General features: G+C 41.4%; 1 protein-coding gene across 1 annotated transcript; it reads right to left on the bottom strand.

Annotated features, from left to right (window-relative positions):
* Positions 1-1,236: 1,236 nt before the first annotated feature.
* vipr1b (vasoactive intestinal peptide receptor 1b) lies at positions 1,237-51,238 on the bottom strand. The gene is made up of 13 exons (XM_030398906.1): positions 50,968-51,238; positions 41,029-41,119; positions 36,959-37,069; positions 24,453-24,553; positions 21,173-21,270; positions 16,549-16,681; positions 9,949-10,102; positions 9,792-9,852; positions 9,639-9,711; positions 6,840-6,931; positions 6,117-6,246; positions 3,802-3,843; positions 1,237-2,027 (listed from the first exon to the last, which is right to left on the bottom strand). Exons 1-13 carry the CDS (start codon positions 51,019-51,021, stop codon positions 1,836-1,838), a joined length of 1,332 nt encoding a protein of 443 aa, XP_030254766.1. The 5' UTR covers positions 51,022-51,238; the 3' UTR covers positions 1,237-1,835.
* Between the last annotated feature and the right edge of the window lie 955 nt (positions 51,239-52,193).

The following is a 52,193-nucleotide window of genomic DNA, read 5'->3' as shown; positions in this document are numbered from 1 at the left end:
ACAAAATGTAATACTATTCCTTTTGTCACCAACAAAATATTTTGAATGATTTACTGTTGATAATTTCCAAAATCAACATTAGCATGTGTTCTTTTATGTGTTGCTCTATTGTGGTCTGACCCCTTAGATCAGCAGAGGGTTGAGATAATGTTTTTTTCCAGGGTAAAGCTGGACCTTCCGGATGTTCCTGTTTGCATGAGCACGCAGGTGACTTTCAGCTGGACCATGTAAGCTGAAAAGAACAATGATAGCATCGTTGTGACAGGGCCAGTCATCCTGCTTTGCTTTACATACTGGCTCCAACCATCTCCGCTGACTTGTCAGGTTAAAACTCCTCCAGTGGAGGAGTTTAAACCTGACAAGTTGATGGAGAATTCAGGAAATGTTTTTTGCAAAATGGTGGATATATGGGATGGTGGGGTTCAAGCACCAGTTATACTACCAAAGCGTCACAGAGAAAAGCTTCTTTGTACATGTCTGAGAACTGTTTTAAAGTCAAGTCTCTTTAATTCAGCTGTTATGCTTAACATTGAGCCACAGACAGCCACATAAACAAGCTTGTTCAAGAGAACTTTATGTTCTCGTGAGGCTTTAAATCTCACATGTTGCAAAAAACGTGAACAAACAACAATTAGAATGATACATTACTGACATTGCAGCCGCGATATGATCAGTATGGCACAACAATCCACGGCAATTAATTTTCTTTACACTGTATGCTTGTCTGTACAATGTTTAATGACCCATTCTGAGTAAATGTAAACATTCATGGACTGAACTGCTTGAAGGCATTTCCTCTCCAGAGTTGCTGAGCAAGACCGACAGTCAGCGGAGATTTGATTCAAAGTGTCACTTGAAAATACTGAAACCAGGCACTCGTCAGTGATGAAGCAATACTGCCAGAGTGCCTTCAAAGAGAAAAAAAAGATATCAAACCTATCAGTGATTCAAAATGAAAAAAGGGAGAGTGAAGGCTATGCCGTTAACAGGGAAGGCAAAGGGCGATCAGTCTCTCATGAGGGTGATAGTGCAGAGAAGGGCATTTGTATACGCCTAACCCATCGTTGTGAATCAGCATCACATTGGTCACTCGGTCCAAATCTGTTTGGCATTCATGGAAATAATGTTCTTCTTTTTCCTGTCTTCCCACACAGGGAGGAAAACAAAACGCTTGCACGCCGTTTAGTTCTTTTACATTCTTTTCCGTTGCCTAAAATATCACCATTCGACATTCAGCATGCACACACATCTTCCATATTGCATTTCTGGTATTTTTTTTTTTTACACGCCGTAACAACATAGCTAATGGGATTTAAAAGCAGCTCCCTTTCTTCTGCTGGCTGTGTCTTTGCACCAGCCTTTTTTAATTTAGAGACGCAGGAATCCACTAAGTGATTTTTAATCAGCACGTAATTACATCAGGTGGGACAGTTCACAATTGGATCCCATCACCCAACCCCATTAATAGGTGACATTTTTTGCGCTGCCCGGTGTCTGAGCGCACAGGGAACTGAAAAACAATCGACCACATGTGACTCATGAAACACAAAACGCTAATGGTTCTCATTCAGACGTACAAAGCTGTGCCTGTGAAGCAATGTGTCTCAGCCACTCGATCCTGCTATGTTTAAAGAAAGCGTGGAGATTAAAAACGCAGCTGATTACAGCCACACTATGTTCCCTCACCACCTACCTCTGTCCATGTCACCCCCGAGCAACACATCCCCAAAGAGTGCAAGTGCTAATGAAGGAGTGTGTGTTCTCTCATTCAAGAGCTTACATACGGTGTGTCTCTTCTGAGTGTTTAGCATGTCGGCATCACAGTTTTGTTTGAGTCATATGCAGGACAGGTCGTCGTGACAGGCGGACGAACCCCGGCGTGTTTTCGGGCTGCATCGCGTCAACATGGTGATCTGGGTGCTGAAGTTGTTACTGCTGCCGATAGACGGATGTTGGTATTTGGTGTCCGAGCCCATGTATCTCTGCAGGTGCCACCTTCGCCACTTCCTCTTGATCTCTCCTTGGACCTACAGCGGATTAGAACCAACAACAAATTTGCAATCTCCCATGTACATTCATTTTATGCTGTATTATGTATTTTGGGGTTTTTCAGTTGAGGTATTTGCTGTTTTATTTAGTAGGTTTCATCCTCATGTGTCATGTTCTGTTTCATACTTCCTGTCTTTGTCTGTTTCCCGCCTGTTTTATTGCCTTTATTTGTTTCACCTGTCCCTCATTAACATATAAGTCGGTGTTTTAGCCTCACTCTTTTTCAGTTCCTATATCTTAGTCACTCTTGTCTTATCTGCATTTGCTGCCTGTGTTCCTTGTGCCAGTCCTGGTTTTTACTCAACTAGTTTTGCTGTTTGATTTCAGCTTTTTGTTGCCTGCCTTAACTTTTGAACAAAGCTAACAGTATGCTGTTGAAAATCTCTTAAATTAATTTAATGGACAATGTTGCATGCAAGGTTGGTTTTGGGTTTAACATCATTGAAAACCAGGAGAAGTCCACAGTAACAACAAATAGAGCATAGTTTTGAATACCAAGCATTTTGTTCCACATTGCTGGCACACAAATTGGAGCTAGATACCAACTAACAACGAACTCCCTACAGCCTGTTATAATTTCTTATAAATGTAAAAATGTCTCTAAATGTAATAACATTTGCAACTTGATTGAAAATGTAGTTAAACCTCAAAATGTTATCATTTTAACAATTATATTCTAAAATGTCCTGACTCATAGTATAATAACATTTTGCAAATAATGTACCTTATTACATTTAAAACTAGAGAGTCTGTGATTGGATCCCCCTCATCATAATGTGACAATGTGAACCCGTCAGTATTTCACTGGTACCTTATTCGTATAATTAAACTGTGAATCGACAGCTGTATCATACAGCTACACGGAAGTAAAAGACTATTTAATCCTTAAGAAGTAATGCATAGTGCATTAAGGAGCAGAAAAACTAAGTAGTTGGCATGGCCACCAACACTAATGGGTTAGAGGATGGAGAATATTAAAAGCTTCTTTAAAAAAGGTGTCTCTTATATAAATGAGGGTGGACTGAATAACAGAAATCTCTTTCTCTTGGTATAATGCGCCTGACTACTTGGCTATTGTTTGTATTGTGTTGTGCGCATCATTGTAAAGGTAGGCACAGTATGGTATGGTGACTAATGAACAAGTCCTTGAGCTCTTTGTCTCCCTGCTCTCCTCCCTGATTACTTTCTCCTCCTCTCAGTACTACATTTCACATGTTTAATCCTGACTCCATGCGCCACTTTGTGAAAAAACAATAAATAGGATTCCAGCAGCGCATGTAATTCCCAAGGCTGCGGTGAGGGCTTTACACTTCACAAAGGACACCTGAAAATTGCTGCAGATTAAAATTCAGGTAGCGTATTGTCAAGCCTTGCCATACAGCCCATCACTGTGATTCAATCTGGTCCAGCCCCTGGAACATAACTAATGTGCCTGCAGACAGCCTCTGCAGACGTCACTGAATAGCTCCCTGCCAACAAGGCTGTGCTTTTTACTGGCACAGCGCAGAAAATGTGCCGTGAGGAGGTCCAAGGGAGGAGGTGCGGCTGGAGCGACCTGCGCTTGTGACTCATCCTCACTTTCAGAGCTGTGTGTGTGAGTGTGAATGTTAATGTTGCGCTGAAGTCGCAGAAACGTTATAGATAGACTTCATGGTCTATGAATAACCACGTCACTGCGGGCTATATCTGCCTGGATATCTTGAGGTTTAAACACTCTTTCTGGTGTTTACATCACTGTGGAGCGGTACCTACCTCTCCATTGAGGAAGCAGTACAGGACTGCGACCACAAATCCCTAAATGGATACAAAAACAAAGATAAGAGAGCCGTAACACGTTAAAATTCTGTTCAATCGTGAACCATGTAGACGGATTACATTGCTAAAAGAATGTGGGATGGTTGGTTTATAGTAATGATGATAAAAAGATATGAGAAGAATGATGGAAGGAATGTGTTGGGAAGGTTTCCCTGGTTTCCAAGTGGACTGTAATGGAGCTGTGCTCTCACTGCATTCTCCATTATTCCTCATTATGTGATGAACTGAAATAACTCCAGGGTTAAAAATGGTTACACTGCCACTGGATCTGCCAGCAAAAGAGTGCCTGGAAACCTGCCAGGCAAGCCTTTTCTTTAGTAGAAAACACTCGCTGGTCAGAGCTGACAGGAAGCAAGATTATTACTTTGGAGCTTGAATTTAAAAAAAATCTAGAAAAATAGGTTCTGAAAGGGTAAATCCACCGATGTTACACACTGAAGTGTGTTTACAGGTCCTGGGGAGTACAGCTGCGTATGTGAAAAAGATAGATTAAAGCCTTTTATGGCACCAGAGGAAGCTGCATTTGATCTTATATATTGCCTCCAGTGATGTCACTCATTGGCTAAATTGCATTGTGGGTAATGTAGGTGCCAGGTTTTATGAAGGAAGAAGAATATGTGGAATAACAAAGGTGATATCTCTGGTTCTGCTGTATCAATTTTGTTCATTTGTTTTAAAACGGTCCATAATGAGTCCAACAATGTCATCGAGGAACACAGTGAGACAAGTGAGCTGCTCTTCACTGCCCGATCAGTACCAGCTGACCGCGCTGTGCATACGGGAAAGTGAAAGTTACCGTAAATTAACTATTACATTTAGAGTGATTCAAAACCATTACCAGTGATTTTTTTTTCAAGTATGCTTAATTTTTGATAAGTCATTCATGTCATTTAAAGCTAGGGTCTGTAATGTTGTTCAGAAACACATTTTGTTATACTGGGTGAAATGATCCTGCTATCCTGAGAGTAGTCAATACATTATGTATTCAGAAAAAGGAACGAAAATAATGGGACCTTTGTGGCAGCTGTAGGACTGAGAAAAAGCTGACCAATCCGTGCTATCCGGCCCGAATAGCACGGATTGGTCAGATGCCTTCATGTCTCGTTCTGTCCCTCCCTCCTCCACGTGTTACGTTTCACTGATGCCGGAAATATTCAGCACACCCAGATATACGGAGTTGCAGGAGAAGACGTTCATTTGGTTACAATGGCAGAGAAAATGCAGCCAGCGTTACTTGTAAGAGCTCACCCCGCTAAAAAGGCAAGGAAAAGAAAGCCTGAGGCAGAAAAGGCTGTGACGAAAAAGGCTCTGGATAAAGAAAGAAGTCGGACCGAGTCAACATCAGTGTGGCGTTTGAGCGGTGGAGACAACTGGGGCATGTGAAGGGCTTGAAAAGTGATGCAGAGGTTGCTCTCTTTCTGTTGGACAGGTAATAATTTGTTTTGTTTCAGGGGGATTTGTTATTTTCATGAAATATGTGAGGTTTGCCAACTTGGCTCGGTTTATAGCTCGTATTAGCCCAATGCTAACGTTAGCTTCTTTGTGTGTTGTTTTTAGCCATGAGAATGGCTAATGAGTCGGCCCAATTTCCACTGGATAGGGGTCTGCTGCGCTGCGGCTCTGATCCGGTTTTGCTCTGCCTTCCGGCAATCCCCACCGGTTGCGGTTTGAGTCCGCAGCGGCGCAGTACGGTAGACAGCTGGCCTCACGATGTGTGCTGGTGTCAACACGGAGTGTTTTATTTTGAAAAGTAATCGGATGTAGTTTGTTATTTTGGCGCTTGACTTCCTGTCTGCTTCGTGCTAAATTCCGCTGAAGTGCTGCGTCGTGCTCCAGCATCTCCTTCTCCCTGCTGAGTCCCACTGCCAGATGCGCGTTCAAGTTTGTGGGGGCGTGGCTTTGGACGGAGCACTGACGGGATGGGGGGGTGGAACTTAGAGGAGGTGCCACTTTCAAATCTTGCTAGCTCTCTTGCTAGCTCTCCAGGATTGTAGACCCTAGCTTTAATGTGGTTGCTTTTATTGACTAACAACACAAATCAGGTACTAGCACTGCTTTTCAAAACCTGGTGCCTACATTACCCATAGTGCAACTTTGCCACTGTGTGACATCACTGGAGTAGTACACCCCATGAGCTCTAAACACACTTTCATGTGTAAAAATTGGCAAGTCACCAAAGGCAAATTCTTCAATGCCGAATTTGTAAAATCCAACACCAAGAAGTGTTTCCTCCTAAAAAGCTGACATCATACCTGAAATGATCCCAGAATCAAGTCAAAAACAAGCCGCAGTTCAGTCTTCACTTGCTCGGGGATGAATGCAAAAACAATGAAATTGATCCCGAACAGTGGAATCAAAAGCAGCGTTGATTTTGCCAGTCTCCTGAAACGACAAAGCAGAAATGGATTCACGGTGAGACCAATTTCCAATCTGTCTCCATATATGCCAATAATGAAATGCAACTGCGGAGCACTTTGTTATTTCACATTTCAGCTCTGAGGACCAGAGATGGAAAAAAACACCATGAAACGTGTCGGCGGGAAAATAGCTCACGCATTACGGCTGGCTTATGAGATGCTCTCCATCACAGGGAAAAAAAACACACACAAAGCTCTATATCTCTGTGTAAAGCAGCTGCCAGGGGGAGTCTACTGTGCTGAGTGCCACGAGTTTCTTTTCTGAAGTCGTAAAGGATTGGTCATCCCTGCATTGCTATGAGCGACGAAGTTTAAATTGCTCTGAGGAAGTTAAAGGGGAGCCAAAGAAAAAAATTGGATTTACAGCACAAAAAAATATGTGTATCTCTCTGCTTTCTGTGTTTATTTGAGATTATCTTCTCTCTCAGAACCCTAATTCAGCCCAAGACTGAAGCTACTTAAATTGGTGAAGAGTTTTCCCAGCGATCTTATAAAGATCGATAATATTTAATCTTATCTGAACCAATGAATGATAGAAATGTTGAAAATCATACTCACGAGTACTGGTTGGACTCATTTCTTCCAATATCTGGGCAGTTGATCTTCTGGCGAAGTATTCGTATGATGCAGATGAATAGGATAAAGTTCATCTGTGGAGAACAATAGGAAAGTATAAGGGCGGGAAAATGTACAGATGGAAAAAAGCTCACTCTGCTCTCAGAATGAAACTCTCCACACAACAGAAGTTTGCTGCTGAATTTCATCTCGCTCTGGCCGGATTGTGACGCTGCCCTGTGGGAAAATGAACATTTTCCTAAATTGTTAATGTGTGTTGGATCTCTGAACCCAAGAACACATCGCAAAACATCGCTCAGCTGCTGCAGAGAGGAAGAGACAGAGGGATCTGACGGCCAAGCTGCTGATCCTGATCCTAATGTGAACAGACACAACTAAACCTGCTGTGCCGAGACCTGCTGCCAAACAAAGACCAACAATTCAAAGACATCAGCAGATATGTGACGAGGAGGGGGATGTTATCTCTGTCTATTTTGTGCATCCCAGAATGTCTTTTTGAAAGTCTGCTGTAGTTTTTAAAATGCTATTTCCTAAAAAATTAAATTGTCTAGTTCCTGAAAGGTAATACTGGTTTCATATGTAGTTGAAATAGTACAGATGGTAATCCCTTTCAGATATCTTTAGTGATGTACAGCAGACCAGCTGTGGTGACCAGACATCACTGTTTTCCAGATACAGTCCCCCTTTTTTGTGGACTGTCCCTGGCTGTCCTCGGAAATGTCTCCTATTTTAACTGTACATGATACGTGGCAGACCATGTGGACTATGATTTTCCAACATGGTTTACAGTTACTTAGCCAGTGGCCAAGCCGGCTTTCATTTATTACAGGTCAAAATACATGAAACTGCTATGAAACCTTTTTCATTTAATTAATAACAACGTTGGATGTTTTAATGATATACTGACCACCAAACTGGAGATGTTCTCTGAGAATAATAGAGAAAGGCTAATAGCCTGCTATAGTCATGCTAACAGCTCTACTGGCAATGCTTTGAGCTTCGTAAACACTAACACAGCATGCTAGACTGATCAAAGTGACAATGTTAGCATGCGGATGTTAAGTAAGTATGTAATGTGCACCCTCTTTGTTAAACATGTTGGCATGCTAACATTTAACGCATCATTCTGGTAGCTTGGCTAATACAATTATTACATATACCTACAGGTAAGAATTTAACATAAATGGAGAGTAAGTATTTTTATTATTTCTATATTTATAGGTAATATATGGACTAAACCAAAACGGGGTACATTTAGGATTAGACAATTTTAATATGGTACTGAGAATTACGTTGTATATATTGAAAAGTGAGAAACTGGCTGGGTTGTCAGTCGGACAGAAGAAATGTGGATTTGTTCTGTGTACTGTTTGGCTGAAATTTTGTTTTCAACTGTAGAAGATTAAGATCAAAGATTAAGTCGAACACAGAAAAACTGCCTCTAAACTACCTATAATTAGTGGCAAATTACATATTCCTTGGGGCAAGATTCAGTTCCTGCAGCCTATTATTAGTAATCTTTATTCTCACCGCCTAACATTCTCCACTGCAGCTTTTTTTGCTTGTTGAACTCATCTTTCCCCTGCTTTTCACACCTCTCTGTGAGTATCTTCTCTCTCTCTCTCTCTCTCTCTCTCACACACACACACACACACACACACACTACAGATACATATCACATTCTTTCTCTGACTTGGTAAGTGATTCAATCTGTGATCTGTGTGTGGACTGAGGTGAAAGTATCACACCTTAGCTTTTCCTTAATATTTGACTTCCTCTGCCTGTTTTCGCTCTGCTGCCGTGAGTTATGAGAAGATTGATATCACTTTTATTTCTGCACAGTAAATATTGAAGCAACAGCCAGCAGCCGGTTGCTTAGTGTAGCACAAAGACTGGAAACAGGGACAAGCAACTGAACCTGCTGAGAGTTCACAGTAAGGGGCTTTAATTACCTTAGTTAATGCAGTAATAAACACTAACTTACCGTTAATTAGATGCTGGTAGGCTGCTGGTTTAATATCTTGACTAGCTGTTAGCCCATTTTGAGTCTTTGTGCTACTGTAAGCTAACCGGACGCCGGCTGTAATGTAGCTTCACATTCTGTACAGAATGGCATCAGTCTTCTCATAAGAGAGTGAAAAGGTGTCTTACTAAAAATGTTGACGAATGCCAAAAGCTTATCTTATCTTATCTTAGTTAAGCTTAGCATAGCTTAGCGTTAACACTCAGAGCAGTGGTAAACTGGAGTTTGTTTTTCAGTACACCTACCTTCAAACGCTCTAATTAACACATTATGTCTAAATTGTTTAATTCATACTCAAATTAGAGAGTTACATGCTATTTCTTGACAAACATCAAGCACATTGTGTTGTCATACAGATGTGTGGATGCTAATACGATGTTCTAAACAGAAAGGGGACATAAAAACATCCATGAAGATGCTGAACAGCTCAGCAGACGGTGACCTGCCAGTCGAGAAAAAAAAAAAATCAATAGAGATATCTGTGAAACTTTCTTATGTGAGATGAGAGTTTTGAGGTCGTGCCGTCCTCTCAGCTGTTCACTAAAGAGAATGTGGAGTTTAAAAAGCCTTCCCGTGGATAACACTGACAGATAACGTCTGAGGTGCTCTGAGGATTACTGACAAAGACGTTTTCTGTCTTACTGGCATTTAGTTCTGCTTTGAAAGTCTGACTTGAGAGTGTCAACAGTGAAAGTTGCAAGAATGTCAAAGTGAATGGATTTGAGCGATCGCGTAATGGTCGAGGCTTGCAAACTTACCAGGATTGACGCTAATATGGGAGTTTTAATGATCCACCAGAAAACATCAGTGTTCTCGATTATATCCCAGCACCTGGTAAAAGCAGGAAACAATATTAACACACAAGAAGGTGCAGCCGATTCTGGTCCCTTGTCCCTGGAAGTTTTTCTTACCCAACATCGTTATAGTAGGCTTTAGCAATGCTCCAAGCTGTGATGAAAACCATTGGACCTCCTAGGAGGAACAAAAAGAAATTATAAATAAAAGAGACTTCAGCTGAGGTCTAACCCCAGGAAAGCAGAAAAAGACAAAAAAGGAATAAGTTCTCACCCCAGCCAATCAGGATGTAAGCCCAGAAGTACTTTCTCTCGGAGAAGAAAGAGACTGCCAACAATGCATGAAGATAAAGGCCTTCCACCAGCAGCCAGAAGAAACTGGCCATAATACAGTACTGGAAGAACACAATCACCACTTTGCAGCCAATCTGGAGGTGGACACAGGACACAAAGTCATGAGTGATCTTCTAAGTGGAGTGACAGAGAACAGGGACGAGATGTAATCGTCACGCCTCTGAGCATGTCAGGTTAATCAAATTAAATTCACCTCAGGGCCTTCAGTGAATTATAAATGAAGATGACAGTAAGGTGATAAAAAAGGTTATTCTGCATTGCAAAAGAAGTCATTTCACAGTCTCATATTAAGATCTTTACTGCCTCAAATGTGTCTAATAATGGAGATTTCAACTTGGTGCATGTTAAATGAAGCAGAATGATGAACATGAGTTCACTAATCATAAAGTAAGTTTATACCTAACAGTTATATTATTGTTGTATAAAACATTTATTATTGATGTTCTGTAGGTCGGTTATAACCATTAATTATAACGACTTCCTGTGGTTTATCTTTTCACTGTAGCCACAACCAAAATTCACAAGCAGAAAGTAAAAAAAGATTTTATCAAACAATTATAAACACTTCCACTTTAAGAGTAACACAACTCATTATTACTTTATTAACATTCACAACTGCAAACCTGATGATTAATACCTTTAATCAATGACTTATCAATATTTATAACCGCAGACAGGATGTCAGCTAGAAGACAAGAATTTTATGCATTCAGTATATTTTGTATTAATCTGTTGTGGAACTAATTCATCATACAGAATTATCTTACAGTTGCTTTCAGGGTAAACATCAAAGTTTACAACTTACAACTTTACAAACTTTTTTAAGAACAGAGACATTGGCAGTCCATAAATATATTTCAATGCAGTGTTTTAAGCTGTTATTATGTATTCCAGATCTAAAAAATGTAATCTTTCATATACTTTTTCTCAGTTTTATGTGCTGTTTTATTTTTTCGAGACAGTTTCGATTAGCTTTTTGGGCGTTGGGTGATTTACAAAACACAGGTGGAAGACAAACAAAAGGAGGAAATGAAAAAAAGCATGACACATGAGAGCAGACCTTCAAAATAAATCTGGAAATAACTGAACCTCAATGACAGATATATTTGTAGTACACACACACACACACACACACACACACACACACACACACACATATATATATATATATATATATATATATATATATATATATATATATATATATATATATATATATATATATATATATATATATGGCAACATGTAACTCTGTCTATCCATCCAAAGTGCACAAATGTTCCGGCACAGGTATTTCAGCAAACAGGAGGACAAGAGAGGAACAACAACACAGGGCAAAATTATCAGCTCTGTTCTGGTTCAACAACAGCACAACAGTTCCACGAGGACGGGTGAATTCATTCAAAATTCAGTCTGCTGCTATTCAACATGCTACACGAGTATAAAAGGTTCATTTTTCCGTAATGGTGCGGGCAGCAGGCTGAGCTGGTGTGTGTAGCTTTTCTCACAACCTCTTCAATTCACAGGAAACCACTCTCGCTCTTTTAGGTCCGCGGCTGACTCCAGGAACCACATACAGGTTTGTTTTGGGGATGAGTGTCCCAGAGATGCAACAGAGAGGGCATCACGCAGATGAGACAAATCAATAGTGTACCCACTTTAAAAATAACCCTGTGAGAGTGAATGCGTCGAGCACTTTAGCAGATGTAACAGATGTGAGACATGGGATGAATGGGGAGGGGGGTGAAGAGGACAGAGTGTGATGAGGAATGGGCTGATGTACATTATGGATGGAGACAATCGTACAGTTGGGGCAGAGAGGAAAACAGTAATGTGATAAAGACACAAGGTATGAGTGGATATGAATAAGGCACAGACGTTTGTTTTCTGACAGGCCGAGCTCAACCCACAGACAGAGACAAGGACAACGCTGAGAATGATGAATGAGTAGGGAGGAGGGAAACGCCGCATGAAAAATGAGCACGAGTCTAAAGCTTGAGCCCCTGCAGAGGAGTCGAAGTCTTCACCGATACAGTACATGAGCAGTAATGAAGACGTCAAACTGCTTCTCATTCGCTGTTTAGCACACTGATACTTTACTTGTGTTTCTGGAAGTTCAAACCCAACTTCTGAAGCATTACGGCCGTCGTCATCTTATTTTTAGTGCCCATATTGATTGGATGTAGGTAATATATCAGTGAAGACTATGGTTATTTTCTCATAAGCTTCTATAGAATCAGACTAATTTCTGCAACCAGTGGAGTTGCCCCCTGCTGGCCATCAGGTACAAGGCACTTCTGCATCTCTACCCTTATTTATTTATACGGTCTGATGATGCTATAAGTCACTCCAATGCATTTGTTCCACAATCTCTTACTATCTCATTTTACTTAACCACATGTACTTTAACACGGTGGTTTGAAGTATAAGGAGTTTATAAAGAAATTACGTAGTTTTACGACATTTACTCAAGTCCTTTGTTGAGCTGTTGGTACTTTACTTCAGTTTATCCATTTGTGGCTACTTAATACTTCTACTCGACCACATTTCAGAGGGAAATATAGATCAGTGTCACACCGCTCCTTACAACGCTCCACTGGCTACCCGTTCAATACAGAATCGATTTCAAACCTTTACTAATTACTTTACAAGCTGTACATGCTCCTGCCTACATTATGGGTTTACTCCCAGCCGTGAGCCGAGTCGCCGCTTCCATTTCCTCACACAAGACCCTCCTAACTGTTCCCTGTTTGTCTTGGTTTTATCATTATTTTATGATGTGTTGTTTTTATTTTGGTAGATCATACCATTTGTTTTTGTTTTCTTGTTCAAACATTGACTGTGTGTACTCTTTTTACTGTTTACCTGTACAACTCTTTGTGACCATCTTTTTTTAAAAGTGTGAGACGAATAAAAAATGTGTTATTATTATTATTATTATTCAGATGACGGCTGTAGTTTGCAGAGGATCCACACATTAACCTTAAGATGACTTGCGTGAAGCAAACCCCTTAGCAAAAAGTAGTATACTTGAAGTTAATTTTATTAAGTATGCTTGAGTATAAGTATAAGTATAGCAAGTATACTGTGGACCATGTACTAGTAGCATACTAGAAAGTATACTAACTTAATACTTCTTCGGACTAAATTGGAACATTTTAAGTTTATAAAAGTATACTTTAAGTATACTTTATAAGGTTATTTTAAGTTTACAGAAGTACACTTTCAAGTATACATCAAGTACACTCATCTATATACTAGTGTACTAAGTATATACTTCTAGTCCACATTTTAGTTTATTAACATGTAAGTTTGTAACGGGTAATACCTCAAAGCAAATGTGTGTAGTGAAAAACACTTTTATTCTGCTAACTTGAATGTAAGCACAACTCAAGGACTCTACTGTTTTCTGTACTTACATCAAGATATTGTAAGTATTAGTAGGCTACTTGTAATGTGGCAATTTCTAGCTAGAGATTCACCATTTATTACTGTACATGCTTACAGTTTTATAGACGGGAAGTCTCTCCCAGAAAACACCCCTTCACTCACGGTGCCAACATTTTTATCATCTTTGTTAATTCGACACAATTTAACCACAGAACAAGGATGTGAATTAAACCGCAACCGTCTTACACATCATCTTATTCACAAACACATTCACGAACCATAATCACACCAACAACAACAGAATACCCAAGAGTCTTTGCGCCACAGTCCACAGTATACTGAAGTACAAGTATAAGCTTTAGTACTAAAGTATAAGTCTAAGTATTAATGTACTTAGTCTTAGACTATTCTTTATACTTTTCAGTATAAGCCAAGTATACTTCACTATACTTTTCTTAAGTATATAAAATGTAGTATATAAAAAGTATACTTCAAGTATACTACCTCAGTTTTAGTATAAAATAAGTACACTTGTAGTTCACTTGAATAAACTACTTTTTGCTAAGGGACAGGGGAGAGGTTGTGTTGATTTCCACTTTATCTGTCGATTGCTGATTAAAATGGATTAAATTGGTGTCATGAGGAGCCGAGGTCTAAGGAGAGAATTGCTACTTTAAGTTAAATTCTGGATATTTCTACTACTGATGTTGAGAAATCCTCCTCTGGCACCAGCCCTGCCTCTCAGAAATGTCCGGAGAGTTTGCTTGTTGATTCAAGCACACCTGGGCTTCTAGTGGAAATGTACGCAGCACTGATATGAGCACTTTCCGGTGTTTGCTTTCTGGGATCCGCTTCTTGTTAAACCGAGGTAAAGCTAACAGGAATTCGGGAGCGTATATAAACTGATTCCAGCTTGGCATGTTGAAAATAGGAAAGTGCACCGCGGTGGGCCGGAGCAGTCCTAATGCATGCAAATCAGTACACATTATTTGCTGGCGCTCCGTTTCTAAAAAGCCTGCCATCAGCGGCACATTGGATGAACGATGTGACAAACACAGATAGCTTAAATAATGCATTAGTTATAAGCCTCCCTACAGCGATGATGTCCTGAATGAATCGAATGGGTCACTACAGCAAGCATCCAGCGGTAGAACGAGGAGCACGCAGAACGCCCACACACAGACGGCGACTGTAACTGAGCCAGCAGGAAGTGATCTCAGGGTCCTGATGAGCTGGAGCGCCAAACCTGTCTCTATAATGTCTTTTTGAGCAGCTGGCTCCTGTCAACCCCAGTGGCTCCATTAACACAACGGAGGCGGCCAGAGAGCTCACTAATAAAATACACTCCGAGGCTCGGCGCGTCGTGTGGCCACATCCTGTTACATAAACCACATGTAGCCTCAGGGGCCTCTGGTCTGCGGTTCAGCGGTATGTGGTGGGGTGGTGGTGGCGGAGGCGGCGGAGGCGGTGGTTGGAGTTGAGAGTAGACTGGGAGATGTCCAAACATTGTGGATGGATATAAATCCAAGTGCAAATGGCTTGTGAGTCTGACATTATTAAAGGACAGTGTAACAACTTTAGCTACTGTTTGCAGTATTTTAGTCTTTGTTTTATATGAGTTGCATTTTCTATCTATCTATCTATCTACATATATATATATATATATATATATGTAGATAGATAGATAGATAGATATTGCTGTTTAAGGGGTATGACGGTTAAAAAAAACACCTCAAAATCTTGATTTAATGATTTAAACAAAAATGTAAATGTTTCTGTTTCTAATTTCCCTGCAATAAATACTTTTGCCTTTTTACACGTGAAACATTTCATGTGTAATTTTAATATGTTCACATGTGAATTTGGCTTCAACACTTGAAAGGACAGTAATGTCGCATGAGAACCGGATGTTTTTACAAACGGCTTGCTTTTTTTCACATATGTTTAAAAGTTTACACATTTTCTCACATGGATCATAGACAATACATTCATACGTGGTTGGCTTTCTTCACAAGTGGATTAGAGCTTCCACGTGTTAAAGTTCCCATCCTTACCCATTTCAGCGTTTCTTTATTTCTATTCATTATTCATATGAGAGAATGACGCAGACTGTTATTGATTAACTAACGTACAAACTGCCCTCACTCTACTCCTCCCATCCACAGACATTCAGGTGTTACGTCCCTCCTGTAAATGCACCGATTGTGATGCGACCTCTCCTATTTAATGCAGCCCTTCTCATGCTGTTCATCCGTACAATCTTGCAAGTGCACCCGGTGTGTTGACTTGTAATTCGCTGGACGCTGGTTTGGATCGGCTCGATATCTAACAAGCTTTCTCCACAAGCTGTTCACCTGCTGCTGTGAGGACGGAATAGTGGGTGAAAATATCAAAGGAGCAAGGAGAGAGCAGGGAGGAGAACGCTCCTCTGTAACTCCTCTTAAAACCAGAACTTGTTGATTTTACACTGTGAAGTCTTCTGCGGGATTAAACGAATGAAAGGGGCGCTTTCAAAAGGCCTCAAGATCAGGTCATAAATTGGGAGAGTCAATCAATATTTTAAGTACTGTATACTCCTAAGTAAAAAGATGAAGCACAGTAAGCTTCCATCTTTTGATGCCTTGGGGCAGTTAAGCCGTTGTTAATCCAGTCTCGCTGCTTACTCTCAAAAGTCCAGTGTTACTGATATAAATCCACAGAATATCAAGTAATGCAACAGAGCAATTTAACAGAATCACCATCAGTCAGTAAGTCAACTCATCGCTCTTGATGTCTGAAGGTCATTTATGCCAAAAACCTTGATTTTGTCCTTGTTATAATAAAAGTGACCTTTCGACACAACCACTGAGGCTCCCTCCGTGTCTCCTGTCAAACCTCAGCACTACAGAAATCCATCTTTTCGTCCCCATCCGAGCCGAGGAGACCTCTCATTAGGTGGCGTAACATGGATAATCAGCCTTCCAGCTCGGCGCCACGTCTGCACACCCCAAGTGTCCGCTGCACCTGCTGAGCTTCTTCCAGAGTTTGACTTCTTCAGGGTTCAAAGACGCACGGAAAAAAAAAAAACCCCAGAGCGTTTCATCTGAAAACACCCACGGCAAACAGCAGTGCCTATGACAAAACAACTCACAGAGCCTGAAGAGCAGTTGTCCACCTCCCCGACCTCGTAGAGGACAACATCCTTGATGAACACAGCGATGGCCTTCAGGATGAATGACACAAACAGATGCATGTGGATGTAGTTCCTCGTGCAGTGGAGCTTCCTAGGTGACAAAGAGGCAAGAGACACACACACACACAATTCAATAAAGATGGCCTTCACACTGATTATCCAATGTCTTTGGAGTTAATAGCTTAAAATGTCAGCAAATAACAGACTGACTAAACTCATAATTAAGCTCATTAGTTCATTTTATCACCGTGTGGGAGGATCTGCTTTAGAGCACCGTGGGAGCATTTGATGGTCCTTCACTTCATTCACAGATGAAGTCGAGAGGTGTTGATTTCAAAATGACTAATCGGAAACAATTTGAAGTGCTTGAGCATCAACTTCTCGACTCCCCCATCATGTTAACCACATGCCATGAAGATTAGATATTTAGGGAGAGAGATGGATGGCACAAGCCTTCAGTTGTTGTTTATGCAGGCGATGTTATCCAGGTCACTGTAATGCAGCGCATGTGTAATCACTTGATACCCCCTCAGGGAGTCATTTAAGTTCCATCTCACCTTATCTCACAGCCACGAGAGCTTGTTAACATTCTGTCACAGCGGCTTAAAATGACAATTGTTAAAAGGCTGTTATCCAAATTTGGACAGCGCTCCAAACTCTTACCGCTGTTCCATTATCATTAAATGCTTATTTTCCTCAGCAACATTTCAATCTGAGTTACTCAGAGACTTCAGTCTAAGTGCTCAGGCTCACGCTGAGAGAGGCGAAAGCTCAGCCGAATTGAGGTGATTCCACATGTGTAATCAATTGTTGTTTTCTATTTTGTGAGATCTTATCTCACTGTGCTGGTGTCGTCGTAACTAGAGACTGTCATTTTTTTCTGTGTAATTTGCTTTTCAAGGTTAAACAACTTTGGATCAGGGGAAGAAACCTTTTCTTCTCAGGCAGAGAGATCTGATTGTTTTGAGGCGACTAAACAGAAATGATCAAACAAAATCAATCCATCCATCCATTGTCTGTCACTGCTTTTTCCCTTTTATGGGGTCCGCTGCTGGAGCCAATCCCAGCTGTCTCTGGGCGAGGGCAGGGTATTCCCTGGAAAAGTCGCCAGCTCATCGCAGGGCCCTCACTGATGGCAGAGGCTGCCATGAAAGGTGTCAACTGCACATCAGGAGCAATTTAAGTTTCAGTATCTTGCTCAAGGGCACTTCAACATGCAGCTCAGCTCAGCCTGGAGCTGGGATTTGAACCAGCGACCTTCTGATCACTAGCCGACCTGCTCTACCCGCTGACCCACAGCCGCCCCTAACAAAATGGATGAGGTAATCCATTTCTCTCTCCCGGTAGTTATAGCGACAGTCGACAAAATCAAACTCACTGTTACTTTGAGTAAACCCCCAAGTCGTCCCTGCAATTTTGAGACTGACACATTTTGTCAAAAACATTGTGATATTTGACTCTGAAGTGCTTTTGAGTTGATTTTAAAAGATAAGATGCACAATGCCTATTGTCTAAAACAAAAAAAACAATATTATTCTAAGGCCATATCATCCTGCCACATCAGCACTAACAGCTGGACAGAGAGGTGTGGGCAATGTAAACATTTTTAGGCAACGGAGATTACGACTAAAAAGGTTAAAGAAATGATTTTAGGAGAGGGTGCTGGTGACATTTATGGATAAGGACGAAAAAGTCCAAATGACGTGGGCACCCGAGCTGGTAGTTCCCGGTTGCTGCAGTTCACAAAGTAAATGTTGTTCAGCTTCTGCTGCAGCTGAAGCTGAGCCGTCTCAGAATAACAATAGCAGCACGCCTCATTTTCTCAGAAAGGCCGATGAAAGACGTGCAGGCTGAGAGATAGCATTAAGCAACCACAGCTAGTTTATCAATGGCTACAGTCCTGATTGACGTCATGACTTCAGCTCTCAATAGATCAAACTGCGGCAAATGCGACAGGCTGTCATGTTTTTTTGCTTCCGACCTGTAATCTTTTAGGAACAGGTGTGCCTCTTTCCATCACGCCGGCCCCTCACTGTAACCAACTCAGCTATCTTCACCCTCCCACTGCCCTGTCATTACTCTCCTCCGGGCTCAAACCTGTTGACCGGCCTTCATTTCACACTTTCACACCTTTTCCTTTTATCATCCTGACCTTGGCCCGCCTTGTGGCTCTGGACACACCAGGGCGGAACGCAAGTCTCAGGTGGACACACACTTTCACACCTTACTGCATGTCTCCGTGGAAAACATGAAAAGTAGCTCCAACCTGTAGCTAACGCCGTATTACACTGCATAGCAGCAGGGGCAGGCTATACTACCAGAAAAATGCTGACAAAAAGAAGTAATAGGGAAAAAAGTCATTCTCTCCCTCCCTGTGGCACTGTGGGGAATCATTGGGCACACGGTGGAGAATGGATGGTTGGATGGAAGAAAGAAAAATACTTGTTGCGTCACATTATTTTGGCTGTGAATTCAAGTGAGCACTGAGGAGAGCTCATGCAGCATGACGAGTGATTTTCACAGCAGGAGCACTCATGTGGGGATTATTATTGCAGCAGAGCAAAGAGCTTATTTACAGTGCGTTCGGTGACAAAACGCCGAAATGGAGACCATCCATCCACTATTTAAACAGCTTTTTTCATATTTCCTTGTTACATTCTTGGGTTCCTGCAACTGAGGTGGAGAAACTGCATATAATAAAAATAATCCGCTTTTTCTGACTTCCGTTCCGAACACTGTGGTTTTATTACAATATTAGTTACAATGTTTGTCAGTCACTTTCATTTATCTATTTATCTATTTCATTCATCTAATTTCAAATAGAGTACTCAACTATCATCATTTTTACTTGTAATGTGACAGCAATTTGTATGGAGGAGTGAAACTGCCAAAATCAGACATAAATAAATGGCTAATTAAATTATAATATCATAAAAAAATGTAGGAATTAATTTAATGTGACATTAATTGATATTCCTGAATTTGCCGGTGTTTAGAGTAAATGATCCCTTTCAACTGTAAAAAAACAAAAAGGAAATACAAACATAAATGTGACTGATGGAAAATAATGTAGAAATAAATACATGAATAAATAAGATAAATATATAAATGAATTTAAAAAAGGAAAATCATATAGGAAATTAGGAAAAGTGAAGTAATCTAAAGCAGAAATATAAATTTATGAAACATTTCTTATAAATAGATAATTCCTAAGTTTTCTCTTCAATGTTGTTTTTGTTGAATTTCATGGCATATTATAAATTAATTGAGCCATTTATTTCTTTATTCATTCATTAATGATTGGGACAGTTTTGGTCATCAGTACATTCCTGTTAAAAAAACAACAATCCATCTATCTACATATTTTCACATTTCTTTAAGCATAGATAGATCGATAGATCGATAGATCGATAGATAGATAGATTAATTAATTAATGCCCACATTCATTTTTTATTAATATCTTATGGTGCATTTGATGGCATCTTCAATTATTCATTTCTGTATTTTAGATTTTGGCAGTTTTGGTCTTCCCCATATTCCCTTAAAACAACAACCCATTTGAAAATAAGCACCGTAAAGGTGATTACTGATGAATATGTGTCCCTACAATATGTGTGATGTGCCTGTTTAAACTGGGCTGAAATGGTTATACTGTATACTGCAACACACTCATGATCAATGTAAATATACATATATATACATATCTTGTGTCTACCAAACCTAATAACGTTTTGAACAAGCATTTCCAGCAACTACAGAACAAAAAGAACGTTACTTGGTCCCTCCAATTAGTGTTATCTGAGTTCTGCACATACTACATACTGTGTATTGTCTGTCTATTGTCCCCCGGGGGTAAAGAATTTGCCACCTGTCACCTGAGCTGTGATCTCCGTCATTCTTGCCATCAAAACTGTAATTGTGTTTGAGGAGCTTACAATCAGTCGCTCACTTGTCAAATATCACACACATCACTGTACTTCTGACGTCGAATCTCCAAAACACTGCAGATAAGTGCCCTCAAAAGATCAAGGCAGCGAAAATGAATGAAAGTATTGCCGCGTTTGACTGACAGTTTAATTCAGAGAGCATTTTATATCTGTCTTCCTGTCTTTCATAGTTTAACATAAGCCCCGTATTTCCGCCCGGGTGTGAAGCTGCCCTGAACGAAGGTTATCAAATCCCAGTTCAAAGTGTTTGATGTACAAACCGTCATGTTGTCCGTATCATGTTGCCCGGCAGGAAGAACGTCAACGTCAGTTTGCTTTATGGTAAATTGCTCTTTTTAATGCTCCACACAGGGGGTCCCGCAGCCGTGACTGTTTGTTCTTCTTCTTTTTCTTCTTCTTCATACTCTCCTTTTATCCGTTCTCTAAACAACTGGCCACAGGAGGCCGGGGACAGGGTTTATGTTTCAGAAATTATCATAAAAGTCAATAGTTCAAATCCTCGGGCTGCTGTCAGGAGCGAAAACATAGATTTCTGTTTGCTTCTCTCTACGTACGCTGAGAACGGTGACTGTTCCTGGAAACATAAAAATGAGCAGCCGTGTGGTGAGTGTGTCTCGCTGCTTGTTCGCCATACCTGAAGATGCAGAGGATCACGATGGCTGTGGTGAGAGAAATGAGGGAAACGCTGTGGCCGATGGTGTAGCCTATCTTCACCTGCCAGAAGAACTTGCCCTGAAGGGAAAAGAAAAGAACGCGGCAGCAACACAAGGCAAATGTGATGTTTGTATTGCTGTTGGTATTGAAACAAAGTAAAATAAAGACAGATAATTGATTACAGGGGCAATTTCTCTGCAGAATAATACATGTTGAATTTGATTTTTTAAGTCCATTTTGGTGATAACATTTTGGTTACCACTGACCAATGAATCTATTGCATCAAGACATAATTAGGCAACAGGTATCAAACAAAACAACCATAAAATTACTCCAGTTTAATATTCTATATCACTGACCTCTAAAAGCTCCAGACTCAAAAACATGCACCCTGTGATGAGGGGTTGCAAGGAAAGCATGATACTGGATTTGTGCCTGTATTATTCAACTCATTGTGGCCTATTTCCAAAACCAGGATATCTACACAATTATTTTTTTTCCACCTAATGGAAGTGTCGTGATAAACAAAGGGGGGCCAAAACGCAAGATGGCAGGCAGGTCACTCGAATACAAATGGAGCTTTATCAACATAAAGCCGGTAATCCAAAGTCTGAGAAGCAAGAAAAGGTGAATAACAAAACCAACACTAAAGAAATGACACGAGGAATCAGGAACCAAAAGCCAGAAATACACGACAATACGCTGGGACAGGGAAACACAGGAACACAAGGGCAAGACGGAGTAGATAAACTGACAGAGAAAGAGGGGAAGATGGTGATTAACTAATTGGACACTTGTGAACGCAGAAAAAGCACAGGAAAACAGACAAAGGGAGGAAATGAAAAGCAAAACGTGACACATGAAGACAGAACTTATAAATAAATAAATAAATACTTATATAAATAAAACAGCAAATAACAAAACCAAAAAAACTCAAACCATGACAGGCAGGGAGCATCAAGTCTTTCCTGTGGTGGAATTTACACATTATCATACCAGCTCTTCTCAAACTTTAAGACTCAGTCTGACTGGATCTGCTGATGCACTGCGAGCTAACGTTCGTTCTTGTCTTCTGTAATATCTGGATTTCACATGAAGCTTTCGCTTGTCTCTCCACAAAGTTGCCGCTGTACATTTTGTGCTTGATGAAAATGAGATTAGGGGCTCTGCATCCTGTGGCGCACGGAGGTATCAAGTATGCAGAGAGATGGACATCAAATTCCTTTTAGAGTACTTCATCAGCCTGGTCCCTCCTGACTTCCTACATGGCATACTAATGAGGTCGTCACAGAGCAGAGTGCCCACCTAGAAAGCTTTTACTGCCCTGTAGAGCCCATCAGCTCTCTGCTCCACCTTCGTCAACACAGATTAACTCTCTCTGCATTACACTGGATAAGACCAACATGTGGTGTATTTATTCCCTTCCTTGCCCTGAAGGCATCACAAATAACCTCTAATGACTAATAATGTCTGATAACAGAGGCAGGATATACTAACTGAGCCAGGCTTGTCGATGAAAATCAAATGTTCTGCTTCAAAGACATATGTCTGCTTCAGGAAACAATGTCGACTGATAGATATGTTCACCGTTGGATTTCATCTGAATACTGTTTTAGTTCATGAATTCTTTACATAAGAAGAGGAGGAAAAAGGAATGAACTTAACTTTCTTGCCAAGAGTTCAATACCTCTCTCTTGTCTGTGGGTTAAAGTAGATCAAATCAATATGTTTAATAATAAGACTAGATCAAGAGAGTGCAATATCAGAGTACCTACCCACTATTACTTATAACAACTCTGAAGTTATCTTCAGTCTTCCAGTCCGGACAGATAAAACGAGCAACGGGCGAACATAGTGGAGACATGAATTTGCACTTTCTGAGCAAGTCATTATGGCGAATGCACATCCATAAATCCAGGTAGGAATCGCAGAAAAATGATAATCCTCAAACATCAGAACTTGCCTGTTCACTGTCATAGTCTAAAGTTTTCTGCAGCATCAAAGTAATCCAGTGAAAGCTGCCTGTACCTTCACACAACAAACCGAAACTGCTAATAGCTCATTCGGCTTTCTGTCAATTGTGCCAATTTGCCTCAGTGCAAACATATATACGTTAAAGCACAGGGCTCAAGTTGCAGCCAGCTGCCAAAGTGTGGGAGTGACCATGAACTTCTTTCATATTGCATAATATTATTCTATTTTTTTTACATTACAGTAGAAGCAGGTTCTCAGAGGGGCAGTTGTGTCCATTTCTTCTGATGGAGGTTAACAGACTTTGTAAACCCTTTGGTGTAGAGCAAACTAGAGATAAAGGATCGGGGCGATTTTACACCCAGTGTGTTGAACTTCATGCGCCAATGAGCAGCTTTATTAGGAATGAATGGGGCTCGACCTCCAACACTGTATCCAGATTCATGTTATTACATTGTGGGTATATGCACGAAGCTAGCACACGATTAACTTAGCTGGACTTAGCAAGACTAGAAGCTGGCTGTCTCCAAGTCACTGGGTCATATTGGTCGATCCATGAATCAAATATACTGCAAGAACAACGATTTGTGGCTTTACAGGGAATTATGTGCCATAACTTTCTCTGGGTGGACGGGGAACCAGTGGAGCCACAAATGTTTCACTTCAAAACCTCTACTAAAACCACAACTTTGTATTAAACATATTTGCTAAGACTACAATACATAAGATACAATATCAGTGAGTTTTAGAGTTGTTGTTAAACGCAAATTTAAACTTGGAAAAGAGTCCCCTTGCTTTCACTCTCTCGACTAAGCTAAGGGCTAAGCTAATCACCAGTTAGCTTAAGCTCCACTCCCATGACTTAAGTATTGTTCTCATCTACCTCTACAAATTCCTCATTAAAACTCAGCAGGAGCAAAAGTAAATTCTTGTGTTTTTCTCATTTGATTTTTTATCCAGTACTTCTGACCGTGTCCACAAAAATCCACCAGAAGCGGAGCAATAATTAGCAACACTTTTCAATGTTCATGTTAGCCAGTGCATTCAGTTGAAGTTGAGCTGAATGCAGGCATAGAACAAGTATGAGTCGTGAAACCAACGATCAATAAAGCTATTTTCCTGATAGCCCCGCCAACATCCCCCCACTGAGAAGAAAAGGATGATCTTATTAAATTCTTCCTGCCTACTGGCTCTCGAGCTGGTTTCGCACTGTGCCACAGAGTTCATTCACAATTGGACCATTGGGTATCTGCTATGCTGCCTCTTATTGACAGCGGAGGTGTACTCACATCGTCGCCGGTGCCGTTGAGATTGTACCCACAGTTCACGGCGATGTCAAAAGGATGCATTTCAGTCCAGCCCTCTGCTGTGCAGGTCTTGGAGAGGTTACCTGGAGTTTGGGAAGACATGCAGAAGTCAAAGCCACCCAGGCAGCAGATTTCTCTTTCATCTGCTCAACAAGTTAGTTTAAATGTATCCAACACTCCTCTGCTGCGAGACCTACGGTGAAATCAGTGACCTCGTGCCTCGGCTTGTTGTGTCACTGCAAACAACTAGAAAACCTTCACAAACTTCTGTTTGAATCTCTCCCACTAATGTGAGCCTTTGTTGACTCTGTGCCTGCCGAGGGCCCTGACATTCTGATCCTCATCTTCTCACCCATCCAACCATAAATAAATAATAAATGCTCGAGTGAAGGAATGTTATGCATGTCATATGAGGAAACATTATCATGCAGAGACCATTATTCCTTGGTATTGTTTTTATTTATTTCCCACACAAGGGTCATAATGATGCAGTTTGGATGGATGTTTTAGGTACAAAATGCAGACCAGGGTTTTCATTCCGAGTCCCAGTGGTTGTTACGTTTAAGCAACAAAAGCTCTTTGATTAAGGTCATGCCTCATTTCCACTAATTTTAGTTTTGTTTCCACAATTATGGACGTACACCCCTGGTGTTTCCCACACATAGACTTTTCTTACAATTACTTACTTAAATATTTAAAACGATCTGGGGGAAGATTTGATTTCAGAGTGATTCTCAGGTTTTCGGTAAACAATCAGTGTTGGGGCTTGTTACTCAAAAAAGTAATATATTACACATTACACATTACTCTTAAAAATAGTAATGCCTTAAATTACATGATTACTCCCTGAAGAAAGTAATTAGTTACATTACTCGTTACATTACTCGTTACATTCATGTTGCTCCACGGTTCCTTAGCAACAAGCTTTGTGTGTGCGTGCTGTCTCTGTAGGTGCTTCGTTAAGTTTGAGGTAGTGTTAGCAGCGGTGGAGAGAAGTTTCCAACACGGGCAAAGTGTGCACATACAGTCAAGTTATTTTCCTTACGTTCAACAAATTCAAAGTAATGTTTGTATCTCCAACCGTCAAAAGTGGCTTTACGCAGCGGGGGGTCTTCATGCAAGTCGCAGCAGCATGTTCCGCTCGTGTTGTTGACGCTGCCATTGTTATCCCATCTCCCCTTGCGGGTGGCGACTAACCAATTGGTGATGGTGAAAGATACCTCGTGCCAAACCCCAACCAATCACTGTTCCATTATTGACGCCCCCCCCCCAGCCCCTTGTGTGTGATGCGTGTGACTAGCAATGTAACGTAAGTAACGAGCTTGGCGAACTGTAATGTGATTACTACATTCAGAACAGTAATGCCTTACACTACTCATTACTGAAAACAGTAATGTAATGTGATGTGTTACTTTGTAACGCATTACACCCAACACTGTTAACAATGCTGTGTGTCGGTGGATAGAAACATCATCGCTGACATTCGACGGAAGCTATTTTTCTCTGTTGTGTATAAGCCGATGAAGCATAATCAAAACAAAAACAGGACACAGGGATGCATGGTATCGAATAAGTTTGGACACTGGCCTGCCAGGTGTGTAGCTGGTTTTGTGGAATATTCTGTTCAAAGACACACAGCTACATGACATCCCTTTGAACTTTGAACTTCCAAGAAAGGAGTATAAATATAGCTCAATCAGTAAGTTAATTTGTTTATGCTAGAACTTCCTGTGGCAAACAGCGCCTACATTCTGTATAAAACATGGAAGAAGGAGTTTCAGGATCAGGATCAGGTCGGGTCCCATATGAATAAATGGACTTTGGGTTAGCTCACATTTGCAAACAGAGAGGGGGTTGAAATGTTAAATAGTCTCTGTTGATTGCGGGGTTGGTTTTAGGTATAGCTAGATAGATTTAGATATAGATATTTTATCTTTCTGTGTAATAACATGCATTAAAATAGATCCATCAAGAGCTGTGACCTCTCTGGTGGAGGTGTAATGTGCTTCATTACTTCATTTGTTTTCATATTGATGCTCAATGCAATTGTCTGCTCTTATTTTTCAATGTTGCGACTTTGGGTTTTCTTTCCTTCTTTCATGGATTGTTTATATGAGCTTTTGTATTGAATTAAATAATATGTTATACAACTGCTTTTGCATTACTGTAAGAACATCCAGGTTATCATTTCTTCACCCTGCGCAAATTCGATACAACAAAACCAGAGATATCGCCTTTTCAAACCAGTCCCACCCACACCTTGAATGCTTTCTACACCCATAATATCAATAGATACTGTAGTGATTGCTCCACTGTCCATATCCTGTTGATACAATGCGTTAAGATCAGTTTTCCCTAACACCCTGCGCTAGACATAACCTGCCATTTCCTCTGCCGAAGACGCACTTTTCCTGCGTAATTGCAGGAGACGAGCCCCAGAAATAGTCGGTTATTTGGTTTATTCATGGGATTTTATTCATGGTTTATTCATTTGTGGTGCATCAGAGGTTCATGTAAAAAGCTTAACCCCAAATGAGACCTCAACTACATTGTGACCAACAGACAAGCTTCTCTGCACATGCAAACCGGGAGAATTATGACCAAATGTTATCATACGCAGGCACAGAGCTGTGGAGGAAAGCGAGTGCAGCAGGAGGTCGGTGTCTAGAAACGCTGATCTGCCAGGGAGAGGTTTGGTATCGTCGCTGCCGTGGCTGCATTTGAGCGCCATGCTGGGATGATGGGTTCAAATTCAGCCTCATTTTCCCTCTTATTTCATCCTTGATCCACCCCTCTATTAACCAAACATGCTTTCATGGATGTGTGCGTTTGCTGTGTGTGCATTTGCTCCAAACGCACACACAGACACACACTAAATGAAACATTGACAAAAGAAGGTGTGAAGTCATTGTTCAGGCCAATCGACTCATCTGTTGGCAAGGTGGTAGACTCGCAGACTGTTCAGTAGATTTATTACTGCACTGCAGAATACTGTAGAATGAAGGAGCAAGGGAGGGACAGAAAAGCTCCACAGAGAAGAGTGACTTTATCTGGACTCAAGGCCATTTCACAAACAGATATTGCATCAGCTTTAACAGTTTAACACATATACAGATTGTAAAATACATCTCACACATTATATATAAAGTTGTCCGTGCCTTTACTATACAAGAACACACAAAAGTTTAATTTAAGTTTCTGAACTTTAATTTCTTAGTGTGTGTCACACAGGCTTTCTTCTGTTGTACTCAAAATAAATCTTGACTCTTCAGAGTCTCAACTGACAGTGTTAAGCAGTGGCTATGCCTATGCTATGCTATGCTTCTCCCACTATCTCTCTGACAGGACTGTCTCGGTTGCTCTTAGCGACTCTGCCTCTTCATCTGAAGCTCTGTTTCCGGGTATGCCCCAAGGTTCGGTCTTTGGCCCTGTTCTGTTTGTCGTGCTTCTCTTTGAGCAGATCTTAAGAAACTTAAAAGATGTTGCATATCTCTGCTACGCAGTGAAAAAACAAATTATAAAAATCAATAGAGCAGAGCCAGAGATATTGCCTCTTTTATTCCACACATTCTTCTTCCTTTTCAAAACTTGCCCCCCCCACATGTTAAATGCTTCCATGCCCATGATATCAACAGATGCTGTAGTGATTGCTCAACTGTCCATATCCTATTGATGCAGTCCGTTAAGATCAGTTTTCCGTTACACAGTCAGTATATTTAGGTACCCAAGATAATCAATCTATAAATACCAGAGCAGAAGAGAAGCTTATGGACAGCCATCCTCTGCTAGTCCCATCACCACCACTAACAGCTCAATCTGTGAATTCCCATGCAGGAGGATCATTTTCCACAAGATGATGTCCTGGATGATGCGAGCAGCTGTCATGACATTTTCTTGTATGTAAGATAACAAAGCAAAAGTGGAGCGCCGTCATCAGCTGCAGCGTCTGGCCATTTGCAGGGAAAAAGATGATCCCACCTAGCTGGGTCAGGCTCACCTGAGACAGCCCTTCTTCTCACACAGGGAGCATCTTCAGCTGTCATTTACAACTAAACTTACTGCTGAGGAGAACCCAGGTCACTCCTGCTTTCAATCATTATATTTCTCTCATAACAAGCAGCGAGGGAAACACAAAGAACCTTGTTTTCATTCATTCATGTCAGGTCATCTCTATGGAGACTGTCAGTTAGTTGAGTGAAACATATCCAGCACTGCTCAGAGACACAGACTGCATCAAGATCGTTTATGATTCAGGTGAGCTGGATGATTGATTGGAGATAATCATACGTTGTAAAGCATGATTGACGACCGCATGTTCTTACTCTGACAGATTATGTTTTCAGACTTAGTGTTGCACCTGAATGGCCTCAGCTTGCTGGAAATTGATTTTTGTTTATCAGCCATCTCACTCTGTCTACTTGGAAACTCAGTAAGTGCTGGAATAGGCCGATGTTTTCCTCCAATTGTTTGTTACATTTACAGTTTTTCCAATAGGTTTCCTGACAGTTATAATAAATCCTGATGGTGAATGCCCTTCTATGTGCCCACATAAGATATGGAGTCATTTAGGATAAAATTTCTTTGACACTTTGATTGTATCCTCTGATTACACTAGCAGCTGCATGTAGCTTGAGTCAGAAACAGCATAGCTTTAAGCTAAATGCTAACAACAGCATACCAATACGCTCACGATTGCAACTAACAGGATGATGTTTAGCGTGTGTTTCGTATACTATGTTCATGATTTTAGTTTAGCACGTAAGCATGCAGCTAGCTAGTGCTAAACATATGGTACAACTGATGCTGATGAGAATGTCATTAGTTCTGAAAAATGTGGTCATAATCTGCAGGCAATTAGCAAAATGATCTTCTTCCTATCCAGACCTGGATCTATTACTGTTAATTCTTGAGAATTATTATATGACGACATGGACGCAGGCATAAGGGGGCTACAGCACCCTCTATTGATAATAAAACAAGGTACAATCCGGATTCACAGCAGCGAAAGAGAGAGCACTTTCTTTCTTGTACTAAACATATGACATTTTACACGAAGGCTCAAATAATTGGGAAGTTGACAAAGACAGCGTTTCACAAAGTTTAAAAAGTTCAACAACTCACTGAATTGAGCGAGAGTCAATGAGAGTCTGGTGTTCATGTCCCCTCAAATTGTTGTAAATATATTTGACAAAAGTTACCCTGACCTGAAAGAAAGACAAAATGTACAAAAGAAAGATCGAAGGAGCTGGACTGGACGTACAACCGAGTTTTTGAAGTTGCAGATTTAGAGAGATTTATCTGCAGTCTCGGCCATGTCTCTGTGTCCCTCCAGGGGAGTTTACCTCAAGCTGTTTCCATCTCATTATATTTGTTTTGAGCTTGAAGGTATTTGCATGCGGAAAATATTTACCATTTTGATTTTGCAGTTTTATGAATTTGTTTTTCTGTTTTCCGAAGGTTTGCACAACACTCACTTAATTATCTGACACCAGCAGACACCAATCTCCTTCTGACTACTGTTGTTTGTACACTTTCAGTAGCATTCAGAACAGAATTATGATGAGCCCTTGAACTTACAGAAGATGTCCCTCAAGCTTAAAGAATGTTTGGTGTGCTGAAGTGTCTAATGGGGATTACAAAAAACCTCCATAGTAACTTTTGACCATGTCTGCACCTGCTCTGCCTGCCACAGCCAGTCAGGAGCAAAACTCACATACAGTATGTGACCTCCAGACATCAGTCAACATGTTTGGTTGACTTTAGGAAAACTGAAACTACCCGTTTGAGCTCAAGGTTAACATTGACGGTTGAGATATGATCACTGGTCTCACGTGTCAGAGTAACACATGTTCCTGGTTACGCTAACTATGTGAACACACAATCAATGGCTCAGTCTGCACCAACACAAAGCTGAGCCCCCCACAGATCGAATTGTACGTGCCAGTCCTGTGATCACTTATTCTTTAACACCGGAAAAGTCGAATCAGTAAAAGCCACGCTGCATTGTTTTTGTCTTTTCCTCCAACATCAATAAACGGAGGCCCTGTGTGTCTGACTTAAACTATGATTGTAGATGCAAAGCGCATAATCACCGAGACGAGCCGTCATAGTCGTCTCTCGCAATGAAAGATTAATTGCTGTGATGTCTGCTTAGCTGAGCAGTCCAACACTAAGTGGGACCGGCAAGAAAAAACATCCACTTTAGCTCTAAAGTGGCACACAAGTAATGAATAGTTCATGATTGTTACACTGAAAACATATGCAAATGTATTGTTTCTCAAACTCCATGGATGTTTTAGCATCCCTTTACACCGTGAGAGCACACGTTTGTTCACAGTTTGTGGAGGCAATTATATTAATCATGAGTAAAGTAATGAATTGATATGACTGTGACAAGGTCAAAGCAGGTAAACAAACACCAGACAGTCCATCTTTTTGGGAGACAAGACAAATATACCACTTGGATGGGAATCTAGCGCTTGACTGATAGAAGTGCAGACAATATTTCTCACTTAGTTCCGCCGTGTGTGTGTTTGTCAGTGGGCGGACGACTGGCTAACTGTGGACCATCGGAGCAGCAGTGGCTGTGACCATGTTGGAGGCAGACCAGCTGGTCTCACACAACATTATTGCCTTCAACTGACACCTTTTATTTATCTTGTAGTGTGTGAATGCTTGGTATAGGAGATGAAACCTGACTTCGAACTTGGTTAGGATTTTAAAACCCCTGTATTCTCCGACTCTCTTTAAAAAGTACTTAAAACTGACCACAATAAAAAAACTCAACAGCAATCTGTCGTTCCAGGAATCATGACTGGTTGCTGCCATCTAGTTCCATTATATTGGAGAGAAGGCAGGCATATCTCCAAAAGTTGGCAACGCACACCAAAATAGTCCAGATGGATAAAAAGCCCTACAGGTGAGAGGAAAAACATGTATTTTTGACTTTGAAGTGAACTGTAACTGAAAATATAACCACCAGGACCTACACCACCTCTCTCATTTATTACCACAGGACATGGGCACATGTCAGTAAACTGTGTAAAACAGGTCTGAATGTGTTTTAGAGTGGCTGCGTACAACACTCACCGTCGTGCTAAGAGATGGTTTTCACTGATAGTTGTTTCCATTGAATTTTCTTGCGCATACAACTTCCTTTCATAAAACGTAGACGAGGTGAATCAGGGTAAAAGCAATTTTCCGTATTAAAGGTGAAGCAACAAAAAGGAGCAGATGTGAATAGGAAACTCAATCAGTGTGAAGATGAGGATTGTGCACCAACGGCTGCAGCTCAATGTCTGGCAAAGGTCATGAACATTATGTAAATTTAACGTGAATGAAAATGAAGAAGGAAGGGTAGAATATTTTTGCTTCTGTTTAAGGATGCCACATAGTCTGATAAAAAGAGTTTGTGTGTGACTATCAAAATCTGGCTTAATCCTAACACCTGCTCGTGTTCATGGGATGGAGTCGCCTGTGAAATCAGCCGTCTGGACCGACCATTCAGATCCCTTACCATTGTGTTTCACAATAAGCCATCAGCTTTAAATCACATCTGAAACGTCCTGTGTGGCAACAACATGGCATGTACTTAGAATGGCAGCAGGTCTGAACTTTGAAAAAAAAAACAAACAGAAAAACTCTGCAAGCAAGATAAAAGTATAATTTGTAGAATATGGCCGCTAGCTGAATGACTAACTGAGCTAGCGAGTAAACAGCAGCTCTGTCACAGATTGCTCACCACCGACAGAACTCAACATCTTACCAAACATGCAAAACAGTGAAAGAACAATTCAATCTGACGATATACGTCAAACCAGCCAGTTGTTGTGTACTGTTCATTTCTGCCTCAGTGGGAAACTAAAGTCTCAGGACAACTGGAAAAAAAAGGTCAACTCATTTTTGAGGTGAAGGGAACAAGAAAACCAACTAGTTCAATACAGAGAAAAAACTGAGCATTTGCTTTAATGTTGGGCTCAATATTTGAAGCTCCCATGGCTCCTAATTACATGAAAATATGTCTCCGCTAACAAGGAACTGGTTTGTTATTAAAGCCAAAAATGCTTATTATACTGGGAAAACAAACAACAATCAATATTGGAGTGATTCATGTATCTGTAATGTGCTCTACAAGTGAGCTTACTGATACTGATATCAATAATCATAATATTGTAAAATAATAACTACTAATAACAATAACAACTAATGACCCAGAAAGACTTTTATTGTGGCAATCTTTACATTATTCTAAGGAATATTTAACTAATGGTGCCGGTGGTGGTGCACTTTCACCCCACCAGCCAAAGAACTGCTAGATTTTTCAGTTTCCTGTCATCAGCTTTAAAGTCAACCTCTTTCATGCTGCCATCAATACGTGCGGGGATTAAAGTGCACCCTCCATCTTTGAAGTGTCACATTTTCCCATGTCTCTAATTTGCTGTTTGACTCTCTAAAGCGCTAATGCCTGCATGAGTGCAGCAACACTCCCACAAGGGAAAAGGAAAAATCCCCCCCAAAAAATCACACCTTAGCCTACACCAGTGGATAGAGACCATATTTAAATTTTTACTGAATGTTTAAGTGCTTTTTCACACCCACAGGATATGCAAACGCAGCCTTTTTAGATTCGAGGAGGTTTTGGGCTACAAAAGGAGAAAAAAATAAATAAATATGGAGTGTGTTACTGTAGAAAACTTTGGAAACTTTCCGATGAATGATCAGAACATGAAAACTGACCCAAAAAAACAGGAAGAAAAACTCTGAAGCTAACTGTTACTTTTCACAGCCAAGTAGTCTGTTGGTGCTTTTGTCATGAAAACAGCAGCAGTACAGGCCAAATAAAGTCATCTAGAATTTTATCTTTTTAAAGCTAAAGTGCAAACACTGGAAACAGGGCTCCGCTAAAAGGTAATAAATTCTGCCTCCAAGCACCTTTAAAGGGGCAATATGTAAGAACTGTTGTTGAAAAGACCCCCATATAACTAAAATCAACCAAATGTAAGAAATAACAGTGTTGAGGATATGATATCTACATATTGCTGCAGAGATATTGACTCAAGACAACATGATAACCAGCTCAGCCTATCACAGCCCAAAGCTCCCGTACACTCCCCTACTTCTCCAAGCTCGCTAGCTGCAGAGCTAACCAAGCTAACAAACTAATGGCAGCTACAGTTTGCAGTTATTCTGGTGATATGCTGCCCCCTGTTGGCTTGGAGTATGAATTTGCGAGTTGGCCAATTCTTACACATTGCACGTTTAGAGAAAAATATGTAAAAGAGTTGCCCTGATGTGTCAAAGGTAGCGGGGCGAAACTGAGGATTAATGAACCCTTGTATTGTCTCTTTAGGTGGAAAAAGGAGCATGCTTTATAAGAACCAGCAGATGTTAATGCCGATGTGTCAAGTATAAGGGATAAAAGGTTAGACACGGAGAGGGGAGTCTGAAATTATTATGAGGCCCTTTCGTCTGTCAAAAACCTGCCAAAATCCATTTCAACCACAATATAGCGACCTGATTTTAATATTTTCTTTTTCCAGTAATTGTAAACAGATGGGTATTAGCGCATCTGTCAGTCAGGAGGCAAGAACGAGCGATGACTCGCTGGGTCACAAGATGAGCAGGTGAAAAAGCTGCAGGGAAATTGCCCGGAGGTGTTGAAAAGATGGAATGGATATCCATCAGCAGAGGGCTGAAAATGATTCTCTGAGAGGAGGCGGGGGGAAAAAAGGGATCTGATGGGAATGTTTTGGGTCAGGCAGCATCGGAGAAAATATCGCAACCGGTGTTCATGCTGGTCTGCACCACAGTTGATCCCCGCTTTTATGTTTTTATGTGTGTTTAATTTACTATCCTAATATTCAATTCAGGTTTAGAGTAAGGCAAAAAAAAAAAAGAGAAAAGAAAAGAAAAGACAGAAGAACTGTACACGGCATGCCTAATAAATCTGCTGCGGCTGTGATCACCTCTGTAGCTTCAGCCTCAGTAAACTACTAAGTATAAAAAAACTGAGCCGGCACAAAATAGTAAAATAAATGTTGCAGTTATTCTGACAGATATGATCGGATATGATTCCCAAATGAAGCCCATTGAAATCCTTTTGACATGTTTTAAATAATAATAATGTTCTATCCCATCTCATTGAAGTGCGGAAGAAAGAAATCAGTCAACATTTATAAGAAGAAAACAGGGACATCAAATCAAATCATCTGCTGTGAAAGTGAAGTGAAAGCTTCTACAGAGAGCAGCGTGGCAAAAGATACTGTGATTGTTGTGATCCGGCGTCGACTCGTCACTTAAGAAGACTGGTGATGACAGCGGTCAGTGTCATTTTTCTTTATTTCCCGAAGGCTGCAGAGTGAAAAATGGAGTCTGTTGTTAAGAAAAATAAGCTCCCGTTAGTTGAGTCACGTAGTCGAGGGAGCAAAAGTTTTGATATCTCGGGTGCTGTGAACAATGTTGAAAGTCTCCGAGAATGTGCAGGCAGCGGGTTAGTTCAAAGAGTGAGAGCAACAACAAAAGAAAAAACAAGGGCAGTAAGGTTTTGAAAGAGAGGGAGGCAAACGGCAGCAATGTCTCCAGAAAACAGACAGGCAAAAGGAGACTTCTGAGGTCTAGCTTTTGAGGAGCTCAGTTAAAAAGATCAAAAATTCAGAGCTGTAGCCAAGGAGTGAACAGTCAGGGGGACCAAACCCACCCCCCACTGTCCCAAAACAACATCCTGCCACTCTAAAGAGTTTTCCCCACTGGTCACACCCGCCATTTTAACCAAAAACTTATGTTTCCACTCCAACTAACTGCCAACACTTAAGACAAAATTCTCCAGAATTGAAGTCCAGCACAAAATTACATATCACTGTTAATGTTACATTTTCATGCGTGTCCTGGCAAGTTCAGTCTTCTTATTGGTTTATGTTAAAATTGAATAAAAAGTGACCCATCAACGCAACGCCATCAAGCAAAGCTAACAAGTGGAATATGCTCAGAAAAAACGGGCGATTCACTAGCATATGCAAGAATGTTTGCTTGTTAGCCAGCGTTCTGGCAGGAATTTAGCATATTATTGTGTGGGATAACCATTTGTAAAATTGTCGCTGAATCGACTGCGGTATAGCCTAGCGGTTTCACGTCTGGAGTTAGGCAACTGCGATCAAGTTGGCTTTTAGCCTAATGCTACCTTTTCACTTAGTGGGGACTGTATTTACACAAATCATAAAAGTGGTGTTCATTAGTGAAGATTTTCTTACAGAACAAAACATGTTATATCATATGCTATTTTCTGAATAATGAAAAATAAAAATAGAAAAAATCCTGTCAGCATTCAGTCAGGCTAACCAAGGCAATGCTAATTTCTAGGTTAGCCGACTTGTTGCGTTTAGTTATGATTGTGATTCGCTTATGATTTTTATTTTATTTTTTTTGGGATGGTGGTGCATGGTTTTAGTATAGCAAAATGTTTTCATTTATGTTTTCTACATACCAATATCAGAGTTGGGGCACACTGAACATATCAAATATCAGGAGGGATGTGTCAGCCCACAGCCCTGCTGAGGTCCGTCAGGAAGAAAATCACGGAGACACGGAGTGATTAAAAAAAAACACACCAAATTTGTTCATGTTTCTTTTTCTTATCTTATTTTGGTGAGTCATGTCTCCTTCTCCCCCCTCTTTCTTTGTGCTCCTTCCAAAATAAAGTTTAATGGATGAGCCGGATTCCCCCTTGTTGTCTTAGACCCCGACTGTAATCTGTGACTGAGTGTACGTGCCCATTTCGAATCTGCTCTTTCATTTGGCTCATGTAAAGGCTTCATGCTGTTTACAGTAACCTGGATTAACTTTAATTCCAGAGTCTGAGGTACCTGGAGAATCCCCAAAATCTACTTGAACCAGGCCGTTCACGAGGTCACATTTTCCAGAGCACTATCTGTCAGCTACAACATAAAAAAGTTCTGACATTTTACAGATTAGTCTCATAAATATAAACGATGTAATGATGTCCTTTATGAGCTTCATGAATCAATATTCACTACTCCTGCAAATCGTTGGCCCTGGGCTTCCTGCAGAGTTTCTAATAATGTCTGCTGTCTTCAGAACGTGATGGTGAAACTTTAAATGTCCATTTGCATGCAAGCAACACGTTTCATTTTCAGTGTTTACCCAAAGGCTCGGCCTTATGCAAATGCACTTTTAAATATCAACATACTCACAGTAATGGAGACAATGTGTATTGGTGAAAATCTGTAAATGTGTGGCAGCCCTGAGCTAATGTCAAAATGACCACACAACGTCCTGTATCAGCACCTGAAGGCTTGTTATGATCCAAATTAATTATTCCATTAATACAACATGATTAAATTCTCGATTCTCTGAATTTCTCAAGATGAAAATCCAAGTTTGAGATGATTCTACTCGCATATTATTCTGTTTTATGTGTTTCACTATTTTTGAGGCAAGTACTGTGCGCAAAAAGTGAGTAAAAGTGTGTTTACCTTTGTGCTGGTCACTGAAGTAACTGAAGTAAGTGGGGCAGGTTATTGTCACCACCTCCCCGACGCTGGCTGAGGGCCAACAGGCGATGATGTCCCACATGCCTTGGCAACCTGCCAGGAGGAGACCATAACATTAACATGGCATCACTCACACTGTGACGGACACACACACACACACACACACACACACACGCACACACACACACGCGCACACACAGACACACACATGCCACCATCACTTAATCAAATCATGTGTTGAACACGACACAGACAGTGCTGTGCAGTGACCGCACGGTGCGGATCCAATACAAGCTGGAAGGAGAGGGAAAAGTCCAATGTGCTGAATTTAAAACAAATCAATACACAATCATGCAGTTGTGACTTATTTTGAGTTATTTCCTGTTTTATTTTGTAGTTACTTCCTTTTGTGTCTTGCTTTAACTCAATTTTTTCTGCTCGCCTGTGTTCCTGTTTTCCTCTCTGGTACTATTTTCCCCCCACATCTGTCTCACATCTGCCTCGTTAACACTGCCCTGTTCCCAGTGTCTCACCACCTGCACCGCTACGCCTCATTAGTCTAATTTGTATTTAGTCCCGTGTCTCCTGTGTTCCTTGTGTGTCTGGCGTTCCTGGTGTTCCTGCCTCTGTTCTGGTATGTTCTTTTTTTGGCTTTTGAATTCTCCTTTTTTTATGTGTGGATGTGCTCCTGCCTGTTTTTGTTGCATTTGTTGCTTGCTTTTTGGACAACATGCTGACCGCAGTCTGGTTTGGAAATATAAGCAACATTTCAAGAAAAACAGCCGAAGAAAAATGTGAATTTATGCTTATTTCATTTAATTATTAGGAGCTGCTTCATTAAGATATTGCCAGCTGGTGGCGCTAATTCTCCAGTGACATCACACTATTGTCGAGGAGAATGGTGCAACAAGATGATGTTATTGAAAGAGTGCCAGTCGAAGCCGAGCCCTCCGGAAGAGCACCAAGCTGTGAAGCTAATTGTACTTTGTGGTCAAACTGTGTAGTTACGTCACGTGAAGCACTGCGGCCCAGAAATTACTATTCTCTTATAAGCTTACCTTCTGAATATCAGATGTTTTGATCTTCATCTAATCATTTTTTTTGTCTATCAAAGGCCTCATGTATGCGATGATTTATTCCCTGAGTCTGTTTCCATTGAACTTTGTTACACTTTTGCTTTTATGGATAAACCAACTTTTCCACTTATGCTAAACTTAAATCTTTTTTTGCGATATATGCAACATATTTTTTCATTATCCGTCTCTCCACTCAGATTTTTTCAATGGACCGATTGAAAACTCACATAAAACCTGGTGAATGGAAACCCACATAATGTCAAAAGGCAAGAGTATGAACTCCCCAGTCTTTGTCCTTGTACTTTTCAGGAAATACAACATCCATTCAGTAAGCTCATTTTGGTTAAGCTTTGGGTCCTCTTAATTCACAATCTTGCTTCCTTTGAATTCCACTAGCATTTGCCTAAAATTGGAACCCGTGCCCTCACTGGACATTTTGTCTCCTCTGACATGCTTGGGCATGAACATAACAACACACGCCAGGAGTGTATAATCGTGCACTTTCTTTGAAATTTTTTTTTTTTAAATCCATTCATCTGGCTTTAACTGAAAGTCGCCACCTTTCACTCTGAAAGCGTGCTGTAGGTCAACAGCACTGACAACAGAGCTGTAACAGTGAAGCATCAAAAAAGTATGAAATAGCAGAAAGATGGACAATGAACCATTTCTGAGACACACACATTTCTCAGCCTCAAAAAACCAATGAAAGCACTTTTGTTAACCTTAAAAAAAAATTCTATCAGAGTGCAGACAGCTTCTTTGAGTCCAGAACAATAACTTCAAAACTCATCTTTTTAACAATGTGTGTCGAATGCTACATTCGCTGGACGCCAGAGCACACAAACTGCCAAAGACAATCAAATTCAATGTCTGTTCTGTTTCATTGCAATACAATCTCTATATTTAATATGTTGCATAACCTTAGGCTGTGAACATATGGTTTCTCTCACAAATGCACACGCTGCTAATTCATTTATTAGGGATGTGACCTCTGAGAGCAGCTTCCACTACCTTCCTGTTGAGGAAGCAGATAGGGAAGTAGAGAAATGAGAGCCGCTGCAGAGATAAGGAGCGAAGCCGTCTCCACGTACGGAGTCCATGTATTTTACCTTAATGCACTGCGCGGTATGGACTGTATGTGGGGTGATTTTTTATTAAAATGAGACCGAATGGAGATAGCGGAAAGTTAATATGGATGAGTTTGAAATCCACATGAAAGGGGACAAACCAGATATCAAAGGAGTGGATGTATTTCTCTGCCCAGAAACTCCACATGGATGATCTATCGCGCGCACTTGAACGTATGTTCATTCAGAGTAGAGGGCGGATATGTTATGTATTCAGACGCAGCCGATGAGCCCATGGGTGTCAGGCGACGACGTTATCATCGGGTGTTTCCATGACCTTGAGTTACATGATTATTGTCATTCTTCAACCTCTTAAGATCATGTTAGCAATAAAAAAAGTCATGCTCTCGTTAACGACCCTGCACTCGTGCTCTAAAGGCTGTGTCTGAAATCAGTGTACTTGGATACATTCATCACTGACAACTTCCTGCCGACAATCCCACAATGCGATATGTTGCATTGATGGATGTGAATATTACTGCTGTGTGAAATTAAACCAGTCAGCGACAGTGAAAACCACTGATTCCTTGCTACTCCTGACATTTTAGCAAATTGGCGCCACTAAAGGTTTGCCAATTCAGCTGCTGGCAGTTGGTGTTGTAGTCATGGTTGTACAGGAAACTGTCGCCTAATAACTTTAATAATGAAGGAAAACCTTAAAACTTGATGATTGCCAGGGCAAGTTCTGAGATTTTGAGTATTGCCTTTTATCTGTTATTCCTAAGCGGATTTGTGGACTTCTACTCATGATGAAGATTAGTGATAATGCTATCCTCGTGTCGATTCACCCACACTGGATCTAAAAATATGTCCATCATGTCGGCGCGTTCAGGTTTGACTCAACATTCCCCTGGGGAGGAGCAATTTCAGCACCTCTGCTGCAGAGTACACTACGGAGACAACAAAGATCGCTGCAAGACACGTCGAGCCGGAGAAGCACAGGTGGAATTTATAACATTAATGACGGCTGCATTCCATTGAGGCGAGCCAGTTCCGGGGATCTGGGACACGTCTTAGTGGGACCCATAATAGACAGAGCCATTGCGAACATTATTGGTAACACCTGTGCTTTTCCAAGTCCAAATGTCTGCCCTGAGAAGGATCAAGAAAACAAAAGAGTCGGATGAAAGTCACACTCACGCTGTCCCAAAAATTGACAACACCTTGTTAAGGTATCCAAAGTTGTGTAGGATCCATGTACTGTATAATGTACTAATGCACAAATAATGTTGTCAAATTCTGCATTTCTATTTCTTCTCAGAAACACCGTACTGCCCCTTTAAGAGGCACTAGTCATTTACACTGTATTATCATATGTGAACAAAACATCAATATTTCATTTTTAAATACCAGGATTATCATCAATATTGGTCATGACACCCAAGCTGCTACTCTGGGGCTGGCCTTGCTATAATAATAGAAACATTGTCATTAATGCGGATATAAACTCTCAACACAGTTCTGCCGAGTTAAAACTGCAGTCGGTCGCTCTCTCCTGGTTTGGAAAATGAACAGTGGGCGAGACTTGAGGCAGAGCTAAATGACGTGGAAAAAATACATTTCCAAAGTGTAGATTATTGGCTCTTTTAAGGCTGTTACCATCCTGCAGCTCTGACTACATTGTGGTTCTATTTACCTTGAACTGAGAAGTGACTGAAAGAGTTATCTAAGCTAAAGTCATTATGTCTCTAGAAAATTCGGCTTGTATTTCTGCTATAATGGTGTTTTATCTATATACTCCCACACTAAATTACCTTAGCCTCTCTATTTATTTACTCATGCCGTTTCCCATTTCCTCTGAATAGCTTCTAAACAGTCACAGAGAGGAAAATATGTTCTTGGAAATGACCTGACGTGAAGTTCCCGAAGGTGCTGTTCTCGCAGCGCTCTTTCTCCAGCTCGATCTCGTTCACCACGTCGCACATCTGCACCGACAGCACCTGTGGAAGAGGTCGAAAGCACATTTAGGTCTCAAGAATCCAAAATGCTACCATCACGCTGCAATTAGGCTGCGAAATAATTCATATTCGGTGAGGTTGAGGCTGGTAGACAGGTTACAGCCCGGTGAGTATGTGCTATTAAATATTTTAGTTAACGTTTGCCTTTGACGACTGTGGCCTTTCTGTGAGAGTGAACCCCTCGGCTAATAATACGGTAAAAACCTAGCAATGTTCTCCATGCCTGAAATCCAAACAGAGCTCTCTCTTGCCTGGCTAATAGATGCTATCATGCAAATGGATTAGGAAGTGGAGATGGGAGGCGCTGAGTAATCTACCGCAATCGTTCATCTGTGTCAACAAAGGCTGAAAAAATGCGAGCTGACAGCCGCTGGCAGAGAGCCGGCGGGGTCAATAAAAATGTGTAAGATGAGCAGCGAGGAGCTTGAGAAGGTCAGTGAAGATGAGGAGAGAGAGAAGAAGTCGGCATGACGGGGAATTCGTGAACTCCCGGGGAAGAGCCAAAGCTACAAGGCGTACATGAGTGAAGGCAATAAAGGTCAGGATGAGGGGGAGCGATGCAGCACAAAGCTCATCATTTATTGACAATTGTTTCAGTTCACGTTTCCCTAATTGGATCCCATTTACGTCTTTATGTCTGTTTCATGAGCCTCCAGCACCCAGGTGCCGTCAAACCTGAAATGATCCTCATCAGTCTGAGCTCCCGGCTCACCTGACACAGTTGTGAAGAGCAGTCGGCCGTTTACTGCTCAGCTCAGCTCAGCAAGACGAACACAACAAACCGTCATTTATGAGGAGGGACAGTCAGAGCAGCACCTCTGTACTTAATGTTTCCCACAGCCTTGTTGAGTATATACATAGTAGAGTAATGACTCATGAGGCAGGAGGTTCGCTGCAGTCATGATTTCAAACAGGAGTAAGTACACAACACCGGCGAGACCTGAAGGGCTATGTGATATCTAAAGCACACCAATACATTGACACATAATATGGTGAAGCGCCATTTGAGACAGCGTTACATACCGTCACCCAAATGAATGGAATTGAATGTGGATGTATATATTAAGGGTGCCAATCATTTATCAGCTGATATTCATTGTTAAAATTTGAAGTGGTGGTCTCAATCAGAAGAGACGATCAGATAAACACATGAGAGTTTCTTTCAGTGCCACTAACTAGCAAGCGAAGTGCCCCGTTGGTTTAACCGGAACATCATATTTTCAAGGTCCTACCAGCGCACCACTGGTGACTGAGGGGATAGATGGACCACTCACACTCTGCAGTAGTCAGCGTGGTCAGAAGTAGTCAGTTCAATTTATCATTTGGGATCGACTGTTCGTAATAAGAACATTTCCTGTCATGCTGAGAGGAGGGTGACGCAACGTCGTTGGTTTGGAGCCCTGCAGCATGAGAGCAAATAACAGAGCTAAACACACAGCAGGACAGAGAGTTTCTGTTCCTGAGAACAGCAGAACTGCAGGTTAATGTGACATCAGCACAAGTTTGCACTACATAAATGTACTTAAGCTGTTTGAAGGTAAAAGCTTTTCAAGTCTGGAGTTCCGGGCACTTTGCATTAGTGTGCATTTTATCGATCTTCTGTCGCAGGGGAAGGTAACCAGGTACAAGCCGGGACCAGACGGTGGAGAAGTGGCTTTAGGGCACAAAAGCCTCAAAACAAGGTCTGAGACAACTGAGCCTGAGAAAACAGAATTTCAAAAAATGTAAATAGGACACAGAATATGGGAACAATTCTGTGTCTTGTCTTGATCCTCCCACAAATCTTCACCTGAAAGTCCTTCCACTCAAAAATTTGTTTTCCTTGGATGTTTGAGCCTCTCTGTGCTTCTCTGTGCCGATACATGAGCACAGTTTGACTGTTCCCACATTCAAGTCTCTCTGTGCTCATCTTGAATGTTTAACGTACGAGCGCTGTTTTGTAAAATCCCAGCTAGTTTGCTGCTCAACTTACTGTGGATGTAACTTTTAAGGAGTTTCCAGGTGATCGAATGTTTTGGTGTAAAACCATATCAGACACAAGTTGTTATTCGCAGGAGAGTATTTTGTGGTTTCCTAAAACATGTCTGGAGGGGACCTTTAAATCCGCAGCATCGTGGTTGTAAAAGTTTGGCCCAAGGGGAAGGTGACCGATAATATAAAACACTGCTGTGCTGCTGCAGCCGAGTTTATTCATCACAGCCCAGTGAGCTACCGTTAACTTGTAAGCATCACAAAGACACCTTTGGGTTAATAGAAAATATTAAGAAAATGTACAAACTTTGTGATAACTCCAAGTTATTTACTGACAGTTCTCCACACAGTGACTTATTCCTTCCCCCGTGGATGAGGCCGTCTTGACACTATCACAGCCCACAGAACTGTCCTCACAGGAGTTTTTGCCTGCAACCGATTACAGCAGAAAATCCGACATAACCTGAAGTAATAGCAGCAGCACTGTCCAGGAGGCAGGAGATTAAACCGCTCACATTATCTGTGCAGAGCAACTTGGACGAGGGAGGAAATCTCATGTTGGTCGGACCCTTCTTTAACCTTCTTTTTGATTAGCATGAAATTGATTGTCAGCCAATGTAACAGTGGACCACATCCTGGAGAGGATTTAAGTCTAATAGTCTCTCAGAGGGGGAAGGTTTTTAAATTATGACTGACCACAGTAAACCTTAAACATAGAACACAATATCCACGGTATATATAAAGAATATGTCTTGATCAGAATACATCGCAATCTGTCAAATCTAAGCAAAGTCGCACCAAGATAAATGATCGCCCAACTAAGCCGTTCTCCTCATCTCTACAGACAATCGTTCAGTTAGTTGTTTTTGGACGAAAACTTTTGGTTCACCAGTCTTCGGTTTTCTGCCAAAAAGCTCAGACGGACCAACTATGTGCTACCTGCCGAGTACCAAACGGATATCAGCGTTATAATGCTAGTGAGCATTCAGAGGCTAAAGATGTATTTCCCTCAGGACTTGGTGTGGAGACCAAAAACAGAGCTAAAAGGACAGTTAATAATGCATTAGTCTGATGGCCATGAAAGATATATACTTAGGTGTTTACTGGATGGGACAGTTAGCGATTGCTTGCTAAAGTTTGCAAACTATACAAGGCAACAAAATGTAAATTTTTGTCTTCTTCCACTAGTGGTCAAAAAACACCAGCAGAAAAAGGCTCTTCTGCTGAAGATATTTTGACAAGTCACATTTGGAAAAGCACACGTGAAAACTGTAAATCAGACAGTTAATGAAAGGTAAATTAATTTATAGGTTCCCAATATTGTGCACACCAAGTCGTTGTAACAATGTCATGGCTTACTGGGGACACTGTCTTTGTCAGTTTTTGTCAGTTTCTTCTGATAGGGTGGCTGAGAGAGACATCCTATTAGAAGAAACTGACAGAAATGTTCATAATGTTGCTTTAAAGTTCAACTCAACTAAACTATTGGGAAAATAATGTCTGTAGTTGCATTTCCTGTTGTATACCATAAATTCTGGTTAATTCCCATAGAATGTTTCCATGGTCATAATATAATTACAGGACGATTCTGCTGAAAACTTTTTCTTTCTGCAGCATGGTCGCTAATCCATTCTCCTTCTTTCTTTTCACTATATTTTTCTAAAGAGAATATAGGCCGATTCTTCATGTACCAGCTTCCTCCTCCAAATGGTTTCAGTGCCTCATTTGCAACTCGCTTCGCTCTCAACAGGCACGGTTTGTTTTCAGTGAGCAGCTGATCCACTCCGGCATCCCGCAACATATCTGTCTCATCACATCATAATCCTTTGAATAACAAGTAAAACACGTTTGTTTTGCAACCTGATTGATCATTTATCGAATAAACTTTTAAATTGGACTCGAATTAGCGATAAAGCAACCACAAAAAAAACCCCACTGTTGGCGTTGGGGAACAGAGCCTCCTCACGTCCAGATTTTTCCGCTTAATTTCATACGAAAATATGGTGCGTTGTTTCTCCTTCCATTTTGTGAAATGCAAACCAGTGGCAACAAACTTGACGTTAACCATTAATGCTGCATAAACAGAGGAAAAAACGGGAACAAAGTCCCTCATGGGAGGGGGGTGAAAACAGACATGTTACTGGAATGTGTGCAGGGACTTGTAGTGAAGGCTGCTGGGATCAGGCTCTCTTCATTGCGTGGAGGTAGTTTATTAGTTCATGTATAACTCTGTATACTGTGAACGGAGCCAGAGTACACAAAGAGGGAGAACAATGATAACAACATAATCAGGGGGCAGAGTATCTCATTTACGGGAGTGGCTGAATTTATAATCAGCGAAGATACAAGAAAGCGAGGAGAGGGGTCCTGGCAGTGATAAATACTCCGGCTGAAAATGCCAGAGACAAAAATTAATTGCCTGCCATTTAGAGACGTTAAAACATTACCTATGATATCTACACTTTGCTTTAGTGGGCAATGCATCAGAATGTCAATCCCAAGCTATGCAGATGATAAATGAACCTCCGCAAGCGCCCTCAGGGACACAAACACAAACAGGCGTCTCCGTGAGCAAAACACCACATAAATACCCGCCAGCTTTTGAGAGTTTGTTAGCGCAGGGCTCATCACGAGGGGCCGCCGCGCTGTTGCTCCGAGTGATTGTTGTCATTTCCAGCGGCCGCCGGTCTCGCCTTGTTTCAGCGCATGATAGCGATCAGATAGAGTGCAAGGAGAGCCGGGCAGGAGGATGAAAGGAGAACCCGGCGTCTGTGTGTGGCCTCGCGACGCACAGTAACGTGTTTGTGCCCACACTTCACCGGAGAACTACATCTACATCATGCGAATTCCTCTACCAGCCGTCACCTCGTGTTCTTCCACTTGGGGGTTGATAAACCGGGCAATCAAAGCGTGTGCACTGGACGGAGATTAAACTCTTATCCAGCCAAACTGGCGTAAACACGGGGAAGATGTTTGGATCGTGCTGGAAAACAGTTTGTGCTGAACTCAGTCTGTGCAGTCAGTCAAGTGTGTAATATTGAGCAGAACTATGCATTTGACATATATGAGGAATGTGCTTTCTCCGTATTTTACCAGGAGTTAGATGAGAAGGTGAATATCATTCTTAATCTGTGTATAAACTTTATACCTTATAAAGGTAGATGCTGATTAACCAGATGCAGGCAGCCACCCTGTCTCGGTCTAAAGTAAAAAAAAACAAAACATGCATACCAGCATCTATAAACTCAACTAACTAACTGACTCCTTATGTGTTGTTTGTTTAATCCGTGCACAAACAGACCGGGATTTTTTTTTCTGTAGGCGTTGTAACCAGGGTGGGAAATAAACTTTTTAAATATAAACATCTACGAGCCACTGACAGCTATTCACCAGACACTGGATAGCAAATCATTCTCTTGTTGGCTTGTTGGCTGGTGCTAAGATATTTTTTGCACGTTTGGTCAACAAGTTAAAATCAACAACATAAAATCCATCATTTAAAGTCCCACTGTTTAATCATAAAATGCTTACGTGTCCTAAGAATGGCGGCTGCTAACAAGTGGCTGAGCTCGATGAGTGTACAGAGGTTGTCGGGGACTTTTAATGTCATCGCCGCTCCGAACACGAAGACTCGACTACTCACCAGTCCGTCTTTACAGGCCGACTTTAGTTGCAAACTATTCCGACTCTAACTTTACAACTTGAAGTTTGATCAATTTATAGAAAAGTTGTACAGTAATCGCAAAGTCAGACGCTTAGTGGAGGTGACGTTTACCTTTTCACTGCTGGCTTACCTTGCTAAAGTATCATAAGCTTATTTTTTTTGCCATAGGGCTTATTTTCAGCAATAATCCAAAATCCAAATCCAAAATCCCCTAGGCTTTCTGTCGAGGGAACCGGGTAGATGATAAGTTCGGTTAGCATGGTGTTGCAGCAAGCCCCCAGGAACAGCTGTGCTACTGACGCTGGCCCGAAAAGACCTTTTGCCATAAGTTTATGTTGTGAAAGAAGAAGCTGTGAAACAGTGGTCACATTTTTTGGAGGGTCACAACCAGCATGAAACGACTCTTTTCACTATCAGAATGTGATCCATTCTGTCAGACAACATTTGAAAAGTCTAGAGACGCTTCACAAGTAAATCATTTTCTCCTCGTTCAAGTCAGTGAAAGACGGGTAATGTGCTGCACAATGCAGAAGCTATGAGGAAAGTCCCAGGGGTGTTTTTTTCTTTCTTTTTGCACCCAAGAAGTCAAACTCTCTCGGCTTCATGTGCCACTGAGCAGCTGTCACACTGTTGGAATGAACAAGGCTCACCTACAGCGCTGTATCCAGAATTTCCCTTGAGATACATGTGGATGGATGCATACGGATGCACACGGCACTGCCATCAGCTGGCTGCTGACGCCTCAACGCCAGAAATGAATTGAATGAAACAAGGTCTGGATATCTTATTGACGCCACACAGTGAGCTAATCAGGACGCTTAGCACGCAGCTCTAGCTCCTTATTTAATGCACAACCATGAAGGTGTCATTGATCTTCTCATCTGCACCTTGGCACGAAAAGTGAATAAGCATATTTCCAAAAATGTCAAGCTGTTCCTTTGTGTTTAAAAAGTTTCTTTGGGTTTTTTATGCAAACTGGGGGTTTTATACTTGCAGAGAGGCAGGAAGGAGGAGTCATTCAAGAAAAAAAAAACAGCAAAAGTGCCTTCTCGGATGCCCCTGCAGTAGATAAAACATGATAAATTGCTCTCTAAGGTGTCCATCATGGGGACAAAATGCTATCAAGCATCCTCTCTTCATTATATCAAGACCTTCTGCCTGCTGGAACAACATGTGGCGCCGTCCCCCTCGAAAATCCTGCGTCCCCCACTGTCGCTCACCCCCAATACTCCTCTTCTCACATCTGCATCGTGTAAAACCAACAGCAGTGACAGTCAGCCACTTCAATGCACTTTTTAACCACTTATGGGATTTTCTGCGCCCTCGCTCAACACCACAGTTCCTCACCAGATATATTGATGAAACATGTCAGGGTATGTTATTGTAAAGCAGCCGACGAGGACTGTGGAAGGGACGCGAATAGAGCCCACCAGGAGCACGCAAGGCTGACTGTCAAATGTTTTTCCACACCGGTGCCTATGAGGAGCCACTGAAATATGTCAACAAATGACGTATCCGGTTGATCTTTAGAGCCCCCGGGTGGGCCAGACATCTGAGAGTTAGGAGAGCAAAACGGGAGACTCTATTCTGGCTGGGACAGGCTTCACCGGCGGGCATTAAAGGCATTCTTAGACCCAGATCTACTCGTCGATTTTCTTTCCCCCATATTTCTGAAATTGTATGAAAAAGCAGCGAAATTCCCGATAAGTTAAATTACACGGGTACCTGTCAGAGATAAGATGCACGAGTAAATCCCTGTCAGGAGCCGCGCGCGCTGAGAGGAACATCAGCAGAGCTCTTCTGACATTTCTGAACAGAAATAAAATGCCTCCGACTGAAGATGGCACTTGATTTTCTTGCAGATTTTTTTTTTTATCCTTCCAGATGGCGGTCATTGATTCAGCCTTAACTCAAAGTCTATATATAGAATATATAACATATTATCAATATTAAAGGTGTGATATGTCAATGTTTTGTATAAAATGTTTGCATAAAAGTGTGTTGCAGAGACATCTATTAAGGATAGTATGCTAACTAGCTGGCCGGAGCAAGTTTGGACCCCAGGTAGTGATCGTCCTATGAAACAAGCACCATCCCACCCCAGAGCCTGCCGCTCCAGGCAGAGACAGCTAACATGACCGCTAGCTGCACGGTCAGCTGAGCTTACCAGCTCATGGTCACTACAATTAGCAGCTAGGTTTGCAGCATTCTATCGGGCCACGGTTTCCCGACCGAGTCTGATAGAGTAGCAACCAAGCCCGACCCAACTCAGCGTGCGTTCTGTTTGTCACATCAGGACACAGTTAACGTTAGCTGAAGCACTGGGTTCGTTTTGACCTGTCACACATTTTGTTACAGCATTCCTGTTTAGACTGATCACAGACATGTAGCGTGTAGAAGGTAACAGCTAGCCTCCATGTTGCGTTCAAAGCGTTGTCACGTAAATTACGGCCCCCAGCTTAACAAGATATGTAGCTGTGACACAGCCAGTCAGTCCATCACTTAATTGTTTTTACTTATTTATCGTTTATCACTTATTTTAACACCACATTCATATATTTTCAACCTATACCTTCACTCAAAGAAATCTGAAGCACGGTGACAACCGAACCCGCTCTCAACCCAGACATAATTTCATAACTTACGTCGGATATTTGTGCTCTCTATTGAAACTAAACAGCCCTCTGAACATACTTGCTGAAACATTTGAGTAGTAGTGATAGAAAATGTGATCAGTTGTGCCCAATTTTACAGTTTGTTCCAAGTTCTGTGAGCTTTTACTTCCTCTAACATTCTCGAGCGAGCGATTCACACGTTTGTTTCGGCCCGAGATGCTGCCGCTCCAGGGCGATAACTAGCGGCCGTGAATGCCTTCACACGTAACCCTCAGAGATCATTCATGTGATTCCCAAAATAGACATTTTGACTCATGTGTCACTGAAAAACCATAGATGCAGGAAAGCCTAAATGTATAGCACCCTCGTGTGCACAAATCACAGTAGTTGACACCTCCCTGCAGCAAAGCGCTGCGCTTCTGAAAGATGCATGACTTGCTGCCAAGTGGCAATGCCTACAGGCTTTCCCTCCAATTCATCGAAACCCAGAGAGAATACACATACGTATTAAAAAATCATTTAATTACTGTACATATCCTCCTTAGAGCGAGAACTATTATGAGCCGTCAGCAATATCATGGTGGATGATATTACTGCTTAGATGTATTCAGCAGATAGTAATGTACTGTGTGTCCAGCAGCATTACTGATTCATATTCTTCATTCCAGTTTAAAAGCTTCTGATAAACAGATTATGACTGTGATCTTTTCGTATGGCAACAAAAAAAAACAGCAGGAAATTAAACTGGGACATAAAGGGATCGTTCTTCAGATAACAGCTAAATGCGTGGTTAACAGGTAAAATAAGAAAAACGCCTCATCCACTGGGCTGCTGAGATATCTGCTGTCATTAATCAGATGTGCATCTGATTGCTGGCACAGGGACCTCCATCTGAGCAGTCTGATTTGAACACATTTTTGACTTCTTATGTCCCTTGTCGTGATGTGTCGGCGGGGAAGCACACGCTGTTCTCGTGGCCAGACACTGACAATAACTTCACCTTCACAAGCACTGACTCAGCTGCAGACAGTGGGTTGAAACATATTTTCTTTTAAACGTTAAAGGCTTGTCTTGACGACTGCCTACAATGATGTCTTTTTTTTTAATGATGTTCCTTTTTGTGACTAAAAAGGATGTTCCTTTTTGTGACTAAAAAGGAACATACTACAACTTTTTTTTTATTTTAAAGTGTCTTTGGCTCATTGTTGTCAGGTTAGAGGAATCCATAATTGTGATGTGTTATTGTTTGTCCTATTTAATGACATCAAGGACCATGTGTGACCATGGTGTCTCTAGATTCATGTTTTCTATCAAGAAGATGTTTAAGATCTAATAGATAGATAGATAGATAGACAGATAGATAGATAGATAGATAGATAGATAGAGGGAGAAAACTACTACCACTCATAAAACACACAGTAACTTGCGCGTAAAACAAGCTGAATCATGATTTCCAAACTCATCTGAATAAGGATTTAATGTCTACAGAAGTCGTTCTAATTATCTGACTCGTGACTACAAACCTTAAAAAAAGGAAACTGAAATTAAAACACATTACCAGAGTCAAAGACAGCACTTACTTTTGGCACGTATCCGTGGAGCAGCAGGAGAAAGACCAGCTGTGGCGCATCCATTCTGTCCGATTAGTTCGGCAGTTTCTTACTCCGCGACACCGGCAAAAGTCCTCAGTCAGTCTTTAAAAGGTGTGTGAGTGTGTGCGTGTGCGTGTGTGTGAGGAAAACGAGAGTGTGTCCGTGAGGTGAGCCACACCGCTGCTGCCTCCCCATCGGACTGCGCTTTTCTCTGCGCGCTCCTCCGGCAGGAGCGCTGCATCTGTTTGACTGTACCCGCCTCCCACAACACCGACCACCCACCCACCCACCTCCACCCATTCACAATTCCACAGACCCGGGAGGCAGTTTGTTAACAAGCCTGTCAGCCGGCAGGAGATTCACTAACGACTCTGTGCGTAAGAGGAGCCGCTGTAATGACTTGTTGTGTCACCCGCGGTTCTTTGTGATGGGATCAACTACTTCTTCATCCAGTTGTGCCCGAATTTAATCCGCACATAAATGAAATCTGCAGAAGAGAGAGAGAGCGTGCGTTGTTTTTATCAACTGTTGAACCAATCACAGTGTCACACTGGATTAAGCTGCGGGCAAAATTAGGCGCAAAAACCTAATTAAAGGGGCACTATGTAGCTTTTTTGGAGAAGAAATTCAAACTCAGGATTTTAACATTCACAACATTAATGAGGTGACAATACAAACTCAGACATGGTGATTTTTTTCCATAACTGAGTAAAAAAGCCGTTCTTATTCACATGTGCGGCAAAGGTGGCAGATCACCTCTGCAGTGTATGTTTATGAGCCACCGGTGGCGGCAGAGGGTGGAGGGGAAGGTGGTGGGGTTATCGCACCAACAAGGCTGCCTGATGGATGAGTGGAACCTCGACACTGGATCCTTTTTTTTTGGACACGTTGAGACATTTCCAGACGTTTTTGTGTGGCGACCATAACTCCAATTTGGCGCAGTGGTCACACTTTAGTAAAACTGTTGAAAGGACACCTCAGACTTCACACAAGATCAATTACGACTCTTTGATCCAGGTAGGTTTTATATTTGTTCAACTCTCCTCAAGCGATTTAAAAATCTGTGATGTCATCACAATGTAACTGGCCCTGCTGGGCCCGTAGACGTAGGCCACAGCCACAGCAGGGCCGCTGAGGCTCAGTCGTAGAGCCAGCGTCTTGTTATCATAAGGTCGCTGGTTCAAATCCCCTGGTCTGCATGTCGAAGTGTCCCG

Source organism: Sparus aurata, chromosome 19 (genome assembly GCF_900880675.1).
Source record: "Sparus aurata chromosome 19, fSpaAur1.1, whole genome shotgun sequence".
Lineage (NCBI taxonomy): Eukaryota > Metazoa > Chordata > Actinopteri > Spariformes > Sparidae > Sparus > Sparus aurata.
This window is presented reverse-complemented; position numbering and strand designations above follow the sequence as displayed.

Excerpts from the sequence above, each read along its gene's own strand:
- vipr1b (XM_030398906.1), bottom strand. The coding sequence starts at position 51,021 with ATGGATGCGCCACAGCTGGTCTTTCTCCTGCTGCTCCACGGATACGTG. Across the intron at positions 37,070-41,028 it reads CTTCGGGAACTTCACGTCAG|GTTGCCAAGGCATGTGGGAC; the intron begins GTCATTTCCAAG and ends TCCTCCTGGCAG. Across the intron at positions 21,271-24,452 it reads TCAACGGCACCGGCGACGAT|GGCAAGTTCTTCTGGCAGGT; the intron begins GTGAGTACACCT and ends TTTTCCCTTCAG.